Source organism: Lepidochelys kempii, chromosome 27 (assembly GCF_965140265.1).
Source record: "Lepidochelys kempii isolate rLepKem1 chromosome 27, rLepKem1.hap2, whole genome shotgun sequence".
Taxonomy (NCBI): domain Eukaryota; kingdom Metazoa; phylum Chordata; order Testudines; family Cheloniidae; genus Lepidochelys; species Lepidochelys kempii.
Genome location: NC_133282.1, coordinates 5549624 through 5620427, shown reverse-complemented (window position 1 = coordinate 5620427; position 70804 = coordinate 5549624). Strand labels below are relative to the sequence as shown.

The following is a 70804-nucleotide window of genomic DNA, read 5'->3' as shown; positions in this document are numbered from 1 at the left end:
CAGCTTCTCGTCCACTGTAACGCCCAGGTCCTTTTCTGCAGAACTGCTGCCGAGCCATTCGGTCCCTAGTCTGTAGCGGTGCATGGGATTCTTCCGTCCTAAGTGCAGGACTTTGCACTTGTCCTTGTTGAACCTCATCAGATTTCTTTTGGCCCAATCCTCTAATTTGTCTAGGGCCCTCTGTATCCTATCCCTACCCTCCAGCGTATCTACGTCTCCTCTCAGTTTAGTGTCATCTTCAAACTTGCTGAGGGTGCAATCCACACCATCCTCCAGATCATTAATGAAGATATTTAACAAAACCGGCCGCAGGACTGACCCTTGGGGCACTCCACTTGATACCGGCTGCAAACTAGACATGGAGCCATTGATCACTACCCGTTGAGCCCGACAATCTATCCACCTTTCAGTCCATTCTTCCAGCCCATACTTCTTTAACTTGCTGGCAAGAATACTGTGGGAGACCGTATCCAAAGCTTTGCTAAAGTCAAGGAATAACACATCCACTGCTTTCCCCTCATCCACAGAGCCAGTTATCTCGTCATAGAAGGCAATCAGGTTAGTCAGGCATGTCTTGCCCTTGGTGAATCCATGTTGACTGTTCCTGATCACCTTCCTCTCCTCCAAATGCTTCAAAATGTATTCCTTGAGGACCTGCTCCATGATTTTTCCAGGGACTGAGGTGAGGCTGACTGGCCTGTAGTTCCCAGGATCCTCCTTCTTCCCTTTTTTAATGATGGACACTACATTTGCTTTTTTTCAATCGTCCGGGACCTTGCCCAATCGCCATGAGTTTTCAAAGATAATGGCCAATGGCTCTGCAATCACACCCGCCAACTCCTTTAGCACTCTCGGATGCAGCGCATCCGGCCCCATGGACTTGTGCTCGTCCGGCTTTTCTAAATAGTCCCGAACCACTTCTTTCTCCACAGAGGGCTGGTCACCTCCTCCCCATGCTGTGCTGCCCAGTGCAGTAGTCTGGGAGCTGACCTTGTTCGTGAAGACAGAGGCAAAAAAAAATATTGAGTACATTAGCTTTTTCCACATCCTCGGTCACTAGGTTGCCTCCCTCATTCAGTAAGGGGCCCACACTTTCCTTGACTTTCTTCTTGTTGCTAACATCGCTGAAGAAACCCTTCTTGTTACTCTTGACATCTCTTGCTAGCTCACATGGAGACACACACACACCCATCATACCCTGACACAAGTTCACAAAGACCGAAGTGCACCGATGCAGAGGTGGACGCACAGTCATATCACCTTGCCCTACCTACCTGCTCCCCCCCACCACACCAAGCCCTTGGTAGTTGACTATTTGTTCTGTTGCTTTTGACAAGCCCAGCATCATTGGGAGGGGCCTGGGACCCCCGTGGCCCTGGCCCAGCTCCCATGCCTGTGGACAGTGGCCAGTTTGGGAGCCTTTTAAAGCATGTCGCCTATTGGAGCGGCATGAAAGGAGCGTTGTTCATTGTGGCGCGGCTGCTGGGAATGATTTGTCCCTGTGAATGTGGGGAGCTGGCCCCTGAGCATAGCAATGAGGCTGCCTTTGTCTCCCGGCTTGCACTGAGCTGGCCTGCGGGGAAAGCACATGTAACCCGGCTCCCTGGTTCAGCGCCACTTGGTTCTGGGAACCCTCAAGACTTGAAAGAGTCACAAACAGGCCAGATCAGGAAATGTCTAGCTCCCTGCTGCTGCTTTTTGACACCAGCAGCAATGAAGCGAACAAGGGAAGCTGCAGCAGGTACTTCCCCCTTTGAGAGGCGAGGGGCAGAGACCCACAAAACATCCGGGCCGACTGAGATGAGCGAGCCACAAACAACCTAGGCCCACACTATGTTTGGTGTGACTCTACATTGTGCAACACAGCGTAATAGCCACCATTTTGGTGTAACAACCAAAAACTGCGTGAGCGCCCCCCGCTGGCCAGGCAGGGCAGAGACACCGACACGCTGCGTGAGCGCCCCCCGCTGGCCGGGCCGGGCAGAGACACAGACACAGGCTGCGTGAGCGCCCCCCGCTGGCCGGGCCGAGACACTGACACGGGCTGTGTGAGCGCCCCCCGCTGGCCGGGCTGGGCAGAGACACCGACACAGGCTGCGTGAGCGCCCCCCGCTGGCCAGGCAGGGCAGAGACAATGCCATGCCAGGAGGGATGATCTTGCTGATAAAACATGGGGCTGGAGGTGCAGACCTCTGGGTTTTAGCCGTGAGCCTTTCCCCTGTTACTCACACACCCTGGACACACACATCCTTCCTCACCCACTTTTGTGACATTTATACACTTCCTGCTCCGCAGTCACACACTCCCTCCCCCGGCCCACACCCCTCAGCCCCTGGGGCTGTCCACCTTGCTGCCCCCTCCTCCTTCGCCACAAGGCCAAGCTGAAGACTTAGGGATGTCGCGTGCTCAGATCTCTCAGGTGGGAGCTCTTGTGCTCTGGGTTGATTCACTGACGTGCTGGCTCAAGCCCGGGGCCTGCTGGCACCCCCCGGAGATGGTGGGATGTTCCTTCCCCCTGAGCTACGACACTGATTAAAGGAAGAAACGCTGGAGAAGGCTCCCATTGACCCCATCAGGAATTCCCCCCGCTCCCTTGGGCAAGGCCCCGTCTTGCTGAGCCCCAGAACAGAGCAGCCATTCACGGCTCCTGAATGGCTGCAGGAACACACCGGGTCCTTGGCAAAGCCTGCAGAGCCAGGGCCATTTGGCTGGAGGTGGACGGTGGAGAATGGGCCATTGTCATGGGGTGATTTGTATGCAGCTGCTGTGCTGCGTAGGGCTGGCTGGCTGTGGGGTGGACAGGGGTGCACATTCATCACAGTATGGGGAACACACCTCAGTCATGCGAGCCAGAAGGGAAGCAGGCTGGCTGCTTTGGGGTGGGGGGGAGGCCGGTGCTGAGCTGGGGCCTCTCCCGAGTCCCAGGGGTCGTGCCAGAGGCAGGGGAGGGGAGGGATAGGGGAGTGTGTCACCAGCAGGGATGGGGAAGGCTGCATGGGGCTGGGTCTAGGCAAGCACCAACTCCTTCCCTCCATGCACCTGCCTCTTCCCCTCCAGCAGCCTACCAGGCCCTGGCTGTGATCACTGGCGCCTGCTCCAGCTACGCACTCCCTGCAGCATCCAGGGTCCTCTGAGCCTGTGTCCTGGTGCCACTCTCCTGCTCCACGTCCCGGTCTCCCTGGCTGTTCCCGTCGCGGCGTGAAGGGCAGTGGCTGGGAAGAAACACGAGGCCCACTGTGAGCTGCCAGAGCTGCCGGCGTTACTCGACGCAAGGGCATGTTCCACATGGTGCAAGCGAGGCCCGTGACCGTCCTGGGGCGCAGGTGACAAGCGTGGACAGAACAGCATGAGTGGCAATTTCCAGCAAAGCCAGACACCAGCTTTCACCACCCTGGGAGGATGCCGGGTGGCTGCACACAACTGGGGGAGCTCACCGCAGTCAGAGTAGCGGATGGGGGCTGCCTTGGGTTCTGAAGACCCACTGAGTCACTCCCAACTCAGGAGTAACTGGGACACCTGGACACCTCCCCACCCCCTCATTTGGTGGCTCCACTGTTGGCTTCTCGCAAGATCCCTGGAGTTTTTCAAACCCTCGTCCCACCAACCCCGGCCAGCCCCGGTGTCTGGCTCGGGGGACGTCCTGTCTCTCGCGATGTCAGTGGTGCTGAGCTCTCATGGGGCAGGCTGCCGTACAATGGGGTGTAACCCCTCTGCCCGGGGTGGGGGGGATCAGCAACCACAGGGGCCGGGTACCTCGTAACAATACGGAACAGAACCAACTGGAGCCCCTACCCAGTAATCTGGGAAAACTCAATGCCACCTTGGGTGCCTCGCAGGGTGTGCCCCACTTGCAAGCAGAGCCTGCCTAACAAGCAAGGGGAAGGGGACCCAGCGCCCTTTGGGAGAACACCAGAGCCACATTCAAAAGCAGGCAACCGTAAGCAACTCCAACCCCACAGCGCGCGGGGCAGTGCCCTGGGCCTCAGCTTCTCACCGCGCGGGGGGACGGTCGGAGGAATGATTGTCCCTTTACCACCCCTGTCTGCTGCCCCCACTCACAGTGGCCTGGCCTTGGCCAGGAAGCACCAGAGTTCAGAGGGGCGCTCGCAGGGGGCACCTCCCACCCCGGGGGGCACCAGGCGGTGCCCCCTCCCACCGGCACCGGCAGCAGCTTCACTAAGCCCTGCCACGGCCCAGCTGCAGCGCGGGAGTGCGGCCGAGGCCTGGCGCACAGAGCTGCTCATCGCCCGAGGAACGAGGCGTAATCGGCTCCGGCTCTGAACCCTGGAGAGGGAGAGGTCAAAGAGGGTCGAAGGCACTGGAGGCAGAAACCTCCCCTCAGGCAGAAATACCAACCCCCTCACCCCTCTTCTGTGCACTGGTATCCTCCCTACCCCCGCTTGGCAAGTGAGGCTCAGCTGAGGGCCACTGGCCCCCGAACCATGGCCCCCCTGTGCTGCCCTTCCCCCCAAGGCCCTCCCCCCATCACCCCTCCCCCCAAGGTCCCCACCTACCCCTTCTCCCTGAGTCCCTGTGCTGCCCCTTCCCCCCAAGGCCCTCCCCCATCACCCCTCCCCCCAAGGTCCCCTGCTCCCTGAGCTGCCCCTTCCCTTGCCCCGAAGGCCCCATCCCACCCCTCCCGCTGAGGCCTGGCCTGCCACCTTCTCCCTGAGCCCCCACACCACCCACTCCCCCCGAGGCTCTGTCCTCCCGCGCCCTCTTCTCCCCCAGATCCCCCCCCCCCACCCTTACAGCTAGTAAAAAGAGCAGAGTCATTTTGGAAAGTGATGGGGCCATGCTGGCCCCCTGGCTGAGGGTGACCCCCGTCACTCAGGCAGGCTGGGCACAGCGCTGTTGCCCTTCCCGCCTACAGTCAGGATAACAACGCTCCGCCCGCCCTGCACTCAGCGCTCGGTGATTTGTGACCCACGCCAGCCCAAAGTGGTCTCTTTGCTGAAGCAGCTGCACCGTGCGCCTCGGCAGAGTGGGGGTGTCTATGCAAACGCAGCCTGTCCTCCAACCCCCTCCCTCCGGCCAGTGCGTCGCTAGATGGCAGGGAGACTTCCAGGGGCACCCTGCTGGCCAGGTTTGGGGGCCGTGCTCCCCGGCTGCCGCAGGACGCAGGGACGGTTCACCGCAGGAGCCTAAGGGATTGAGATCGGCCCTGGAGAGACGTGAGGCAGGGGGAGCAGCTGGCAGGGGCCAGTGCCAACCTTGGGGGTTCTGTGCTTTGACGTTTGCTGCCCTGGGGTTTCCTGTGACGCCCAGGCTCAGACTGGCTGAAACGCGGGTGTGTGGTTCTCATTTCGGGTCAGTCACCAGGCCCGTGGTCTCTAGCCCAGCTCACAGCTGGCTATGACCTTCCCAGCCCTGGCCCAAGGCTGGAGTCGTTATGGCCCAGCCGGGGCAGCCCCCGGCTCAGGGTGTGGGGGACACTGTGCTCATCCCAAGTCACCTCCTGGAGCCTCCGGCATTTCCCACCGGCCGGGAAAGCTGCAGGAGTCAGCGGGTGCTCAGGAGTAAAGCACCTGCCCTTGCCAGCTCCACTGGGGAGCAAGGGAACAGCCTTCACTCAGGCCCAGCGTGAGCCAGTGCTCCGGGAAGGCCTGGCGTCCCTCAGCCCCGCACCAGCGCCTGGGGCCAGCCCAGCAGGGCCCTGAGTGGGAAGGGGGCCCAGGCAGCTGGGGGGCTGGCTCTGAGCTCAGCCCCCCAGAGGGGACGGCTGGGCTGTGGGGATAGGATTCATCGCTGGGGGAAGCCAAGCTCCCTCCCAAAGATCCCCATGCTCCAGGCTCACGCCAGCAACTGCTGCTGGCGGCTCATGCGTGGAGCCAGTGGGCAGGTGGCTCGTGGCAGGGGAGAACAGCCAGGGGCCAGTTAGCATCAGCGCTAAGGACCCTGCACCAGAGCCCACCCAGCAGCTGCCAGCCATTTCCACACGCTGCTGCTTCAGGCAAGCACCAGCGCCCCGAGCCCCGGAGCCAGCCTCACTCCCGAGGCGGAAAGGGCTGGGTGGAGCAGCTCGTGCTCATCCAGCGGCCAGGATGGCGCCGGCATTACCTGTGGGAAGCCCTGGGGCCTGCCAGTGCAGGGCGGCTGCAGGGACCCCACAGAGGCTCTGGGGTTCCAGTCAGGGTGCTGGGAATGGCCAGGTCTCCTCATGGACGGTAGGAGCTTTCTGAGCTTGCTTTGCTCCCAGGCTGGGTGAGATGCCAATTCCATTGCCCAGACGTTGCTGAGAGCGAACAGGCTTTGCAACGTAGGCCAGGCCCAGCATCCTGGGGACTGAGCAGAGTGGGGGTGCAGGTCCCAGCAGGTAAGTGGTTTGGCTACAGCCAGCCCCAGCATTTCCTGCCACAGACGCCCACTGACGTCCAAGGGGCATTGCTGGGCTGACTCTGCAGAGGGACTCCAACCGAAACAAAAGAGCAAAGTCCTGCGTCTGGTAATCTTGTGGCCCTTGCCTTCCCACCAAAGACCTCAAAGCATCATACACACACCCCTGAATTAATAGCTTAGCTTTATTGTACAGAGGGGGAAACTGAGGCACGGGGGCAGTGACTAACTCGGGGTCAGACAGTGAGTCAGTGACAGGAATAGAACATGGGAGCCTGATGCCTCAGTGCCCTGGGCTGTGAGTGAGGAGTCTGTGAGGGGTCTGTGGTGCCAGGCAGAGACTCCAACTGGCAGCTAGATGGCAGCAAATGACTGTGAAAGTGGCACAGGAAACTTGCTGCCCTCTTCGCTGGGCCCAGCGCTGTGCCCTGAGGGTCAGAGGAGAGACATGCCAGCATCCCCCATATGGGGCAGAGTCCCCCCACTCTCAGGAAAGAGCTCCGCGAAAAGTGGCGAGGAAGCACTGGGCGGGGGATGGCACCGTGCTCCGGAGCAAGGGATGGGCAGCCCCGACGAGTGGGCACAGACGCCCCATCCCGGGGCACTGAGCCCCTGACAGATGTCTGTTGGCATCCTCTCCTTACACCTGGGCAGCACTTGTCTGGCGCACCCCGCCCATCACACCTCCATGAACCAGACTGAACTGACGTTGTGACTATGACTGTTGGGCCCCAGTGTGCTAGGCACTGCTAAGCAATCGGACCTCCCAGCTGACGCTGGACTCAGGCACTATTTGTCTGGATTTGCCAGTCAAGGCCAAGCCCTGTGGAGCAGGAGGCAGCCTGCCAGACCAGGATAGCAGCCAGGTGACTACAGACCAGGCTGGAGATGTGTCTGTGTGACGATGTGACGCAGCAGGGAGGGGGGAGTGTTGACCTGGGAATGTGCCCTGGGGGTGGGAGACCTGAGAGCCTGTCACCTGAGCCAGGAGGGGGAGGGGGAGGTGACACCTCTGCCCAGGAATGTGAAGACAGGCTGCAGGAGAGACCCTGCGGGGTGGGGGGGGGGGTGGGGGGGGTGGTGGTGTTAGTTTTCAGTTTGGGGCTGGGTGGAGGAACGCAGGGAACCCCAGGGCTGGGGTCTAAGCTCCCTGCTCCCCCAGAAGGACTTGACTGAGGGGTCCTGGTTGTACCCACAAGCTCTGTTTTGGACTGTGTTCCTGTTGTCCAATAAACCTTCTGTTTTACTGGCTGGCTGAGAGTCTCAGTGAATCCCAGGAAGAGGGGTGCAGGGCCTGGACTCCCCCACACTCCGTGACAACTGGTGGCAGAGGTGGGATGTACTGCACCCCGTGGACGGTGCTTCCTGCAGTAAGTGACTGGGGAACAGTAAAACGAAGGGGGATTGACGGGGACCAGGCATGCTGAAGAGTCAGAGAGAGACGGTTCCAGGGGGCGGTTAACCCCTGGGAGTGTGTGACCAGAGAGAAGGACTTTTGCAGTAACAGGGTCCCCCGGGGGATTGCAGCGAGCGATCCCAGGGGCAGAGGAGTCTGCAGCTCGACCCTGGCAAAGAGGTGGTGACCTCAAGAAGGACTGGCACACTAGGGGCTTTTCCTGGAAACCGTAGAAAGCTGCCCGGCCTGCGAGTAGCCAGCAGGGAGATGTACGCTAAACGCCTTAAGAGTGACCCGGTGGAGCTGTGCAGGCAGAGGGGGCTGTGCACTGGGAGGTCCACCAAGGAACAGCTGATTGCCCAGTTGGAGGAGCGGGATCGCTTGGATGACCCGATCTCTGTCCCTGAGGGAAGTCGCCCGGGCGGATGCAGCGTGGGCCCTGGGGCCTGACCGGGCTGGGAGGGGTCAGACTGCTGCTGAGGACATCCCGAGACCCTTCCTACCTAGGCCTGGGGGAGGGGTTGGGGGAAGCCCAGCGAATACCGAGGGCACCCTGACCCCGGCAGCCAGCAGGGGATCCTCCCGGCGGAGCTCCCCATCCCTGGAGCGGATGCAGCTGGGATGGGAGAGGGAGATGAAAATGAGGGAGCTGGAGGTTCATGAAAAACAGCGTCAACATGAGCAGGAGGAGAAGGAGCGGGAATGTCAGGAGAAGGAGAGGCAACGTAGGCATGAGCAGGAGGAGAAGGAGAAACAAAGACAGCATGAACTGGAGCTGGCCAGGCTGAGGAGCAGTGGGACCCCGGCTGCGGTGAGTGAGGGGGGACCCAAGACTGCAAGGAGCTTTGATAAGTGCTTCCTGGCCCAGCGGAAGGAGGGGGAGGACATAGATAGCTTCCTGACGGCCTTTGAGAATGCCTGCGAGATGCACAGGGTTGACCCTGCAGACAGACTCCAGTTCCTCACCCCCTTACTGGAGCCCAAAGCCGTGGAGGTGTACAGCCGAATGACAGGGGTGGAGGCAGGGGACTATGAACTGTTCAAACAGGCCCTGCTCCGTGAGTTTGGGCTGACCCCCGAGATGTACCGGAGAAGGTTCTGGAGTCAGCGTAAAACACCTGAGGTCACCTACCTACAACTGGTCAACCGGATGCAGGGGTATGCCCGCAAGTGGACAGCTGGGGCCCGAGCTAAAGAGGACCTGCTTGACCTAATCATACTGGAGCAACTGTATGAACAGTGCCCTTCCGACCTGAGGCTGTGGTTAGTGGACAAAAAGCTAGGGAACCCCCAGCACGCAGGGCAGCTGGCCGACGAGTTTGTGAACAGTCGGTCAGGGGGTAGCAGGGAGGAGCCCCAAAAGAACAGGCCCCCCCCGATGCAGAGAGAGAGTCACCAGGGGACCTCCCAGCGGGGAAATAGGGAGAACCCCCTCCCACGGGGAACGCCTGGCGTCGGGCCCCTCCGACCCGCTCGAGGGGACCAACGTGACCTGAGCTGCTATCACTGTGGCCAGAGAGGCCACGTACGGACCCAGTGCCCCAGGCTCAGGGACAGACTGAGCAGACCCAACCTACCCAGGGTTAACTGGGTAGGGACCCAGCTGGACAAGGGGCAGACGACCCAGGCAAGGGGGGCTGCCAGTTTACCACCTGCGCAGGAGGGAAGAGTACCCCAGGCCAGCTCCGCCAGAGGGCTGGAGGCTCTGGACTCAGGGTGCTCGGTTTACAGGGTGGGCGTGGGGTTGTCCCTCCGGAGAGAGTGCCTTGTTCCCCTGGAGGTGGATGGGAGGAAGGTCAATGGACACTGGGATACGGGCGCGGAGGTGACGCTGGCCTGGCCCGAGGTGGTGGCCCCAGATCGGGTGGTGCCCAACACCTACCTGACCCTGACGGGGGTGGGCGGGACCCCATTCAAGGTGCCTGTGGCAAGGGACACCTGAAATGGGGGGCCAAGGAGGGCCCCAAGGATGTGGGGGTGCACCACCATTTGCCCACTGAGGTTTTGATGGGGAGAGACCTAGAGGACTGGCCAAGCAAGGCCCAGACCGCCCTGATTGTGACGCGTAGCCAGAACCGGCGAGGGGCATTGCACCTTGACCTCGGGGAGGGTACCACACCAGAGGTGCAGGATGCTACCCTGGTGGGGAGGGAGCGCCGAGGGGCACAGCTCAGAGAGGCTGTGGCCTCAGACCCGGCCAATGAGAGGGAACTGGTCCCCATCCCTTCCCCAGGTGCTGAGTTCCAGGCCGAGTTGAGGAAAGATCCCTCCTTGTGGAAGCTCAGGGACCTGGCCGACCTCAGTGTGGTACGGACCATGAGGAGAGGTTGCCAGGAGAGGTTCCTGTGAGAGAAGGGGTTCCTGTACCGAGAATGGGCTCCCACAAGGGAAGTAGAGTCCTGTGGGATCAGGAGGCAGCTGGTGGTCCCCCAGAAGTATCGCCGCAAGCTACTGTACCTGGCCCATGACATCCCCCTCTCAGGGCACCAGGGAATCCGGCGCACCCGGCAGAGGTTGCTACAGAACTTTTACTGGCCCGGGGTCTTTACCACGGTCCGGCAGTATTGCCGATCCTGTGACCCCTGTCAGAGGGTGGGGAAGGCCCGGGATAAGGGGAAAGCGGCTTTGAGACCTTTGCCCATCATAGAGGAGCCTTTCCAGAAGGTGGCCATGGACATCATGGATGTATAAGTAGGGGCATAGTGAGCAGATCGAGGGACGTGATCGTCCCCCTCTATTCGACATTGGTGAGGCCTCATCTGGAGTACTGTGTCCAGTTTTGGGCCCCACACTACAAGAAGGATGTGGATAAATTGGAGAGAGTCCAGCGAAGGGCAACAAAAATGATTAGGGGTCTGGAACACATGAGTTATGAGGAAAGGCTGAGGGAACTGGGATTGTTTAGTCTGCGGAAGAGAAGAATGAGGGGGGATTTGATAGCTGCTTTCAACAACCTGAGAGGTAGTTCCAGAGAGGATGGTTCTAGACTATTCTCAGTGGTGGAAGAGGACAGGACAAGGAGTAATGGTCTCAAGTTGCAGTGGGGGAGGTTTAGACTGGATATTAGGAAAAACTTTTTCACTAGGAGGGTGGTGAAACACTGGAATGCGTTACCTAGGGAGGTGGTGGAATCTCCTTCCTTAGAAGTTTTTAAGGTCAGGCTTGACAAAGCCCTGGCTGGGATGATTTAATTGGGGATGGGTCCTGCTTTTGAGCAGGGGGTTGGACTAGATGACCTCCTGAGGTCCCTTCCAACCCTGATATTCTATGATTCTTTGATTCTATGATCATGGGGCCTCTCAGCAAGACGACCCGGTCGGGGAAGAAATACATTCTGGTGGTGGTAGATTTTGCCACCCGCTACCCCCAGGCAGTGCCCTTAGCTTCCATTGAAGCAGACACCGTGGCCGATGCGCTCCTGACCATTTTCAGCCGAGTGGGGTTCCCCAAGGAAGTCTTGACAGACCGAGGCTCCAACTTCATGTCGGCCCTGCTTCGGTGCTTGTGGGAGAAATGTGGGGTCCGGCACGACTGGGCCTCAGCTTATCACCCCCAGTCCAATGGGCTGGTGGAGATGTTTAACGGGACGCTAAAGATGATGCTGAAAACCTTTACGAACCAGCACCCACAGGATTGGGACAAGTACTTACCTCACCTGCTGTTCGCGTACAGGGAGGTGCCCCAGGAGTCTACCGGATTTTCGCCTTTCGAACTGTTATATGGCAGGAGGGTGAGGGGCCCCCTGGACCTGATGAGAGATGAGTGGGAGGGGAAGGCCACTCCCGATGGAGAGTCGGGGTGGAGTATGTCCTGATCTTCCGAGAGAGACTGGCTGAACTCATGGGCCTGGCCAGGGAGAATCTGGCCAGAGCCCAGAGGAAACAGAAGGTCTGGTATGACCGCACGGCGCGGGCCCGTGCCTACGCCACCGGGGATCAGGTGATGGTTCTCATCCCCGTGAGAAAGAACAAACTACAGGCCGCCTGGGAGGGCTCTTTCAAGGTTGTCAAGCAGCTCCATGAGGTAAACTATGTGGTGGAGCTGTCTAACCGGGCACACCACTGCCGGGTGTACCATGTGAATATGATGAAGCCATATTATGCCAGGGGGAATGTGGTGTTGGCCATGTGTGGACAGTGAGAGGAGCAGGGAGATGACCCTTTAGTAGATCTATTCCCTGGGACCAGAGCTGGTTCCCCCCTGGAAACAATTCCCCTCTCGGACCAGCTAACCCCTGCCCAGCAAGCTGAGGTCAGGGGGGTGCTGCATCCGTACCGACAGCTGTTTTCCAACCAGCCTGGACGCACTAATCTGACTGTCCACTGGGTGCAGACAGAGTCGCACCCGCCGATAAGATGCTCCCCCTTCCGAGTCACAGAGCAAACTGCTCAGGACCTGGAAAGAGAGGTCCGGGGCATGCTGGCTTTGGGGATGATCCAGCCATCTGCCAGCCCTTGGGCCTCACCGGTGGTGCTGGTCCCCAAAAAGGACGGGTCAGTCCAGTTCTGTGTGGACTATCGGAAGCTCAGTGCCATCACTGTATCTGATGCCTACCCCATGCCCAGGCCTGACGAGCTCCTAGACAAGCTGGAAGGAGGCTCTGGTCAGTGGCCCAGAGGTAAACCCAGACTTTGACAAGCCCTTTGTGGTGTTCACCGACGCCTCAGACACGGGACTGGGGGCAGTGTTAATGCAGGAGGATGAAAAGGGGGACAGACACCCCATCGTGTACCTGAGCAAGAAGTTGCTACCCCGGGAGCAACACTACGCAGCCATCGAGAAGGAGTGCCTGGCCATGGTGTGGGCCCTCAGGAAACTAGAGCCCTATCTCTTCGGGCGACACTTCACCGAGTACACCGACCACTCTCCCCTAAGCTGGCTGCACCAGATGAAAGGAGCCAACGCCAAACTCCTGAGATGGAGCCTGCTCCTGCAGGATTATGACATGGACGTGGTCCACGTGAAGGGAAGTGCCAACCTGATAGCGGATGTGCTGTCCCGGAGAGGGGGCCCCGAACTTCCCCAGGTCACTGGTCACAGTGACCCCGCTGAGTTCAGTCTCGAAGGGGGGAGAGATGTGACGATGTGATGCAGCAGGGATGGGGGAGTGTTGACCTGGTAATGTGCCCTGGGGGTGGGAGACCTGAGAGCCTGTAACCTGAGCCAGGAGCGGGAGGGGGAGATAACACCTCTGCCCAGGAATGTGAAGACAGGCTGCAGAAGAGAGCCTGCTGGGGGGGGTTAAGTTTTCAGTTTGGGGCTGGGTGGAGGAACGCAGGGAACCCCAGGGCTGGGGTCTAAGCTCCCTGCTCCCCCAGAAGGACTGGACTGAGGGGTCCTGGTTGTACACACAAGCTCTGTTTTGGACTGTGTTCCTGTTGTCCAATAAACCTTCTGTTTTACTGGCTGGCTGAGAGTCTCAGTGAATCCCAGGAAGAGGGGTGCAGGGCCTGAACTCCCCCACGCTCCGTGACAGTCTGTAACTAGATTAAATCTCCTGATGAGCCCGCGAATAGGTCACTTTTATCTGCATTCTATAGATAGAGAAACTGAGTCACAGAGTGGTAAAGGGACTTGCCCAGGGTCACACAATGAGTCACAGCTGGGCACAGAACCCAGGAGTTCTCACTCCAGATCTACAACCACCTCAGCCCCCTCCCACTAAGAGAAGTAAATGGAGCAGAAATTGGAAGTCTGTGCAGACCTGCTGGGAATGTGGCCATGGGGCTGGGCCATGCCAGAGTGGTGACGCCTGCCCCCGCTGTTACATTTGCAGGCGAGGTCGCGGAGAGAGGCACAGCGTGGAATAACTTACAGGGTAATTGCTGCCTTGAACAGGAGCCAGCATGGACTTCACCACTGACTCAGATTTCACCTGCTTCACTTGCTCACTAATTCCGGGTAAAAGAAAAGACTCCATTGATTTGTTCACCGAGCCTTGACATCGTTAGACCCCTTAATTGCCTCTATCACTGTGCTGTGCATTGCTTAGGAATTAATTCCACTCCAGTGAGGTGCCCGGTGGTCAGAAAACATTCCAGATGATTAACCCTGGAATGGTCTTCTTGGAATCCTTGCCTACACACTGGACTACAGGGGGACTGTGCCAGGATGCTGGTTATTTCAGGGGCTACTTGAAATGGACCCAACCCAAACCTGACTGTTTAGCTAGAGTCTACTTCTCACTAGACTCACAAGCCCACAGGTCCACGGGCAAGGCGGAAGGAGGTGCGGACTGATTCTTTCGATCTGGAGCAGGCAGCCAGGGACAGGCTGGTGAGAGTTGGAGGCAGAAGCTAAAGAGAGAACAGAGCAGCAAAGGTGTAATACTGCTTCCCTTATTCCCACGAAGTTCATAGAATCATAGAATATCAGGGTTGGAAGGGACCTCAGGAGGTCATCTAGTCCAACCCCCTGCTCAAAGCAGGACTAATCCCCAATTTTTGCCCCAGATCCGTCCGAAGTGCAGGACTCTGCACTTGTCCTTGTTGAACCTCATCAGATTTCTTGTTGAACCTCATCAGATTTCCTGCACTTCGGACGGAAGAATCCCATGCACCGCTACAGACTAGGGACCGAGTGGCTCGGCAGCAGTTCTGCAGAAAAGGACCTGGGCATTACAGTGGACAAGAAGCTGGATACGAGTCAACAGTGTGCCCTTGTTGCCAAGAAGGCTAACAGCATTTGGGGCTGTATAAGTAGGGGCATTGCCAGCAGATCGAGGGACGTGATCATTCCCCTCTATTTGACATTGGTGTGGCCTCATCTGGAGTACTGTGTCCAGTTTTGGGCCCCACACTACAAGAAGGATGTGGAAAAATTGGAAAACATCCAGCGGAGGGCAACAAAAATTATTAGGGAACTGGAGCACATGACTTATGAGGAGAGGCTGAGGGAACTGGGATTGTTTAGTCTGTGAAAGAGAAGAGTGAGGGGGGATTTGATAGCTGCTTTCAACTACCTGAAAGGGGGTTGCAAAGAGGATGGCTCTAGACTGTTCTCAGTGGTAGCAGATGACACAACAAGGAGTAATGGTCTCAAGTTGCAGTGGGGGAGGTTTAGGTTGGATATCAGGAAAAACTTTTTCACTAGGAGGGTGGTGAAACACTGGAATGGGTTACCTAGGGAGGTGATGGAATCTCCTTCCTTAGAGGTTTTTAAGGTCAGGTTTGACAAAGCCCTGTCTGGGATGATTTAGTTGGGGATCAGTCCTGCTTTGAGCAGGGGGTTGGACTAGATGACCTCCTGAGGTCCCTTCCAACCCTGATATTCTATGATTCTATGATTCCATTATTAGCTCTCCTGCCCTGCTAAGTAGAGGACCTTCACTTTCCTTCACCTTTCTCTTGCTCCTAATGTATTTACAGAACATCTTCGTATTGCCTTTTATGTCCCTTGCTAGGGTAACTCATTCTGTGCATAAGGACTGGGACGGGGAATAACACAGAGAATGCATCCGATGAAGTGAGCTGTAGCTCACGAAAGCTTATGCTCAAATAAATTGGTTAGTCTCTAATGTACAAGTCCTCCTTTTCTTTTTGCGAATACAGACTAACACGGCTGTTACTCTGAAACAGAGAATGCTGTAACTCCACTATATAAACCAAAAGGGTGGCCTCATTTGGATACGTGTGCGGCCTTGGGGGTTCAGAGAAGGGTGATGAGAATGGGTCAAAGGGCCTGGACTTCAGAAACGCTCACTGTAACAGACTCAGAGAGCTGATGGTATGGTCCCATTGGAGGAGACAAGTGGGAAAGGAGTTCAGGGGAGGTATCAGTTTCTCAAGGAGACAGGATTAAACACACCTCTGCAAACTATTCGGATGCGAAAGAAAGATGGGAAGAATAGTGAGAGGCCAACACAGCTCCGTCCGGAGCTCTTTAATGACCTGAAAATCAAAAAGGAATCCTACAAAAAGTGGACGCCAGGATGAATTACAAAGGGTGAACACAAAAGAATGGCACAAGCATGTAGGGGCAGAATATGTGTAGTGGTAGCACCCAGGAGCCCTTGTCACGGACCAGGACCCCATTGTGCTAGGTTCTGCACAAACATAGAACAGAGAACGAAAGAGAGTCTCTGCCCCAAAGAGATCACAGTCTAGGTGGGGGGAGGGATAGCTCAGTGGTTTGAGCATTGGCCTGCTAAACCCAGGGTTGTGAGTTCAATCCTTGAGGGGGCCATTTAGGGATCTGGGGCAAAAATTGGGAATTGGTGCTGCTTTGAGCAGGGGGTTGGACTAGATACCTCCTGAGGTCCCTTCCAACCCTGAGATTCTATCATTTTATGATAGGTGTCTGAAAAGAGACGACAGATGGATACAGACAGCACTAGTCAGAGTGATGGGCTGTGCTCTGAGCATGCCAGTGGCTTTGTGGGTGATTACAGGGAACTCCTCCAAGGCAGGAGGGCAGCAGGGAGAAAGCACAAAGGGGCTTGTTTGAAAATGTAAACGGTGGGCACCAGAGGCTGGGATCACGGGCTGAGCAGAGGTGAGAGGTGATCTTTGGATACTGAATGAGACCCACTTGCTGGGGGTGATGGGCCAGGAAGGGCCTTGAGAGCGAAGACAGCAGCTAATGTTTGGTGCACTCAAGAAGCGGGGAGCCACAGGCGGGGATGCAGACACGAGGAGACGTGGCCAAAGCAATGGGCTAGGGGAACGATTGTTACATTGCAGCAGCATTGGGAATGGATCTGAGTGAGGCTCGATGGCGTGTGCCAAGGCCAGAGAGAAGGACGGTGTGGTGATCAAGACGCAGGTTGCTAGGAGCTGGGCGAGAGCTCTCGCTCTGGGGGTGGATAGGAAAGGCCGGATCTCAGAGATGTTCTGCAGACAGAGCTGGCTGGGTTGAGACACATCCTTGGGGTGAGCACCTAGAGGGAGGGTTGAGTCAAAGCTGGAGCCCAGGTTATGGGCCCGAATGACAGGCAGGTGGGTGGTGAGAAAGGAGGTAGCAGGAAGGGTGCTGGGGGGAAGATTAAAGAGTTCTGCTTTAGCCATGTTGAGCTTGGTGGTGGTGTCTAGACATCCACAAGGAGATGTTAGAGAAACAGGGCAAGATTTGGGTTTGGACAGGAGCCAGGTCTGGAACAGAGAGGTAGATCTGTGCGTTGTCAGCACAGAGATGGTGGCTGGATTTCTGTTTGTGGATGGGATTACGTAGGGATAAGGTGCAGTGGGAGAAGAGAAGGACCAAGGACACAGCCTGTGGAACCCATGCGGAAAGCTGGAGGGGCATGAGGAGGATCCTGCGAAGGCCGCGCTGAAGGAGCGATTGGAGAGGCAGGAGGAGAACCAGGAGAGGACAGAGTTGTGGTAGCCAAGAGAGGATGCGATTTCGCGATGAGGAGCGTGGCTGATGGTGTCAAAGGCAGCTGACAGCTCAAGGAGGATGAGGCTGGAGCACGAGGCCTGAGCTTTGGCTCGGAAGAGGTCAGCAGGGGTTCAAGGGGGGAAGCTGGATTGGAGAGGGTCTAGGATGAGAGAGAGGAGAGGAATGTCAGGCAGCGACTGCAGACAGCTGGCTCAGCAGGCTTAGAGGTGGTAGGGACATGGGGCAGTGGTTTGAGAGCAAGTGGGGTCCTGAGTGTTTTTTTAAGATAAGAGAGACGAGTGCATGCTTGTGTGTGAGGAGAGTAAAGGAGCGGCCAGGACTGGATTCAGACTCAGACAGCAGAGCCTGAGGCTGAGCTGGAGTCAAGGAACAGCACCAGGGGCCGAGCCGGAGTCGGGACCCGGGGACCGGGGCTGGGGGCCAAGCCGGAGTCGGGACCCGGGGACTGGGGCTGGGGGCCGAGCTGGAGTCGGGACCCGGGGACTGGGGCTGGGGGCTCAGCTGGAGTCAGGACCTGGGGACCGGAGCTGGAGTCGGGACCCAGGGACCGGGGCTGGGGGCTGACTCATGACCACTCAGTCACAGATTATGGATATGTTACAGGAGTGGGTGGGTGAGGTTCTGTGGCCTGCGATGTGCACAAGGGCAGATCAGTGGTGCCCAATCTTATTACACAGGAGGGCCACATAAACATAAACTCAACCTAGTGTGGGTCAAACAGGTTCTAAAGATCTGAATCAGATTTAAAGCCACCTGCAGCATAGGGTTGCCAACTTTCTAATCACACGAAACCGAATACCCCTGCTCCAAGGCCCCACCCCCCGCTCGCTCCATCCCCCTCCCTCCGTCACTCGCCCTCACTCGCCCTCACTGGGTTGGGGAAGGGGTTTGGGGTGTGGGAGGGGGTACGGGCTCTGGGCTGGGGGTGTGGGCTCAGGGACGGGGCTGGGGTTGAGGGGGTTGGGGTGCAGGAGTGGGGGCAGGGTCCTGGTGGCGCTTACCGTGGCTCCGAGGAAGTGGCCGCCAGGTCCCTGCAGCCAGGCGGCTCTGCGCGGTGTGTGCTGCCTTTGTGCCACCCCCACAGCTCCCATTGGTCAAGGCTCCTGGCCAATGGCAGCTGCGGAAACGGCACTGCAGCCTCCCAGTCCCTGGCCAGCCCAGCACCTCGGGGCCTCAGGGACCCGGCGTCTGCTTCCAGGAGCCGCACGGAGCCACGGCAGGGACTGCCACAGCCCCCGCTGCACTGACGACCCGACTTGTGACGGCCTGGCAGTGCCGACCGGAGCAGCCAGGGTCCCTAGTGACCAGGCGTTCGGTCAAAAGCCAGACGCCTGGCAACCCTACTGCAGCGACTTGTAGTGGAAGGTCAGCTTGTCCCGGGTGTACTTAGACAGGGTGTTTCCATGTACCGTATGGCCTATTTACGCACTTGTGTAACCTAAAATGATGTAAACGTGGCGACCAAGCACTAACGAATCGGCCGTCGGTGTATGATGTGGAGGCAGGCCACAGGCCTGATGAAATGCTCTGGGGCTCAGCGCAGGGGGGGCACCCCGGGCTAGGTGATCATAATGGTCCCGTCTAGCCTCACAGGCCACGAGTCCTGCACAGCAGCAGCTCAGGGGTCCGCTCAGCTGCGTCCGTGCGCCTGGGCCAATCGGTAGGGCTGGACATCTGTCCCATCGGGCGCTTTGTGGGCGGAGCCTCCGGGGGCCCGAGTCCCGCTAGTCCCGCACTGCGGGGCCCACAGAGCTGCTGAGTGGCAGCTGTGGTCTGGGCGCCGCTGAGGGTCCCGCGGTCCCGGGTTCGAGAGCCACCATCCCGCACATCAGCCTGCTCCTGAGATTTCCAGCAGAGACGCTCCGCAGAGCCGTAGCACTGGGAGTGGTGGCCGGGCGTGAGCCCGGGCCAGGCGCGGGCAGGGCAGGGACCGTGTGGGGGGCAAATCTGTCAGGGTGGACGAGAGCGAAGCCTGGAGAGCCAACAGCTATCTCGCCGGAAGAAAGGGCAGGTAGGAGAGAGCGGAGGAGACGTCATCACGGCTGGAAGGGCCAGAAAGGCCGAGTGACGGGGCTGGTGGGTGATGCTGGAGGAGACCAGGTGATGGATGGAGGGGGAGACTTGGCAAGAGAGGCCGGGCGTGCAGCGGGGCGGAGGCTGGGGACACTGCCACACCCCCTGGTTGAAGCAGTAACAACAACGAAACACGTGGGTTCCACCCTCTGCACCCCCACTATAACAAGTATTTCAGCCCCACGGAGTGCGTGGTGAGACTGAGCTGAGTGACCAGCCCTGGCTGAGTCAAGCAAAGCAGGACCGATCCCCAATTAAATCATCCCAGCCAGGGCTTTGTCAAGCCTGACCTTAAAAACTTCTAAGGAAGGAGATTCCACCACCTCCCTAGGTAACCCATTCCAGTGCTTCACCACCCTCATAGTGAAAAAGTTTTTCCTAATATCCAACCTAAACCTCCCCCACTGCAACTTGAGACCATTACTCCTTGTTCTGTCCTCTTCTACCACTGAGAACAGTCTAGAACCATCCTCTCTGGAACCACCTCTCAGGTAGTTGAAAGCAGCTATCAAATCCCCCCTCATTCTTCTCTTCCGCAGACTAAACAATCCCAGTTCCCTCAGCCTCTCCTCATAACTCATGTGTTCCAGTCCCCTAATCATTTTTGTTGCCCTTCCCTGGACTCTCTCCAATTTATCCACATCCTTCTTGTAGTGTGGGGTCCCAAAACTGGACACAGTACTCCAGATGAGGCCTCACCAATGTCGAATAGAGGGGAACGATCACGTCCCTCGATCTGCTCGCTATGCCCCTGCTTATACATTCCAAAATGCCATTGGCCTTCTTGGCAACAAGGGCACACTGTTGACTCATATCCAGCTTCTCATCCACTGTCACCCCTAGGTCCTTTTCCGCAGAACTGCTGCCTAGCCATTCGGTCCCTAGTCTGTAGCTGTGCATTGGGTTCTTCCGTCCTAAGTGCAGGACCCTGCATTTATCCTTGTTGAACCTCATCAGATTTCTTTTGGCCCAATCCTCTAATTTGTCTAGGTCCCTCTGTATCCTATCCCTGCCCTCCAGCGTATCTACCACTCCTCCCAGTTTAGTATCATCCGCAAATTTGCTAAGAGTGCAATCCACACCATCCTCCAGATCATTTATGAAGATATTGAACAAAACTGGCCCCAGGACCGACCCCTGGGGCACTCCACTTGACACCAGCTGCCAACTAGACATGGAGCCATTGATCACTACCCGTTGAGCCCGACAATCTAGCCAACTTTCTACCCACCTTATAGTGCATTCATCCAGCCCATACTTCCTTAACTTGCTGACAAGAATACTGTGGGAGACCGTGTCAAAAGCTTTGCTAAAGTCAAGAAACAATACATCCACTGCTTTCCCTTCATCCACAGAACCAGTAATCTCATCATAGAAGGTGATTAGATTAGTCAGGCATGACCTTCCCTTGGTGAATCCATGCTGACTGTTCCTGATCACTTTCCTCTCATGTAAGTGCTTCAGGATTGATTGCTTGAGGACCTGCTCCATGATTTTTCCGGGGACTGAGGTGAGGCTGACTGGTCTGTAGTTCCCAGGATCATCCTCCTTCCCTTTTTTAAAGATTGGCACTACATTAGCCTTTTTCCAGTCATCCGGGACTTCCCCCGTTCGCCACGAGTTTTCAAAGATAATGGCCAATGGCTCTGCAATCACACCCGCCAACTCCTTTAGCACTCTCGGATGCAACTCGTCCGGCCCCATGGACTTGTGCACGTCCAGCTTTTCTAAATAGTCCCTAACCATCTCTTTCTCCACTGAGGGCTGGCCACTTACTCCTCATGCTGTGATGCCCAGCGCAGCAGTCTGGGAGCTGACCTTGTTTATGAAGACAGAGGCAAAAAAAGCATTGAGTAAATTAGCTTTTTCCACATCCTCTGTCACTAGGATGCCTCCCTCATTCAGTAAGGGGCCCACACTTTTCTTGACTTTCTTCTTGTTGCCAACATACCTGAAGAAACCCTTCTTGTTACTCTTAACATCTCTTGCTAGCTGCAACTCCAGGTGTGATTTGGCCGTCCTGATTTCATTCCTACATGCCCGAGCAATATTTTTATACTCTTCCCTGGTCATTTGTCCAATCTTCCACTTCTTGTAAGCTTCTTTTTTATGTTTAAGATCCGCTAGGATTTCACCGTTAAGCCAAGCTGGTCGCCTGCCATATTTACTATTCTTTCGACACATTGGGATGGTTTGTCCCTGTAACCTCAATAGGGATTCCTTGAAATACAGCCAGTTCTCCTGGACTCCTTTCCCCCTCATGTTATTCTCCCAGGGGATCCTGCCCATCAGTTCCCTGAGGGAGTCGAAGTCTGATTTCCTGAAGTCCAGGGTCCGTATTCTGCTGCTTACCTTACTTCCCTGTGTCAGGATCCTGAACTAGACCAACTCATGGTCACTGCCTCCCAGATTCCCATCCTCTTTTGCTTCCCCTACTAATTCTTCCCGGTTTGTGAGCAGCAGGTCAAGAAAAGCTCCCCCCCAGATGGCTCCTCCAGCACTTGCACCAGGAAATTGCTGTGTTCTATGCTATGAATTGCTATGAAATGTTCTCCTGGGCTGCGCACAGCAGGGCCCAGGAAAGCTGCCTCCGCCCCTGCCCCACCCCTTCCCCTGAGCCCCTGCCCCCACTCCACCCCTTCCCCCCCAGACCCCGTCCCCTGAGCTATGTGTCCCGGGAGACTGCAGCAGGGGTCGGGGTCAGGCCTGCCCTGCACTCACCGGGCGGTGGGAAGTGGAGCGACCCGTCCCCAGCCCGCTCTGCTGCACCGCCGGTCACGGAGTGTGCGGGAGTCGGGGCCCTGCACCCCTCTTCCTGCGATTCCCCGTGACTCTCAGCCAGCCAGTAAAACAGAAGGTTTATTAGACGACAGGAACACAGTCCCAAACAGAGCTTGTAGGTACAATCAGGACCCCTCAGTCAGGTCCCCAGACCGCTCCAAACTGAAACCCCCTCCAGCCCTCTCGGCCAGCCTCCCCCCGGCTCCTCCTCTGGCCTTTGTCCAGCTTCCCGGGCCAAGGTGTCACCTGGCTCCAGCCCCGTCCTGGCTCAGGTATCGTCCTTCCAGTGAACCCCCCCCTGCCATCCCATCCCCAGTGCAGACAGTGCCAGTAAAACTCCCCTGACATCCCCAGGTCAATCCGACCCGTGCCCCCAAGCCCAGGAGCCAGGGGAGCAGAGCGGAGCAGGCTGGGGCCAGTCGCTCCATTTCCCACTGCCCCATGAGTGCGGGATCAGGCCCGACTCCCACTGCCTTGGCTGCTCCTGCCTCCCAAAGCCCTTGGTGGCAGCCCCCCCGCCCCGCTGCAGAGGCCCGGGCCAGCCCCCCGACAGGGCAGCTGTGTAGGGCTCCTTAGTCTCTGGGGATGACCCTGGGTGGACGGCCGGTAGCAGCCGCAGGGATTGGGAGAGGATAGAGGAGTGGGCTGCTGCACTGCTCCACAAGTGGGAAGGGGGCTGCTGGCAGCAGCAGGACGGAGAGAAGCCGGGGACCCCCACCCCAGTCTGAGCCAGGGCAGGGCAGGGCAGGGAGGGGACGCCTTGCTGAGGGGAGCAGCGGCAGAGGCCATGTCAGCTGCTGAGCCAGGAGCGGGAGGCAGCGAGCAGTGGAGGGGAGAATCCCTGGAGAGGGAGGAGGAGCAGGGGTGGGATGGAGGGAGGGCCAGGCCTGGGCGAGGAGGGAGTGGGTGTGGGGTCTGGCTCTGAGCCGGAGGGGGAGACTGAGACGGTGGGGCAGGGAGGAGCAGCTGGGGGAGCTGTCCCGGGTGAGGGGGAAGAGGGAGGGGGAAATGGAGCAATAGGAGCCGGTGGGGGGAAGGAGGAGGGATGCTGTGATTGTTGTGGGGCAGGTCTCTGGCCTGTGTTGTCCAGGAGTCAGACGAGAGGCTGGTCCCTGCTGGCCTTGGATTCGTCAGTCGCTGCAGAAGAGGGTGTGAGGAGAGCAAAGGGCGAGTGATGCGTAGACAAGGGTGCGCACACATGCGTGCATGCAGACACGCACACGTATGTGCTCTTGCACACAGACGCACACGCACACGCAGACACGCACCCGTATGTACTCTTGCACACAGACACACACGCACACACATACGCAGACACGCACACGTATGTACCCTTGCACACAGACACGCACATGTATGTACTCTTGCACGCAGACACGCACACGTATGTACCCTTGCACACAGACACACACGCAGACACGCACATGTATGTACTCTTGCACACAGACGCACACGCACACGCACACACACACACGTATGTACTCTTGCACACAGACGCACACGCACGCACTCGCACACATGTTTATTCACTTGGAGACACCTGTCACGGAGTGTGGGGGAGTCCGGGCCCTGCACCCCTCTTCCTGGGATTCACTGAGACTCTCAGCCAGCCAGTAAAACGGAAGGTTTATTGGACACCAGGAACACAGTCCAAAACAGAGCTTGTGGGTACAACCAGGACCCCTCAGTCAAGTCCTTCTGGGGGAGCAGGGAGCTTAGACCCCAGCCCTGGGGTTCCCTGCGTTCCTCCACCCAGCCCCAAACTGAAACTAAACCCCCCCAGCAGGCCCCCTCCTGCAGCCTGTCTTCACATTCCTGGGCAGAGGTGTCACCTCCCCCTCCCCCTCCTGGCTCAGGCGACAGGCTCTCAGGTCTCCCCTCCCCAGGGCACATTCCCAGGTCAACACTCCCCCCTCCCTGCTGCGTCACATCCTCACAACACCCGATACACACAGGTGTGAGGAACGCTGGGAGGGGCGTGGTGTGGATGCTCTGCTCTCCCTGCGGTGGGTCGCTGGCCTGTGTGGCCCCACCCTGCCAGGGAGCGGTAGGCTGGGGGTGGGCTCGCCCACTGGCAGGATCTGGGTGGGGAGGGGCGACACCCTGGGACAGGAGATGTTCCCCCCTCCAGTCGCTGCCTGGCCCTGCATGTGGGGGGATGGCACTGCTCTCCGCCAGCTCCAAGCGACGGGTTCTCGACAGCCTGCTCTCACCCCCCCGCTTTATTGCCTGTATGGCACCAGCACCTGGTCCCATCGCTCTGGGCTGGTGCTGCAGCTTGGCGGTGCAGCTGGCTCCATAATGCAGCTGGACTCAAACCGCTGGGGGCAGCTCAGTGGCAGGTCTGGCCGGCAGCCCGGGTGACCGTGAGGCTTTGGAGCTGCTCGAGCCACACGGCGAACCCCTCCTCTTCGCTGGAAGTCCCGGCATCCCCAGTCGCTGTCCCTGCTGCTGCTTTCTTCTCCCTGGCCTTGGGGAGCGGCAGCCTTGGTGCCTTTCCCGCTCCCCAGGCACTGTGGCCCAGGGGCTTGGCATTTTCTTTCTGCCTTTCGCGCTGCTTTCCGTGGTGGGCACTGGACCATGGCGCCTGCCTTCTCTGGCCTGCCTCCTGGCTCCGTTCGCTGGAGCCGACGTACTCGCTCCGCACTAGAGACTGCTGTCATTGTGAACCTTCCCCGGGCAGTTCAGCTGCCGTTATTCGTAGAGACCTTTCTCGAGGGCAGGGGTCGGCAGCCTTTCAGAAGTGGGGTGCCGAGTCTTCATTTATTCCCTCTAATTTAAGGTTTCGCGTGCCAGTCATACATTTAAAGTTTTTTTGGAAGGTCTCTCGCTATAAGTCTCTATATTATAGAACTAAACTATTGTCGCATGTAAACAAGGTTTTCAAAATGTTTAAGAAACTTCATTTAAAATTAAATTAAAATGCAGATCTTACGCTGCTGACCTGCTCAGCCCGTTGCCGGCCTGGGGTTCCGTTCACCTAGGCCGGCAGCGGGCTGAGCGGGGCCTGCGGCCGGGACCCCAGCTGGCAAGGGGCCGGCGGCCAGGACCCCAGACCAGCAGTGCGCTGAGCGGGGCCTGCGGCCGCGACCCCAGCTGGCAAGGGGCCGGCGGCCAGGACCCCAGACCGGCAGCGGGATGAGTGGGGCCTGCGGCCATGACCCCGCCTGGCAAGAGTGTGGCAGCCAGAACCCCAGACCGGCAGCGGGCTGAGCGGGGCCAGCGGCCAGGACCGCAGACCAGCAGCGGGCTGAGCGGGGCCTGCGGCCAGGACCCCGGCTGGCAAGGGTCTGGCAGCCAGAACCCCAGACCGGCAGCGGGCTGAACGGGGCCAGCGGCCAGGACCCCAGACCAGCAGTGCGCTGAGCGGGGCCTGCAGCCGCGACCCCGGCTGGCAAGGGGCCGGCAGCCAGAACCCCAGACCGGCAGCGGGCTGAGCGGGGCCTGCGGCCAGGACCCCGGCTGGCAAGGGTCTGGCAGCCAGAACCCCAGACCAGCAGCGGGCTGAGCGGGGCCTGCGGCCAGGACCCCGGCTGGCAAGGGTCTGGCAGCCAGAACCCCAGACCAGCAGCGGGCTGAACGGGGCCTGCGGCCAGGACCCCGGCTGGCAAGGGTCTGGCAGCCAGAACCCCAGACCAGCAGTGCGCTGAGCGGGGCCTGCGGCCAGGACCCCGGCTGGCAAGGGGCCGGCAGCCAGAACCCCAGACCAGCAGTGCGCTGAGCGGGGCCTGCAGCCGCGACCCCGGCTGGCAAGGGGCCGGCAGCCAGAACCCCAGACCGGCAGTGGGCTGAGCGGGGCCAGCAGCCAGGACCCCAGACCAGCAGTGGGCTGAGCAGGTCAGCCCGCTGCCGCTCAGCCCGCTGCCAGTCTGGGGGTCCGTCCGCCGGCTCCTGCCAGCCAGGGTCCCGGCTGCCAGCCCCACTCAGCCCGCTGCCGGACTGGGGTCCCGGCCCTGCCCACATAGACTGGGTACCTACCTTCTCCCTGGTTCTAGCCATTCTCTTCCTCTCTCTGCACTGAGATGAGGGTGGGAGTGTGCTGAGAACAGGGCTGGGGGTGAAGGAGCAGGCTGGGGGTTGGGGTGTCAGGTCTGGCCAGAAGTTAGAACGAGGGAGGGGGCTCAGGGTTGGGGCAGGAGGTTTGGGTGTGGAGCGCTTACCTGGGCAGCTCCCATTTGGTGTGAGGGGTGTAGGTGGGGCTGTGGGGATGCATGTGTGCAGGAGCTCCCGTTTGGTGCTCAGGGTGTGGGTGGGGATGTCGGGGGTGCAAGAGTCAGGGTGTGGGGTGTGGGGGGGCTGGGTATGTGGGGGGGGTGCAGGAGTCAAGGCGGGGGGGCTGGGTATTTGTGGGGGGTGCTGGAGTAAGGGCTGAGGTTGTGGGGGGGTTCAGGGGTCAGGGCACAGGGCTGGGGGTGTGGGCTGGGGTCGTGGGGATGCTCCCAGCCCCCTGCCCTGAGCGGCTCACGGCAGGGGGCTGGAGGGGCTATGCCCTGATTCCACCCCCTTCCCCAAGGTCCCCGGAGCAGAGAGCGCGCTGCGGCTCCGCTTTTCCCTCTCCCCCTCCGTAGCAAGGGCCGTCAGCTGATGGGCCGCAGGGAGGGAGAGGCAGAGGGGCAGGAACCCCGCACGCTGGGGGAAGAGGCGGGGGGAGGGGGAAGCTTGCCTGCCCTGCAAGGAGAGCGCGGTGGGCGCGGGCCGGGCAGGAATTTTAGTGGCACGCTGCTGTCTGCCCGGGGCCGGCAGGCAGCAGCGTGCCATTAAAAATTGGCTCGTGTGCTGTGTTTGGCACGCGTGCCGTAGGCTGCCGACCCCTGCTCTCGGGTTAGATTTGTTTCTCAACAATTCCAGAAGCTGGAATCACATGTCCTCCAAACAACCCTGTCTTGAATCAGAGAATTTTTACTGTCTCCCGAGACCTCCAGAGGTCTCAGCTCTGTAATGTATCTATTCCCTCTTCTGCTTCTTGGTCTGGGGGAAAAAATCCATGTCTCAAGGTGTCTGGAGTCACAGAACTCACCAAACCCTTAGGCCATGTGTACCCTACAATCGATGGTCGACGTGGGTTACATCCGCGCACAGCCGGCCAAGTTGGTGCATCGCTCGTGCACGAACATACTTGGCTGCTTGCGTCAGCTCTGCAGATATTCACCAGGCATGCTTGTGACCACGCAAACTGCGGGGCAACCCCGGACAGGATATGCTGCTGTCTGGTGCAAGGCCCTTTGGGAGATTTTTGCAATGCGTTGTGGGCCAGAAATGACTTGCCCAGAGATCTCTGGGAATTAAGGGTCAAGTTCACAGCATGCACCTTTCTCCCTCCTGTCATGCTATCCACATAGCCCATAATTTTTGTGCCTTTCTAAAAAAATTCCACAAACCCACATGGCTCTTTTTGGTCTCTGCCATCTCGGAGAGAAGCATGGAGCGCAGAGCTCTGCACTGTTCTCATGCATGTTGCAAATGCAGGAAGTCTGATTCTTCTGGGTTTTGCAGACTGGCAGAAAATACTGCAAGAGCAGGGGACAGGAGGATTTCATGAAGGACAGTTTGCTGAGAGACATAGCAGAAATTCAAGGTTGTCGGTGGCATTCATGGAGCAGCTGGAGACCGTGGAGCGCTGCTTCTGGGCCTGAGAAACAAGCACTGACTGGTGGGGTCACATCATAGCGCAGGTTTGGGAGGAGGAGCAGCGGCTGCAGAACTGTCAGGTGTGAAATGCCGCGTTCCTGGATCTGTGCTCTGAACTTGCCCCAGCTCTCCAACACAGGAACACCAAAATGAGAGCTGCCCTGGCAGTGGAGAGGCATGTGGTGATTGCACTGAGGAAACCTGCAATGCTAGATTGCACCCGGTGGGTGAGAAACCATTTTGGAGTTGGAAAATCCATCGTGGGGGGCCATTAACCGTTTCCTGCTATGCAGCACTGTGACTCTTGACCATGTGCAGGCCGTGGTCAGTGGATTTGCAGCAACGGGGTTCCCGAATTGTGATGGGGTGATAAATGGCACGCCCAGCCCTATTTTGTCACCAGCCCACCTTGCTAGGGAGTACATCAACGGGAAGGGCGACTTACGCATAGTTATGCCAGTGCTGGTTGCTCACCAGAGATGCTTCACTGACAGCAGCAGTGTGGGATCACCAGAGAAGGTCGCGTGACACTTGTGTCTGGCAGAACACAGGACTGTTCAGAGAGCTTGTTCCCATCCGGGTTATGTCTTATAGGTCTAAAAATCTCATGGTTTCAGGCAATCACTGGAAGGGACCCCCCCCTCTGCAATATAGTCTGTTTTATTATTTTATGTGTTTTATCTCCCTCCTCTGAAGCCTCAGGATGGCCGGGGCTGGGCTGGGCCACTGGGTGGGGAGTGCCAGGGCTCTGAGGTGGCCCTGGGCATTTTCTCTCTCAGGTGCTTGGCTGATGGGTCTAGCTCACAAGCTCAGGGTCTAACTGGTTGCTACATGTGGGCTGGGGCAGGAATATCCTCCCAGGTCAGATTAGCTGGGGCCTTGGGGGGGTTTCGCGTTTGCCTCAGCCTGGGGCGGGGTGAGGGGGTTACTGGCCAGGATTATCCTGGTGTATCTCACATAATCTTTTCCCCACCCTTGCAGGGGCCTTGGGCCCTGGCCGCCCTTGGCCTGTGGCACGGCATCATCCAGTGTCCTGAGGGCTGTGACGCTTTGGGCTCATTTCGGTTGTTGGGGTCCATGTGCGGGTGCTGGCTGGGGCTGGTGGGGGCCCATGCTGGACACAGGCTCGGCAGACTTTGCTTTTTATGTGTTTGTAATGTTGCTGGAGGACAGCACGGTTTACTTTTAAGCATTTCCCCCCAGTTTTATGGATTTAAGTTGAACAGAAGGACGGTGGGGTGACATCACACTTCACACCATTCGATCTCCCCAACGCTAGCGCTCGTCCATTCACAAGCAGCTTTCTTCATACTTTGCCGGCTTGTACATGGCAATTACTAGCCAGGGAAGTACTTTTGTGGGTCTGGTGAACTCCACGTTTCCAGACGGAAAATCCAGCCCTTCCCAGCGGAGCTGTACAGACAGTCAGCCCAGATGACCTGGGGTCCCTTCTGGCCTTAAATGTTAGGACTCGGTGACTAGGCCACACTGCTGTGAGGAGAAACCAGAGCTGGAGCAGATCAGCCCCCTGCAGCAGATGCAGACTGCTCACCAAGCCCCAAATCTACAAGTGTCTTCCCTTGAACCCTGGCCTCGAGCCCTGGCCTCTGGGTGGCGCTAGGGGTAACATGTTGCCACAGTGGTGGTGTAAATGCCTGATCATTTAAACAGGGGACCTCGCCGTGTCAGGCGGAGGGATAGCTCAGTGGTTTGAGCATTGGCTTGCTCACTCCAGGGTGGTAAGCTCAATCCTTGAGGGGGCCATTTAGGGATCTGGGCCAAAAATTGGGGCTTGGTCCCCCTTTAAGCAGGGGGTTGGACTAGATGATCTCCTGAGGTCCCTTCCAACCCTGAGATTCTCTGATTCCCCAAGTGCAAATCTCTCTGCTTTCATTTCAAAAATACCTAGAGTCTGTGCGTACAAGACCCTGCATGTGCAAGCTCTGCCCTCCACTGGGTGGAATCAGAGCTGCATCAGTCCCTCACGCGCTAACTCCCAGGAGTTTCTCCCTTGGCTCAGGGGTGGATTCCTGGAGCAGGAGGATTTCAGCTTTAGCCTTCCTGACCCCCGGGAGCTGCAGGTGCCCCTGCTGTGCAGCATGGGGATGTGACGCACTAGGTGGCTGCAGGCATGTTACTGTATCTCCTCAGCCCTTCCCATCCGAGCAGCCCCATTGGTATAATTCACAAAGACACGTAGGGGTCTAAGTCTTGCTTTATGCCCCACAAAACTCCAGCCCGACCCTGCAGGTATTGAAGCTCCCAGGGTAAAAGCTCACCCAGTGCCTCAGGGACACACGCACAGCTGCCTCCTCTCGCCATCTAGACACCATCTCCCACCCGTGCTCCAGCGGGAAGAGGCTAGGCACATGCAGGCCTGAGGCAGTAGGTGCTCAGAGGCTGCCTGCCAGTGGGGGTCCCAGTGAAGGCCTGGCCAGCAGAGAAGATGGTGGTGACTGTTACCCTGGAGCACTCCCCAGGGATGTAGGAGACCAGGGGTTTCCTCCTCTCAGGAGAGCATCCTAACCAGTGAGCTGTGGGGCTCCCTCAATCTCTCCTGCTGATGCTGTGGACTAAATAATCAGTGTTCTTTGGACCAGTGTGAGAATGTACCTGGAGCCCTAAGGTTAGGGCACTGAGAGGGGAGACCCCAATTCAAATCTGTCATGGCAGAAAGGGGGGAATTGAACCTGGGCTTTCCCCCATCCCGGCTGGGTGAGCACCAGCACCTCAGTCCCCCTGGTTCATTGGGCAGAGTGAGACACCTGCCTAGGGCCCTGCTTCGGCAGGAGGGGGGTCCTGTTCACAGCTCGTAGCCTGGATTTAGGGGCACCTCTCACCGAGAGAGGGGCAGGGCTTAGCACACACCCCTGTGGTCAGCATCACCCAGTGGCTGGCATAGGTGGCTTCCATTCCCAGGGGCCCAACTTTCCCCATTCATTGCAGCAGAAGCCTGGGCACCTGACTTGGCTTTGTGGCTCCCAGCATTCCTGGGCATCGCCACTCAGCGTCACAACTCCCCCCATCTTGGTGACACTAGCCCACCCACATGCAGTTAATTAACCCTCCCAGCGCCTCGGGAGATAGGCAGGCTCATTGATCCACATACGGACAAAGCCCTGAGACATTGCATGCTGGTTGCTACCCTTCACCCTGATCCCTCTGCTTGCATGTTTCATCCCCGTCTCGGCCACACAGACTGAGCTCTTCGGGGCAGGGTGACGTGTTTGCACCAGGGGACCCCAACCTCATTCGGGAACATCAAGCAAACCATAAATGAGCAGCAATAGTGTGACCTGGGCAGCAAGTCAAGAGCAGATCCCAGTTCCCTGCTCTGGCCGTTTGACCACGCTGCCTAGTTCTGAACAGCAGAGACACTGGCCTAGCTTTGCTCTGGCAGCAGCTGGTGTGCATACTCACCCCAGGCAGTGCAGATCTCACCTGCAGCGGGCCGCAGGTTGGAGGATTTGGCTGCAGCATCCAGCTCCACCTGCACCCCCATTTGATCTCACACCCAGGCCTTTTAAAACGACAGCAGGCTTTCGAATGGCTTGTCTGCCTCACCTTGCTGGGCGGTGCGTCTGTCGGCTTAGCTCTGCGAGCTTGTTAGCTGAGGCAATGGCTTTTCCTCTGCGCAGGAAGGAAGGATTGAGAGAGATGGTGCAGGGAGGGTGGGGGAAGGTCTTTGGGGTGAACAGAGTCTCAGCTAATCTCCCCAGATATTTATTTTTTCCCAGCTCCTACGCAGATGGGATCAAAGTGTTAACATCTCTTGTGAAAGACGTCAATCACTTCAGCTGCAGGGAGGCAAAGCTGGGTTCTCCCCCCAGCCCCCACTTAATGAGAGGACCAAACTTTAAGGAAGCTGAAAGTTTTAATTATAATCTTCCAGCCTCCAACAATGCAAAGCTGGGTGCACACAAGCATCTTCCTTTGCAAGCCAGCTCTCTCCAGCATTACACCAGAAAGGGACTGAAATAATTAGGGCAGTGGAAGTTTGTAACCCCCGCACTTCCCAGAGGGGAGTTAGAAAGCAGCAGATCGCTAAGCAAACCCGGGGCTGGCTGTCAGGAAGGGTTGCATCAGGAGCAAAGGGGACAGCTCTCTGGGAAATGAGCCTGGTGTTAGCATACTAAAGAGAATGGCATATTTAAAATTCTTGGGTTATTGCTACACCCCCTCATTGGATTGTAGCATTTTTGTGAATCTTCAGCTGGATTGTCTGGGCCCAAGGCTTTGTGCAAGAAAGTCCTCTCCCACAAACGGATGCAGGGTTATTGTAGGTGAGCTGATCCCAGGATACTAGAGAGACAAGGTGGGGGAGGGAATATTTTTTATTGGACCAACTTCTGTTAGCGAGAGAAACAAGCTTATGAGCTCCACAGAGCTCTTCTTCAGGTCGTTCCCTCTCCCGCTTTGTGGGGTACCGGAGTCCAGGCTCCAGCCTGAACCAGGTCTACACTGCAATTTTATAGTCCCACCACCTGAGACAGCTGACGCAGGCCTGCCCTAGGTGTTTTATTGCAATGCAGTCATAGCCTCAAAGCCCCTCTGCCAGCACGTAAGTATTGAAAGGAAAAGAAAATCGGGGCCTCATAAAGATCCATGCAGAGCTGTCTGGGAGGCACAGTTTGATTGTAAAGAGGAAGGTGATTTGAGCTGGGTTCGGGATGCAGAGAAGAGGCAACTTCAGGGGGTCGCTAGTGAGACTCTTTCCCCTCCCCTTGGCAGAGGCAGTGCCAAGCACTGGTGAGGGGATGATGTGAACCAATGGCTGGAACTGGCCTGAAACTAACGGTAGATTGAGAGGGCAGCAGAGGAGGCTCCAGCAGAACTGAGAGGTTGGGACAGTTCCCACTGAAGTGTCCTTGCTGAGCCAGCCCCCTGGTTAGTGGTAGCAGTAGGTGGGGCCGCTCACACACAGTATTTCTCTCTAGCTCACGCCCACTTACCTGAGGTTTCACCCCGTTTGCCCTCAGGCGCACTGGAAAAGTTCCAGCCGCAGCTGGTGCAGCACTGAACAGAACACCGGGGTGGCAGAGGCCTTGGCTGAGGGAGTCTGGGCCCTGAGCGAGAGGCTCGCTGGGCACCTAAGTCACTGGCCGTCTAGGGAGCCGCAGCAGGGCCATCCGAGAGCAGCTCCATGACAGGCTCTGGCTGGGAGGGAAGTGAGAAGTATCACACTTCAGAGCTTTATTAGAAGTGGAAGTACTGCAGCCATCTGTTAGCACTAGACACCGAAGAGGAGTTTACACAGGATCTAAAGACAGAACAGCGATAATCCATCTGGTATAAAATATAGGCCTATATCTGACTGGAGGAGAGTTGCACAGCCCATTTGCACTGCTCAGGAGACTCCCCACAGCCCAGCTAAGAACCCAGGCCGTTTCCATTAGTAAAACCAAGCCAGGCGCAATGTGAATGCCGAGCAACTCCAGTGAAGTCACTGGTGTAACTGAGATCAGACTCTGGCCCTCGAGGAGAGGACTTTCTGGCCAGGGCAGGCAAGAAGAGCAGCGGGGCCATGTGAGAGCACAGAGCAGGAGGGTTCAAGGAAGTTTTGCTTTGGGGTGTGTGGAGGTGCAGCAGTCTGCCCCCAGCCCTACAGTGCTCTGCCACAGCTGCTCAGCTCAGGAGCTGGGTATGCCGGGGTGCTGCAGGGCCCTAGGGCCAGACACCAACGAGGAGCTTTTGGACACTAGTAGGATCTGGACTAGGGAAGAGAACTGCCGGCAGAACGCCCCATTCCAGTCTTCTCTCCTTCTCAGAATGCGGAGATGAGGAGCAGGATGCTGCCACCCTGCAGAGGAGAAAGGGTGAGGAGACAGTAGGAGCAGCGCTGCCTTCTTCCTTTCATTGCTTCACTGCCAAGAGAGGCAGCAGGATCAGGAAAGCCCTGAGGAGACTGGCACTCATGGGAGTGCTGCCCAAACGCCAGGGAGTGGCAGCTCAGGACAAGGGGACAGCTCCCCCCTCAGGGAACCCTGCCACAGAAGGGAGGTTTGACCCCAGTCTGTACATGAGGAGAGGGGGAAGAGGTCCATGCTCCAGGGTTAGATCCACTAGATGCCGGCCTTGTCCCAGGCCTTGTCTGGCCGGCAGCGCTAAGCTAAAACGGCCCCTGCATTGATGTCCCTCCAAGGACACTTCAGCAGAAAAGCTTCATGGCCCGGGATCCGGGTGCAGCCAGCATTTTTCCACCAACGGCTTGGAGATCTTCTCTGCTGCTCTTGCCCAGAGGGCAGGAAGGAGGCTCTGGAGGTGAAAACACGGGAAATAAAAGCATAGGCCTGAGCACCACTGGGCAGGATCGCTGGCACCTGTAGCCCTTGGAGTGTCCCAGGCTGGCAGCGAGCCCACACTTCTACAATGGAGCCCACTTCCCACCCCCTTCTCCCACTAGGAGGCCCCACACCCTTCCTTTGTAGACTCGCTGCCCTCCTCCCCTTGTGCTACACAGGCACGAAAGCTCAAGGGGTAGTACCAGACCCACCGCTCGGCACAGGAGGAGGAAAGGATCTTCTGAGCCAGGTTTCCACCCGCCTCCCGGCCAGTCCAGCCCCCAAGGGCGCATGTGTGCTGGTCTTTGACCGATGGGGGCAGGGTGGGGATTCAGTGAGGCTGGGCACTCTTTGCACCCTGGGCTGAGCATACTCTTGGGAGCAGATGGCAGTGGGGGATGAGTACAGGCACCCCAGGGTGGGCTGCCGGGACACAATGGGGAAACACAAGGATTTGCATAAGTTGTCATAGTCACCGCAACACTGGCATCTCAGGCAGCTGTTCCCTGTACCCCACCCTTGAGTAGAAGGGCCACTGCTCAGATGTAGCAGGGGAGGTTCATCTGGCACCTGTACTAGCCAAGGCCAGGCCTAGCACCTGCCTGAGCCCAGGGGTTGCTCCCACAGTATATTCCCAAGCAGGAAGGCCCAGACTGGGGGCCCTCCTTCCTCAGTCTGTCTAGCCAAGCACTAAGAAGAGAAAGGGTTACCTGGGATACTTGGGGTCTGCAGGGACTTCACAGTGCTGCTCTGGAGCCTGGCAATTCGGCTCTGGCTCCGCAGCCCACCCAGCGAGCGGGAGGCAGTGCTGAAATGGAAGGCAAGGGCAATTAGCGACATTTCAATCCCAGCTCCCACAGGCAGGGCTCCTGAACAGCGTCAGTCACACCTAGGCTCTGGGGCAACATTTACCTTCATCCCCCTCAGCCCCTCAAGATCAATCCTGCAGCCATTTCACCTGCCTCAGCACTGGGGAGAGAAGGCCTGTTACAGGAGAGGGAGAGCACTCAGGCTCAGAAGGGAAGCACAAGAACTGCATGCTCCAGTGGTCCCTCAGACAGTTGCTTCTCCATGGGCTTCCCTGGACAGCTGCTGGGGAACCAGAGAGGGAGGATATGGACCTCACGCAATCCACTAGCTGGTGATCTGGTCTTGGGCTGGCTGCCTCCAGCGAGCTCTTACCTCATAGAACGCTTTCTCTTCTGTCCCATTGCTTTAGAGACCGAGGATAGCTTCGGGATGCTGCCAGGCGGGACGGAGGGGCCCTTCATGGTGAACACGGGCACGGCGGCTCTGAATCCAATCAGATAACAAGTTATCACGTGTGCACTGAAACACTCTCTCCTAGGCAGAATCTCAGGCCCATCTCCTCTGGACTTTCACTGCCATTGTAAATATAGAAGAGTTCCTACAATGAAGGCAAAGCAGTGAACATAATAAAGGCAAGCTAGCCCTATGGGCTACACCAGGGAGAAATGGGACATTAACTGAGACTACCGAGGGGTTAACTCCATAAACAGTCAGGGAATTGGGGTCTCACTCACCAGCTAGATGGATGAAATGCAAACCTTTATAACTAAAGTTACAAGCAAGGCCGCAGCGTCTATAGATTTGAGTAGGAGACTGAAGTCAGGCCTCCTGGGCGCTATTCCTGGCTCTGCTACTGGCTTGCAAGGTGACCTTGGGCAAGTCACTACCCCACTGTGCCGCAGTTTCCCCACCAATTCTTATATAAAGGGTATTCTGGAGTATCTACTTTGTCACCAAGCACATTCCCAGCCAGCATTTACAGACTAATACACATTCGGTTTATATAACTCAGCTCAAACCAGAGTCATTTTTGAAATGCAGCAGCAGGCAGGAGTCAAAATAAAGGTGGTACAATGGAACAGTCTCATCATTCATTTATCAGCATTTGCTAAGTGCTTTACGACAGCATTCAGAGGAGAAGTGAGGTACTGCTGGATTCTAACAAGTCTTTAGAGCTGGACACGCTATCTGAAGAAGCGATTCCTCTTGAATATTGACAAGAAAAGACAAGGAAGAATGGATTTTTCAAACACTTTCCAATTCTACATAAACAATGCATGTGCAAGGTTAGACTGGTGTTTGTTCATATATCTGACTGCTAGTTTTGGGGCTTATGAGTCTCAGAGAAAGAATTCCCTTGTAGCATTTTGACTCAAAGCCACAAGAACATCCTACTAGTACAGATGAACCAGAAAATGAAACTGACTAGAAGGCAGAATGAAATTCACCAGCCCAATTCCCTATCCAAAGCCAGTGCTGCACAGTGAGCAGGTTACAGTGGAACTGGTAGATAGGAGTCCCAGCAGTACTAACCTGGGCATGAAGGAAACTTCAGACTTTTTTAAGATGCACTGGACGTTCTCCCAGCCAGGGAATTCCGGGGCACTGAATTTCACAGGATCGTCCACACCAGATGAACAGCTGTCCTCAGCAAGGTCAAAAGTTATATTCAGGTCTCGGAAGGTCAGCGTAGCTGGAGTGCAGCAGTTTTGGGCAGCAGATGTTGTCAGGGGGACCCGGCTTTTGGTGACTGTTGATGGGCAGGGTTTTGGGATGCAATAAGGCACTAGTTGAGAAGGTTTAGCTCCCTTAACAATGGGGGTGCTGTGACTGATTGTCACTGGAGGAGCAGTTGATTCATTTGCGGAGCCCCTTCGCCGGCTAGGAAGGGAGGATTTCCGCTGGCGCTTTGCCTGCCGTTTTGGCGTGGCAGAAGTTCCTGTTTTGGATGGGCTGCTCATTTCCGATCTCCTCCTCTTCTTCGCTGGCAGGCTGGGAGTCTTGGATGAGGGACTAGGGACCAACGCAAGCTCCTGCAAGGACCGTGTCACAGACCTTGTCATTGGGGCAGCACATTCTGTGGCAGGTGCACCCTGCAGCCCGGCAGTGAATGGCACCACTAGGAGAGTAGGTAAGTAGAGTGTTAAGAGATATAGCCACATCTCCCCTTATCCTCTTAAGTGCCAGCCCGTCCAGACCAGACACCTGGGGCAGTCACCAAGCAGTGCATGCCCCAACCCGAAGCAGGTAAGAAAGGCCATGCTGGCATAGTCATAGATGTTAGGAGTTAGGTCTTCTGGGTTCTCTTTCTGGCTCACAGAGAGATGATGCCCAACTCCTCAGTGATTCTAAGGCATCTGTCACTGCCTGGTGGGCTTGAGCTTGATGTGTAAAACCAGCCCTCTGATTTACACGGAAGGGGGCTGCTAGCAGGCTGTTCTCAGGGAGGGGAACTAGAGGTTCACATTTGCTGTCTCCCCTCCCCACAATCCAGAGGCCAGGCATGGCACCCCTTTTACCCAAGCCAACCAAAACAATAAAGTAGTAAACATTATCCTGGAACAAGTCAACCTCAAGAGAACAAGTCTAAAAGAACAAACAAAAAGCCTTATCTGCCCAGAGCAGAGTTTTTCCCTTGAAAAGGGAGAAGTCCCTGAGACTCTGAAGTCCATTAGGCACTTTGACATTGCTACTGATTTTACATGGCAGGTGCCTCTGGAGAAGGGCAGCAGTATCTACGAGAGACAGATACCTAGGCCCTTCTATGTATGCTGCTTCCCCAGGTTTTGGGGCGAGGGGTAGCCAGCAGCTCCGGTGTCAATGGGTTGAGTTTTGTGCACGCACCAAGAGCACTGAAGTCTAAACATATAATTAAAAATAAACCCTGTAAAGTCTCTAAGCCTCACTTCCCTGATCTGTAAACCCAGGAAATACTGACCTATTGTATACAGAGAGGAGCCTTGTAGAGCCTCAGCTATACAGTGCTGGGAGATGGCTTACTGCGGCTATGCCCAGGCTTCTGTGAATGTGATTAAACTGCCATATAAATGGCCACATCCAAATTTTTAAAACTTGTGTATAATTGCACTGCAGGATCTACAGGTTGGTTTGTTTGAAACAAATAATGCCCCTGGGCCTTATTAGTTATAGAGAAAGCCTTCAAACATGAACCAAGTGTGACCAATGCCATGACCTGCACTCCGAGCTCATCTGCTCAGAGCTGAAATGATTTAACTGAGGTTTCAGAGTAGCAGCTGTGTAGTCTGTATCCACAAAAAGAAAAGGAGGACTTGTGGCACCTTAGAGACTAACAAATTTATTTGGGCATAAGCTTTTGTGAGCTCACTTCATTGGGCGCATGCAGTGGAAAATAAGTGGGGAGATTTATATATACAGAGAACATGAAACAGTGGGTGTTACCATACATACTGTAAGGAGAGTGATCACTTAAGGTGAGCTATTACCAGGAGGAGAGCTGGGGGAGGGGAAACCTTTTGTAGTGATAATCAAGGTGGGCCATTTCCAGCAGTTGACAAGAACGTGTGTGTGGTGGGGTAATAAACATGGGGAAATAGTTTTACTTTGTGTAGTGACACATCCACTCCCAGTCTCTATTCAAGCCTAAGTTAATTGTATCCAGTTTGCAAACTAATTCCAATTCAGCAGTCTCTCGTTGGAGTCTGTTTCTGAAGTTTTTTTGTTGAAGAATTGCCACTTTTAGGTCTGTAATGGAGTGACCAGAGAGATTGAAGTGTTCTCCAACTGGTTTATGAATGTTATAATTCTTGACGTCTAATTTGTGTCCATTTATTCTTTTACGTAGAGACTGTCCAGTTTGCCCAATGTACATGGCAGAGGGGCATTGCTGGCACATGATGGCATATATCACACTGGTGGATGTGCAGGTGAACGAGCCTCTGATAGTGTGGCTGATGTTATTAGGCCCTGTGATGGTGTCCCCTGAATAGATATGTGGACACCGTTGGCAACGGGCTTTGTTGCAAGGATAGGTTGCTGGGTTAGTGGTTTTGTTGTGTGGTTGCTGGTGAGTATTTCCTTCAGGCTGGGGGGCATTGTTTCATGTTCTCTGTGTATATAAATCTCCCCACTGTATTTTCCACTGCATGCAGCCGATGAAGTGAGCTGTAGCTCACGAAAGCTTACGCTCACGTAAATGGGTTAGTCTCTAAGGTGCCACGAGTCCTCCTGTTCTTTTAACTGAGGTTGATTTTAAACAGAGGCACTTAGCGGGGGGCAGAGGCTCTGCCACCGCACCTAGTCCTAGGGTCCCCAGTGCTGTATCCACTCAGTTGCCCACCCACCCTCAAGTTGCCTTTGTCCTCAAAGTGCGTTTAAGTTGGATCCCAGATGCCAAGTTAATGCTCCATGTAGCCAGGGGCTACATATGCGGCACCCAGCTTTGCTCTAGCCTGCTAGGGAGTTTGGGCTGCAGGGAAGGCTCCAAGGCAGGCAGCCACTCCCATTGGGAGGGAGGACAGTAGTGACAACCCCAAAGTGTGAGCCACTGAACAGAGCCTTCCAGGCTCCTCTGCCCTGTCACTCATGCATATACTTCAAATCCTGGGGGGACAGCAGAAAGTAGGGGTTGAGGCCCAGCTGTTCTGGAGACCACACCCACACAAGCTCACCATTATCCGAGTGCTGCTGCTCCTCTTGGGCTGGGGTCACCTCGGATCCGCCCAGAGTCCCAGCTGGCTCTCGACTCCTACCGGTTTCTCTTTGCACCAGGTATTCCAGTTCCTCAAACTCTGAGACCATGTCAGGGGTTAGGAGGTTGGCAGCCTTCAACAGAGAGTACTGCCTTTGTGCAACACGCAGGACAGCAAGTACCAGCCTGGGATAGAAAGGGCCGTAATGTGCGTTTCGCTGGAGCAGGTGAACACTGTCTCCAATAGTCTAGCACAGTGTAGCATGCCTCCCATGCCAGGTGAGAACCTGGTCCCAAGAACCAGTTAGCTGAAAATCGTGACTTCAGCCTAGGTCTTCTGGGCACCTAGGTTACATCACCAGCACCTCACTCCCACATACCACCTACCTGCATTGGTTCCAGGAAGCACCCAGACAAGCCTGTTCAATTCCAGGTGTCCTCTTAGGGTCGCACAAGAGCACAGACTGTTAGTGCAAGGGATGGCCAAACTTTACAATACAGCGGTGTTGCAGCTTGCTGCCAGTCCGAAGTCTGCACCTCAGCTGTAAATGGATCGGGCAGTGGAGCCCAATCCAAGGTGGTAAGATCTGGTCAGACTATTTTAAGACTGCAATAGCAGAGAAGGAATTGCTGCTTGATGGGTTCACCAGCAACAGAAACTGCAGGTTGTCAACTCTGTAGTCATCCTTTGATTCCAGAGCTGGTATCGCAGGCATTGGGACGCTGGGCTGGGCTTTTGGCACCTCTGGTTCTTGGCCAGGCTGGCAGTGAGACTTTGCCAGGTTTTAAAGTTAAACACCCCCCTTCCCCAGGGCTCCTCCTGAAGAGTAACTTTCCCAAGGGATCCATTCTGGCAAGAGACTTGGGGCAGAGATCCCAGCAGACTGGGTCATGGACCCACCCCAGGCCACAACCTGTAGAAGCCCAGGACATAAGGAGAGCTTCTGGAGGTGAATTCTACCAGTCTGAAGTTCAGGTTCACATACCATTTGCCACACTGGGAATTCTGACTCTGCTTTGTTGGCAGACTCCATATTATTGGGATTCATGGAGAAAGGGCAGTTACTTTGCTACCACTAGTACCTTAGTACATAAATTACTTGGGCTGGACCATTGTTGTTCCTAGACACCATGACCTCCTATGGCAGCTTTGGCACAGGAAAAAAAGAAATCTCCCCAGCACATGGCTCATTGGCCAGGCCTTGGTTTTGTCTCCCCCTGGAGCATTTTACAGAGATCACCCATTAGGATCAGGGAGGGGTATCCCATATGATCAGTTTCCAGTGGGCTATGGTAGGTGCTGCCTTTATAGGACAGGTAACTACAGAGGCCCTATATCCCTATTAACTGCTCCTGCCCCTTCACAATCACCATGAGGAGCACAAGCACCCTGCAGACTGCACTGGTTCTTTCAGCCTGGGCACAGTACTGCCGCACAGTTCATCTTGCCACAGGAAGGAGCACGTCCCTTTTTCCTATGTGCACGTATGTGGGGGCAGCAGTGGGGGAGGTGGTGAGGGAACACTCACCTCTGGGTCTGATCCCGGGGCAGTCCCTGGAGCAGAGAGCTTGGTTTATTGGTTGTCTGCTGAAGATCTGTGGCATAGTCATGAAGTTCCTTCTCTGGCGTCTGAATTGATCACAAGGACGGAACGTACGTTAGTTAGTTGGGGATTGGTCCTGCTTTGAGCAGGGGGTTGGACTAGATGACCTCCTGAGGTCCCTTCCAACCCTGAGATTCTATGATTCTGTGAATGCTTTTGCTCAGTTTTGCCAGCTCCTGCCACTCTCACCTGGCACAGGTTTAATGGAGGAGAGAGAGAGTTTACTGTAGAGCAGAGGACACAGCTTCAGCACAAGCTGTAACTGGCCCCCCAGACAGTAACATGTGTCACGTAGATGGGGCTGTCCTTGTACTTTACAACAGAACCAAGCAGCATGAGAGACTAGTGGACTGCACTGCACATCACATGTTCACTGCTCACTGAGCCATGAGACCTTGTACTGCATTATGCAGTGGAGAGCTCCTCAGCTGGACCCTTGTCTTAAGGCACAGAACAAGGTGCCGTGGGGACGGCCATCAGCGAGGTGTTCTGCAGAGCCGTGATCCTGTGGGGCTGAGTGCAGCTTTGGAGCAGCCTCTTATCCTTTCCCCAGGATAATGCTCATCTTCCAAGGCTCACCTTCCCAGCTTCTCTACTCCCCCCCTCCGCTGCTCACCCTCCAAACTCTCTCTCTCCTCCACAGATATTGCCATAACCCTGCTATTCCTCATCAGTGTCTCAACACCTCAGGGTCACCCTCACCTATCCTACTCTTCCCCTCACCCTGCTGCTGTCTCATTCTCTCCAAGTCTCCAAACCTGCCCAAGCGCTCCTCTGCCAACCAGCCCCTTCTCTCACCTGTTCCACTGCTCCCAGGTCCTGTTGCTGAAAGGATGGTCTCCCTTTCAGCTCCTGCTGCTGTATCACCATTTCCTGGTTACCCTTCTCAGGGACTTCATGATCTGGAGACCCCTCCTGTGCAGCCTGTGCTGACCTGTAGCAATAGAGGAAGAAGCAGCAATAACAACACGGAGACAAGTTCTTTAGGAGCAGTTGCCAGAGCAGATTTGGGTGGAAAGCTACAGTGTTTGCTGCCACCACTTACAGGCTTCTCTGGGGTGGTCAGAGATGGAGACCCTCATGGAGAACTTTCTTTTACAGTCAGATTTTGCAAGTCTTGTTCTGTGCTTAGTCTGGCAAAAGGCCTTCGTGGACCACCTTCCCTCTCACTCGTCAGTGAGTCACTCTGCCCATCCGGGCTCTGGGAAGCACCGGTGGACAGACTATGGCTTCATCATAGGCAGGAGTGTACGACTGACATGACCATGTGCTTAGCGAGTCAACAGGTGTGGCTGCATTCCAATCAGCTCTGCTTTCAGACACAATCAAGAGTAAAATGAACCCTAAAAATCCTTGATGGGGGAAGCCTGGGAGATAGGATATAGCATTCAGCACTGGTCAGGCTCTTGGAAGGACAAGATTTGATGGTCAACAAAATGTACCTGAGCAGCTCCACCTGCCAAGGGCTAGACTGTGTCTGAGGAGCTGGAACCTGGTGGTCTGGATCCTGGGTGTTTCTCTCATAAGTTTGGAGCTTCTCTCGCAGATTTGCCACCTGCAAGGGAAATTCAACCCATGTAGATCCGATTTCCCCATCCTTTCATGGCATTCGCTGGCAATTCCACAAAGCTACACCTCCCTTCTGAGAGCAGCAGCCTATGCATTGCGGGAGAGATCTTGACACTTAGGACTTGTGGTGTTCCTCCTGCACTTGAACCCCTAAGCAGCAAGGGACACCACATAACAGTCCCCAAGCATGTCCGCCACTTGCTCATGAGCCTGTAGTCATACTCCACTCCAGAAACGGCAGTCAGGAGAAGTTTGTGCATTTCCAGGAGACCCCTCCCCAGCCCCCACCCATGACACTTGGAGTCCTTGGAGAGCGGCCAGGCACCTGCCCTTTATTCCCCCAAGCAGTCTGCCAACCTCCCTGGATTCTGTATCAGATTGCAGACTGTGCAGCACCTTCAGGTCCAAGTGTTCCAAGGAGGTAGTTACCAGAATCCAGCCTCTGCACTAGCCCCTGTGTTGGTTCGACATTCAGTTCAGTCTTATTCTGCCCTGACATCTGTCAGTGTTGTTATCTGTCTAGCAGATTGCCAGCTCAGGCTGGAGCAATAGGACAATTCACTGGTGTGTGGATAGCAAAGAAATGCTAAAAGGTCATTGTGTGTTCAAGCCAATTCACAAAGGGGGAAGTTATCACATTGCATTTACATGGCATATGCCCCCTAATTACATTTGCTCTAAATTCATGAAAAGTAGCAAAATGCTGATGTTTATAGATTCATAGATACTAAGGTCAGAAGGGACCATTATGATCATCTAGTCTGACCTCCTGCACAACGCAGGCCACAGAATTTCACCCACCACTCCTGCAAAAAACCTCTCACCTGTGTCTGAGCTATTGAAGTCCTCAAATCATGGTTTAAAGACTTCAAGGAGCAGAGAATCCTCCAGCAAGTGACCCGTGCCCCATGCTACAGAGGAAGGCGAAAAACCTCCAGGGCCTCTTCCAATCTGCCCTGGAGGAAAATTCCTTCCCAACCCCAAATATGGCGATCAGCTAACCCCTGAGCATATGAGCAAGATTCACCAGCCAGATACTACAGAAAATTCTTTCCTGGGTAACTCAGATCCCACCCCATCTAACATCCCATCACAGGTCATTAGGCCTATTTACCATGAATATTTAATTACCAAAATCGTGTTATCCCACCTTACCATCTCCTCCATAAACTTATTGAGTTTAATCTTAAAGCCAGATAGATCTTTTGCCCCACTGCTTCCCTTGGAAGGCTATTCCAAAACTTCACTCCTCTGATGGTTAGAAACCTTCGTCTAATTTCAAGTCTAAACTTCCCAGTGACCAGTTTGTATCCATTTGTTCTTGTGTCCACATTGGTACTGAGCTTAAATAATTCCTGACCCTCTCCGGTATTTATCCCTCTGATATATTTATAGAGAGCAATCATATCTCCCCTCAACCTTCTTTTAGTTAGGCTAAACAAGCCAAGCTCCTTGAGTCTCCTTTCATAAGACAAGTTTTCCATTCCTCGGATCATCCTAGTAGCCCTTCTCTGTACCTGTTCCAGTTTGAATTCATCCTTCTTAAACATGGGAGACCAGAACTGCACACAGTATTCCAGGTGAGGTCTCACCAGTGCCTTGTATAACGGTACTAAAACCTCCTTATCCCTACTGGAAATACCTCTCCTGATGCATCCCAAGACCGCATTAGCTTTTTTCACAGCAATATCACATTGGCGGCTCATAGTCATCCTATGATCAACCAATACTCCAAGGTCCTTCTCCGTTACTTCTAATTGATGCATCCCCAGCTTATAACTAAAATTCTTGTTATTAATCCCTAAATGCATGACCTTACACTTCTCACTATTAAATTTCATCCTATTACTATTACTCCAGTTTACAAGGTCACCCAGATCCTCCTGTATGATATCCCTGTCCTTCTCTGAATTGGCAATACCTCCCAGCTTTGTATCATCCGCAAACTTTATTAGCACACACCCACTGTTTGTGCCAAGGTCAATAATAAAAAGATTAAATAAGATTGGTCCCAAAACCGATCCTTGAGGAACTCCACTGGTAACCTTCCTCCAGCCTGACAGTTCACCTTTCAGTAGGACCCACTGTAGTTTCCCTGTTAACCAATTCCTTATCCACCTTTCAATTTTCATATTGATCCCCATCTTTTCCACTTTAACTAATAATTCCCCATGTGGCACAGTATCAAACGCCTTACTGAAATCTAGGTAAATTAGATCCACTGCGTTTCCTTTGTCTAAAAAATCTGTTACTTTCTCAAAGGAGGAGATCAGGTTGGTTTGGCACGATCTACCTTTTGTAAAACCTTGTTGTATTTTGTCCCATTTACCATTGACTTCAATGTCCTTAACTACTTTCTCCTTCAAAATTTTTTCCAAGACCTTGCATACTGCAGATGTCAAACTAACAGGCCTATAGTTACCCGGATCACCTTATTTTCCCTTTCTTAAAAATAGGAACTATGTTAGCAATTCTCCAATCATACGGTACAACCCCTGAGTTTACAGATTCATTAAAAATTCTTGCTAATGGGCTTGCAATTTCAGGTGCCAATTCCTTTAATATTCTTGGATGAAGATTATCTGGGCCCCCCGATTTAGTCCCATTAAGCTGTTTGAGTTTCGCTTCTACCTCAGATATGGTAATATCTACCTCCATATCCTCATTCCCATTTGTCATGCTACCATTATCCCTAAGATCCTCTTTAGTCTTATTAAAGACTGAGGCAAAGTATTTGTTTAGATGTTGGGCCATGCCTAGATTATCCTTGACCTCCACTCCATCCTCAGTGTTTAGCGGTCCCACTTCTTCTTTCTTTGTTTTCTTCTTATTTATATGGTATAGAATCTTTGACTATTGGTTTTAATTCCCTTTGCAAGGTCCAACTCTACGTGACTTTTAGCCTCTCTCACTTTATACCTACATGTTCTGACCTCAATAAGGTAACTTTCCTTGCTGATCCCTCCCATCTTCCACTCCCTGTAGGCTTTCTGCTTTTTCTTAATCACCTCTCTGAGATGCTTGCTCATCCAGCTTGGTCTACAACTCCTGCCTATGAATTTTTTCCCCTTTCTTGGGATGCAGGCTTCCAATAGCTTCTGCAGCTTTGATTTAAAATAATCCCAGGCCTCCTCTACCTTTAGATCCATAAATTCTTCAGTCCAATCCACTTCCCTAACTAATTTCCTTAATTTTTGAAAGTCAGCCCTTTTGAAATCAAAAACCCTAGTTGCAGATTTATTTTTGTTTATCCTTCTGTTCAGTTTGAACTGAATTAGCTCATGATCACTTGAACCAAGATTATCCCCTACAACCATTTCTTCTATGAGGTCCTCACTACTCACCAAAACCAAATCTAAAATGGCATCCCCTCTAGTCGGTTCAGCAACTACTTGATGAAGGAATCCATCAGCTATCGCATCTAGGAAAATCTGAGCCCTATTATTATTACTAGCACTCGTCCTCCAGTCTGTATCTGGGAAGTTAAAGTCTCCCATGATCACACAGTTTCCATTACTATTTACTTTATTAAAAACTTTAAAAAGGGCTCTATCCATATCCAGATTAGATCCCGGCGGTCTAGAGCACACCCCAAGCACTATTATTGTCTTCACTTACCTATAACCTGTTGTTTACTATTGCATTACATTAGGTATACCCCTTACTTAATTAACCCTAGATCAAAAGTGTATGTTAGTGAGAATTTACGTGGTGTGTAAACTGCATGAAAACTAATGAGTGATACTTGTATTGTTTTCACTTCTCTATCCCTATTAGACTGTAGTGGCAGGCAATTGCATGATGTATGTCACTGCAACTACATTACTTGTGAATGCAAAAAGTAGAAGGCTAACTTCAAAGCAAGAGTCGTTGTGTTCAACAATGGATACAGAAGCAGTCAGCTAATTTTCTGTGAGCAAGAATCTATAAATACTGGTTCAAGGAAATGATCTTCCTCCTTAGGGGGGAGGGATAGCTCAGTGGTTTGAGCATTGGCCTGCTAAACCTAGGGTTATGAGTTCAATCCCTGAGTGGGCCATTTAGGGATCTGGGGCAAAAATTGGGGATTGGTCCTGCTTTGAGCAGGGGGTTGGACTAGATGACCTCCTGAGGTCCCTTTCAACATTGATATTCTATGATCCTGCATCTTTGAACTGTTTTGGATTCTAATAGAGTGGAATATTGAACAAGTGGACAAAGATTCCCCACAGTTATTCTGTGTAACGCTGAGAGACTTATTGAAATCTAGCAGCTCACTTCATCTCTGCTATCATATTGGACTTACAAACCGACTCCCTGTGAATGCATTTTACCTGCTTTAACCTCTCAATAACTCTAATTTTTTTTCTTAGCTAATAAAGCTTTAGAGAGTTTACTAGAGAAACGGGCTGTCAGCGTTGTCTTTGGTGTGAGATCGGGTATCCATTGACCCAGGGTAAGTAACTGACCCCTTGGGGTTGGCAGTAACCTAATATGAGGTGATTTGTGGTGTTAATAGCCTTTCGTCACAAAGTTCAATTTGTCTGGATAGTAAAGAGGGGCTGGAGAGCCTAAGGGGGCTGTCTGTGGCTCCATGGTCAGACTGGTATGGTGATCTAGGAGCACACATTTGTTACTGGCTTGGTGAAATCTAATTACAGAACACGCCACGAGTTTTCTGACAGTCTGACCCGAGATTGGCACACTCAGTTGTAAGCCTTACAGTCTTACTTTGCCTCCAAGTTTTTCAGGGTGTTGCAGGTTTATTGACCATTTGCCTTGTAGAAGAGGTAAGGGGGAATGTGGAGATTCTGGCAGCTGGCTGGGGACACTAGGAGCTTTGGGGATCAATTGGGCAGTTCACACTTCAGTGCCATTGTTTCTGGCTGTCCTGCTGCAGATTAGGGGAGGCAGGGCTACAGCAGTTATATGCCATTCACCTTTGGGATGCTCTCTTCACAAACAAGGCAGAGAGGAATTCATTACCGGGTTCTTGAGCAACGGCTGCAGGATCCCAGAATACCTGGGCCCCTGGATATGTCCAGCAGCAGAGCTCTCATTGCAGCCCTAGAAGAGTCCATTCCAGTCCTCTGCTCTTCCTTAACGTAAGACACTGCCCACTAACTGGGCTAAGCAGTTCTCCGGCAGCATAGCCAATGCTCTGAGCCTATCACAGAACTCATGGTACTTACAATCCCAGAGCAGTGCTGGTCTCTGGCAAGGGCTACAGACAGAACCATTCACCAGCCCCCTGTCAGGCATCTCACCTCTGCTTTCAGCTGCTCACAGATAGCTGCGTATTTAGTGATGTGGCAGTCCAGGCTGAGCATGTTACTCTTCAGCTGCAGGGTGGAAAGGGGGTGGGGAAGGAGGAGAGAGAGGGTTAAAGGAACAGAGGTGGAATAGCCCTGGCTCTGTGCAAGAGAACTGAGAGGCCAGTGAGTCCTGTTGCTGGGTCCCAGTTACTCTATGGGTTAGGTTAAGCAGCGCTGCTGGGATACCCCTGTGATGTAGGAAACACCTCGAAGGGACAATTCTGAAGGGAGAAGCTCCCTTTCATAGTCACTAATGCCGGCCCATGAAGTGACGCTTGGCTTTAGCCAATGCTCACATCTCCTCCAGACTGAGCTGCATCACCATCAGCAACTCTAGCTGGGCTTGTCCCCAGATCAGGCATAGATACGTGGACTAGATAGTTCAGAGATCTAAATGAATGTCTACCAGTGGGTTAACTGAACTAAGACCCCTTTAATTATCCAGAGGCACTATGGTAGGTGATGAACCTCACGGAGCCAGCTTTTGCCCCAGCCCACTTGCCAACAGCCTCTCAACACAGCAGCACCATAGAGATAGAGGTCTGTACACAGATGTGTGGGACCCACCGACAGTTTGATCTCCTTGGCCCGATTGGCATACTTGAGCGTGTTGTAGGTGTCCTCATAGGCGAGTGCAGATGGGCTGATGGCAGCAATCATGATGGTCCGGCAGTTGCCCCCAAGAGAGTCCTTCAGCAGGCGTGTGAGCTTACTGTCCCTGTATGGGATGTGGGACTTCCTGCTCTGTTTGGAGAGATCAGGGGACCCACCTCAGTTGTCAGGTATCTCTAAGAATCCTAGCATGCGGATATCCTAATGCTCAGACTCATTCCCATAAACCTAGGCTAGGAAGCAAGAGCATGAAGAGGCAGTTGGTCCAGCTGTGTTTTACCACAGTTAATGTCAGATGCTATTCCTAATCCTATGAAGTCTTCCTGAGCTAGATGTGTCAATATCCTGCAGCAGAGAGTTCCTTAGGTTTCTCAGACAAGGAAATACCTTATGTCAAGTGTCCTTTTAACCCCCCTGCCCTTTGTACTGCAGGAATGCAAGGTGGTTTTCCGAGGAGGGTGTATTGTGGAAGGGTGGAGCAGGGGCATTACCTTTGCATCAGCCAGGGCGTTGATGACATTAATCAGGGCCAGCAGTGAACGGTTGATGTTGGCACCCTCTCGGAGCCGCTCTCCCTTTGTGTTGGTGGTTGATGCTCGCTCCGAGCCTGCCAGGTCAATCAGGCTCATCTTGGCCACCTGCAGGTCCTGAGTGATGCCAACGACACGGTCCTGCTGCTTCACAAAGATCTGCAAGGACAGGAAGAAAAGATAAGGCTCGTGAGGAAAGATAAGGCGAGGCCTCATGACCTGCTCAGCCCAGTCAGCAGGCAACGTCTTATCGTAGGGGACAGCAGAGAACTGAACATGACCTCTCTTGGGGTCTGATAAGGCCACTAGGCAAGAGATTCACTGCAGGACTAGCCATCACCACAAGCAATGACAGCAAGAGCCTGTGTTTCCTCTCCACTCACTGATCTACTGTGCCATGTTGCCAAGCTACAGGTCAACTATCTTCCCCCGGCTGAGGGGCTAGCGGAGAGAAAACACTGCCCAGTCTTCCCCACACTCAGTTCTAGGATCTCGCAGGCCATAAGGCCAACTCTGATTGGTCTCAGGTCGTGGGAGGAGAACTTGTAATGGATACAGGATATGACAGGTTGGCATGGGTATGTCTGTATCAGTCTGCAAACTCCATTTTGATTGTAACTTGTACTGCACCTTCGCTTTTGCCTTTTACCCTTTTATTGGACTGGGATATCTAGAAGGTATTAGCAGAGACTGCGACCACTAGCAGTGGGTTAACAAGAGAGCAATCAAGAGTCACTAACCTGGAAAGTCTTCCATTCAAATGGAAGTGTCCCAGAACAATAAACTGTCCCTTGGGTGGTGGGCTTATCAAGGGGACCAGTGTCCCCAGTCTGAACTGTAGATGGGCTGTAAACAAGCAATGACACACCGGACAAGGGACTTGAAGTTGATTGGGGGGCAGTGGCACCTGACAGAGGGGACTGGAGCTGTATAAAAGGACAAGTTCTGCTCTTACCAAGGGCTCTCTGACTGACCAGAACAAGATAACAAGGCTGTGCAGGAGGGGAGGGTCCTGGGACTTTGGAAGGACTGACCAAACCCCAAAGGGCTCTCAGAGTGGTGAGGATGCTGGAAGGAGGGTTTGATGTGCAGATGTTTATTATATTCTGTAGATTTGTATCTCTCTTGTGCTTTGTCTATCAGTGAAGAATGACTGGTTGAGAAATTCCTTTGCTGAGTCTGTGCGTCCCTTGTTTTAACTGTCATGTAGTCTCCGAAGGGTGAAATAGCAATCCAGAGGGTCCATAGCTTTGGAGGAACTTTGGGGAAGCATGCATTTGCTACTGGGCAGGCCAGCAGTAGTTCGATTGCAGAATCGTATATCTCAGGAAGGGGTGCTAGACAGAGGATCTGCATCCTGAAAGTGCCTGGAAGCCCAGACCTTGAGACAGTGACTAGACTCTGTCCAGACCCAAACACTCTATGTAGGATCTAGTAGTTGCATCCCAAAAGCAACCTGGTAAGCATCCACAAGGGGGAGCTCAGCCAGGGTTGCAAACACATGGCTTCTCATTTCTCGGACAGCTTCACCCTCTGGCTCTGTCACTGAAAGTCATTGCCATTTGTTGGCCCATAAGTAATGAGATTTGTGGGGCTCTGACCCATTAAGGGAGTTTATAGATACTTGATATACTATAGCTGGATTAAAAAAAACTAGATAAGGTCATGGAAGACAAGTCCATCAATGCTTGTTAGCCAAGGTGGTCAGGGACAGAACTCCATGCTCTGGGTGTCCTTAAACCTCTGCCTGCTAGGAGTTGGGACTGGACAACAGGGGATGGATCACTTGATAAACTGCCCTGTTCTGATTGTTCCCTCTGAAGCATCCGGCACCAGCTGAAAGACAGGATACTGGGCTAGGTGGATCACTGGTCTGACCCAGTCTGGCTGTTCTCATGATCTGAAGCAAACCCTGCTCTCAACTACTCTCTCCCTTTCATTCCCACACAAAGCCTCAACTACTCCCCTTCCTCACCTCCCTAGCTCTCTCTGAGCAATGGCTGTCCCAGTGAGCCGGCAGCCTTACATGGGTTAAAGGAGAGCATAGAGGCAGGAATATCCGACCTGCTACCTGACAAGGATGGTGACCATGATTGTGAAATGCTGAGGGAGACTAGAGAGGCTACAAAGGCAGAAAATGCAATAACTGGGGATTTCAACTATCTTGATATTAACTGGGTATGTCACTTCAGGAAGGGATGCAGGGATAAAACTTCTCGACACATAAAACGACTGCTTCTTGGAGCAATTTGTCCTGGAACCCACAATGGGAGAGACAGTTATTGATTTAGTCCTAAGTGGAGCACAGGATCTGGTCAAAGAGGTGGATATAGCTGAACTGCTCAATAATAGTGGTTTAATTTAATGTAATTAAATGTAACATCCTTGTGGGATGAAAATGCCAAAGAAACCCACCACAGGAACGGCACAAAAATAAGGTAGCTAGTTAAATAGAAATTAAAAGAAACAGTCACAACTCACATGCCTGCAAACAGCGTGGAGATTATTAAAAAGCACAATAATAGAGGGTCATATTAAATGTACATCCCAAATTAAAAACAAAAACAAAAAAATAAACCAAAAAAACAGTAAGAGACCAAAAATATGCCTCCATGGCTTAAGAGCAGAGTAGAAGAGGGGGTGAGAGGCAAAAAGGCATCCTTTAAAAATTAGAAGTCAAATCCTAGTGTGGAAAAGAGAAAGGAGCATAAACTGTGTCAGGTCAAGTATAATAGGGCAGGTCAAGACAGAATTTGAAGAGCAACCAGCAAATGACACAGAAAAAAATCGCTAAAAGAAAAGGAGGACTTGTGGCACCTTAGAGACTAACCAATTTATTTGAGCATGAGCTTTCGTGAGCTACAGCTCACTTCATCGGATGCATACCGTGCATTCCACGGTATGCATCCGATGAAGTGAGCTGTAGCTCACGAAAGCTCATGCTCAAATAAATTGGTTAGTCTCTAAGGTGCCACAAGTCCTCCTTTTCTTTTTGCGAATACAGACTAACACGGCTGTTACTCTGAAACCTCTCAAAAAAATCGCTGTTACTTTTTAAATATATCAGAAGCCGGAAGCCTGCTGAACGGTCAGCAAAGCCACGGAATGACTGAGGGGCTAAGGAAGACCAGGCTGTTGTGGAGAAGCTAAAGCAATTCTTTGCATTGGTCTTCACTGCACAGGATGTGTGGGAGATTCCCTACACCCGATCCATTCTTTTTAGGTGACAAATCTGAGGAATTGTCCCAGATTGAAGTGTCAGTAGAGGTGGTTTTGGAACAAATTGAGAAATTAAAGAGTAGTAAGTCACCAGGACCAGATGGGATTCCCCCAGGAGTTCTGAAGGAACTCAAATATGAAATTGCAAAACTACTACCTGTGGTATGTAACCTATCACTTAAATCATCCTCTGTACCAGATGACTGGAGAGTAGCTAATGTGATGCCAATTTCATAGAATCATAGAATATCAGGGTTGGAAGGGACCTCAGGAGGTCATCTAGTCCAACCCCCTGCTCAAAGCAGGACCAATCCCCAATTAAATCATCCCAGCCAGGGCTTTGTCAAGCCTGACCTTAAAAACTTCTAAGGAAGGAGATTTTTAAAAGAGGCTCCAGCAGCAATCTTGACAATTACAGGCCACTAAACCTAACTTCAGGACGAGGCAAACTGGTTGAAACTATAGTAAAGAATGGAATTATCAGACATGTAGATTAACATGATATGTTGGAGAAGAGTCAACATGGCTTTTATAAAGGGAAATCATGCCTCACCAATTTTTAGAATTCCTTGAGGGTGTCAATAAGCACGTGGACAAGAGTGACCAGTAGATATAGCGCACTTGAACTTTTAGAAAGCCTTTGACAACATCCCGCACCAAAGGCTCTTAAGCAAACTAAGCAGTCCTGAGATAAGAGGGAAGGTCCTCTCATGAGTCAATAATTGGTTAAAAGATAGGAAACAAAGGGTAGGACTAAATGTCCAGTTTTCACAACAGAGAGCAGTAAATAGTGGCCCCCCCCCCAAGGATCTGTGCTGGGAACTGTGCTGTTCAACATATTCATAAATGATCTAGAAAAAGGGGAGGAACAGTGACATGGCAAAATCTGAAGATGATGCAAAATTACTCAAGCTAAATCCAAAGATGACTGTGAAGAGTTACAAAGAGATTTCACTAAACTGTGTGACGGGGTGACAAAATGGCAAATGAAAATTCAGTGTTGATAAAAACCAAGTAATGTACATTGAAGAAAATAATCCCAACGCTAGATACAAAATGATGGGTTCTAAATTAACTGTTACTACTCAAGCAACAGATCTTGGAGTCATCGTGGATAGTTCTCTGAAAATATCTGCCCAGTGTGCAGTGGCAGTCAAAAAAAACGAACAGAATGCTAGGAACCTTAGGAAAGGGATAGATCATACGACAGACAATCTCTTAGTGCTGCTATATAAACCCATGGTACGCCCACACCTTGAATACCGTGGGCAGTTCTGATTGCCTCATCTCTAAAAAGATACTAGAATTGGAAAAGGTGCAGAGAAGAGCAACAAAAATAGTTAGGGGGATGGAACAGCTCCCATATTAGGAGAGATTAAAAGACTGGGACTGTTCAATTTAGAAGATAGATTACTAAAGGTGGCATTATAGAGGTCTATATCATCATAAATGGTGTGGAGAAAGTGAATAGGAAAGTGTTATTTACCCCCTTCACATAATACAAGCGGGGGGGGGGGGAGGGAGAGAGGTTGTCACCTGATAAAATTAACAGGCAATGGGTTTAAAACAAACAAAAGGAAGTACTTCTTCACACAATGCTAGATGGACAGCCCTTCTTATGTTCTTAAAGAGCAGGACTAACAATCAGCCCCGCCTCCCTGCACAGAGCTACTCTGAGCCAGTTCCTCTCCCTGCACATTATAGTTGCCAGCCTAAGTGAAAGGCAGAAGCAACCAGTAGGAGAGGAGGTGTGATGGGGTGGACTAGGCCCAGAGGCCCCCTCATGGAGGACTCGGGGTCCTGCCACACTCATCCCAGGTAAGGAGCAGTGGAGAGGTCCTCCAAGCAGGCTAGAGTGAACCCTATAAAAAGGAGCTACAGAGCCAGAGACAGGGCAGTTGCTGCTTGGAGCTGGAGAAGACAGGACTGCAGGCCTGGCTGCCTGGAAGAGCAGCAGGGCCACAGACGGCTCAGTGTGGACAGGGACTGAGGGAGCGAGAGGCTCTTGACTGGCTGCTAGGACTGACCCAAAGCTAGTTTGCTAGCAGGGACTGAGGGAGCAATGAAGGAGTTCCTGGCTGGCTGTGGGCACTGAGTAGGGACTGAGCCTGGGGAGGGCCGCAGGAAGATAGCGTCTCCAGGGAGGAAGCCCTGGGGATACAGCCCCATACCAGGGCTAGTCTGCTATAGTTGCAAGAACAAACCAGTGGTCCAACCCAGTATTCTGTCTGACAGTAGCTATTGCCAGATTCTTCAGAGGAAGACATAATCCTCCTGCTTAACATACTGAACAGAAGTAATAACTGGAGACCCTGCACTCCAAGCCAGCAGGAGATTTCTTCCTGTTTCTTCATTTGGCTCAATTTAGGCACAGAAGCCTGAAGATGAGAGTCCTGAGAACATCCTCGCAGATGTTGCTGCTGCTACTTGCCTGGAAGACGGCGTGGGAGCGTGAGGAAGTAGCATTGGCATCTGTGGGGTGCTGTGTGCGGTTTCTGTTCCCACTTGCCAGCATCTCCAGGAGCTGCTCTGCTGATTTTGGCTGGAAAGGAACACAGAGAGAAAGATTAGTATCATACAGTGCTTCAAATGGGAGGTCTTTGCAGCTCTCACCCATATGGGGAAGCTATGCCTCCCCCCTCCCAAGGAACTTGTAAGCACATCAACCAATGCACTAGTAGGTGCATACAAACCTTTGTGGGGAAGGTGAGCATAGGGCTGGGAAAAGATGCCACATTAATCTCCCTTGAGACTGAAGCCCTGTTTATCCAAAGAATGGGTACAGCATAGGCAAATGCAGGGCCAATGGGAGCTGTGGGAAGCAGCGCGGGCCGGGCCACCGCTTCCCTCAGCTCCCATTGGCCGGGAACGGAAAACTGCAGCCACTGGGAGCTGCAAGCGGCCGTACCTGTGGATGCTCAGGTAAACAAAATGTCTCGCAGCCCACCAGGGGCTTACCCTGAACAAGTCGCGAACCAAGTTTGGGAATCCCTGAGTTACCGGGAATGCCTAGGTGTGGTATCTATATATTAGTTTGCCAAAGGGTGTCATGTAAGGTCTCTGCTGAAAGCCTGTATCCTGCCAGTTCTCACAACCATTGTGAAGTAAATGTATGGCTGATCAATATAGAGTTATGTAAATACATTGAACATAATGTTCTTATTGTCTTTGACGTGGGGCTGGTCACCAGATGAGAAACAAGTTTCTTTCAGGCCAGAGATATTTATCTTTCAGTTTATGTGCAAATTGAGTATTGGGTACTTCACAGTGAAAGCCTACTTTCAATCTGAGCAAAACGCTAATCAAGGGATTGCAAAGGCTCTAGGGGAGATTATAGACAGGAAAACACAAGCATCATGGGTTATCCTATTTCCAAGTACAGACAATGGATTTCTGGGTCTATAACTGTAGGTATAGAGACCCAATGGGCATCTTTCACCTAGGAAGTAAGCTGACAGTGTGCTTGTTTCGCGAATAGAAGACAACTGCCAAACCTGGCTGAAGTACTCTGGAAGGGTTTCGGGGGAGCTTTTGCTCTGTATAACATAACAATGTCTTATTTGTTAAGCTTAGACTTTAGTACATGTGCTATGATTTTATTTTGTATGTATACCTTTGTTTCCAATATTTGTGCTTGCTATCATTTGAATTTCTGTTCTTTATTATTAAGTAAACTTAACATAAGAACTGCTATGCTGCGTTAGACCAATGATCCATCAAGCCCAGTATCCTGCCTTTTGACGGTGTCCAATGCCAAATGCTTCAGAAGGAATAAACAGATCAGGGTAATTTCAAGTGATCCATTCCCTGTCCAGTCCCAGCTTCTGGCATTTGGAGGTTTAGGAACATCCGGAGCATGGGGTTGCACCCCTGACCATATTGGCTAACAGCCAACCTATTTCTCATGAACCTAATTCTTTTTTGAACTGTTCTTATATTTTTGGCCTTAACATCCACAGCGACTAGTTCTACAGATTGACTGTGGGTTGTGTGAAGTATTTCCTTATGTTTGTTTTAAACCTGCTGCCTTAATTTCATTGGATGACACCTACTTGTTGTGTTATGTAAAGGTGTAAAGAACACTTCCCTATTCACTTTCTTCATACCATTCATGATTTTATTGACCTCTGTTATACTTCCCCTCCTCTTAGTCATCTACCGTCTAAAATGAATGGTCCCACCCTTTTTAACCTCTCCTCCTAGGGAGGTTGTTTCCTAACCTTAAACATTTTTTGTTGCTCTTCTCTGTACCTTTTCCAATTCTAATATATTTTTGAGGTGGGGGCAACCAGACCTGCACTCAGTATTTAAGGTATGGGTGTACCATGGATTTATAGGGTGGCATATTTTCTGCTTTATCATCTATCCCTTTCCTCAGGGTTCCTAACATTGTTTTAGCTTTTTTGACAGCCAATCAACATTTAGCAAGGAATTATCCACAATGATTCCAAGATCTCTTTCTTGAGTGGTAACAGCTAATTTAAACCCCATCGTTTTGAATGTATAGTTGGGATTATTTTTTTCCAGTGTGCATTACTTTGCAGTTAAACATTGAATTTAATCTGCCCTTTTGTTACCCAGTCATCCAGTTTTGTAAGATCCCTTTGTAACTCCTCACAGTCTGCTTTGGACTTCACTATTGAATACTTTTGTTTTGTCTGTGTATTTTGCCATATCATGGTTCACTTCGTTTCCCAATCATTTCTGAATATGTTGAACAGCACTTGTCCCAGTACAGACCCCATTGTTCCCCTCTCTCCATTGTGAAAACTGACCTACTCCTATTCTTACCCTGTGTCTCCTATCTTTTAAGCAATTATTGATCCATGAGAGGACAATCCCTCTTATCTCAGCACTGCTTAGTTTAAGAGCATTTGGTGCGGGACCTTGTCAAAGGCTTTCTAAAAGTCCACATACACTATGTCCACTCGATCACCCTGATCCACATGCTTGACGACACACTCAAACAATTCTAGTAGATTGGTGAGGTATTGTTTCCCTTTACACAAGCCGCGTTGACTCTTCCCCAAGTGTTCATCTATGTATCATCATTTTGTTCTTTGCTATAGTTTCAACTAATTTTCCTGGTACTGAAGTTAGGCTTACTAGCCTGTAGTTACCAGGATCGCTACTGGAGATATTTTTAAAAATCAGCCTTACATTAGCTACCCTCCAGTCATCTGCTACAGAGGCAGATTTAACTGATAGGTAACATACCACTTAGTTGTTCTGCCATTTCATATTTAAGTTCCTTCAGAACTCTTGGATGAATATTTGCTGCTCTCTAAGTCCTGGTCACTTATCAATTCAATTTGTTCCAAAACCTCCTTCTATTGACACCTCAATTTGGGACAGTTCTTCAGATTAGTCACCTAAAATGAATGGCTTGGATGTAGGGGAGGCCCCCACATCCTCTAGAGTGGAAACCAATACAGAGAATTCATTTATCTTCTCCACAATGGCTTTGTCTTCCTTGAGTGCTTTCTGTAGCAGCTAGATCGTACGGTGGTAGGCTTCCCGTGTACTTAATTTTGTTTTAATTTTACTTTAATTTTGTTTTGTGGCTTTAGCTCTTCACATTTTTTCTTTGCCTGCCTAATTATACCTTTACACTTGACTTGCCAGATGTTATGCTCCTATTTTCCTCACTAAGATTCAATTTCCAATTTTTAAAGGATGCCTTTTTTGCTTGTAACACCTCCTTTACCTTGATTAGCCATGGGGATTTTTTTTTGGTTCTCTTACTGGTTTTTGTTGTTATATTATTATTTAAGGGTATACATTTAGTTTGAGCCTCTGTGTTTTTAAACAGTCTCCATGCAGTTTGCAGGCACTTCACCCTTGTGACTATTCCTTCTAATTTCCATTTAACTAGCCTCTTCATTTTTGTATAGTTTCCCTTTTTGAAGTTAAATGTTACTGTGGTGCATTTCTTTGGCATTCTCCTGCCCCCGATGTTAAATTTAATTACATTATGGTCACTGTTACTGAGCAGTTCAGCTATATTCACCTTTGGGACCAAATCCTGTGATCCACTTAGGACTAAATTAAGAATTGCCTCTCCCCTTGTGGGTTCCAGAACTAGCTGCTCCAAGAAGAAGTCATTTATGGAGTCTTGAAATTTTCTCTCTGGATCCTGTCCTGAGGTGATATACCCAGTCAATCTGAGGATAGTTGAAATCCCCCCATTATTAGTAGCAGTATTGTGCTTTCTGCTTTTGTAGCCTCTAATCTACCTGAGCATTTCACAATCACGATCACTAGGTGGCTGGTAGGATATTCCTACTGCTATACTTTTATTGTTCAAGCATGGAATTTCTATCTGTAAGCAGAGTCAGGATGAGCTCTGCCCTGACATCTGGTGGCGAGTCATGGTGGGTTGTGGAAAAGAACTTCAGGGGCTGATCTCATTTGCATAGGCACCCCCCCTGCCTAGATGGTCACTTTGGCTGCTGTAGGAGCCCCAGTTTCTCTGTTATTGGGGCAGGAATAAACTATTATCCTGATTATATGAATCAAGGACAGTGGAACTGTACTTGGCCTTTTCTTAGGATGGAGGGACTCACCATCAACTAAGCAGCACTCGCTAGGCAAGGGTCATGGGTTCCAAAACCCAGTGAATAGAGAGAGGCTGGGGATAGATATTAATACCTGGTAGTATGGGCCTTCAGGTAAGGGCCTTACATGCTAATTGCACTTTCTCCTCTCTCCACTGTGGAATATCGGAGCTAATTTTGATTCCATGAGGAATCTAGTTACAGGTTACTGAGCTGAATTCACTTTGGGCCGATGGTGCACCCTACTACAAGCTGAAATCACAAAAGAGCGAAACTTACTAAGAGCTGAAATCACTGAGTGTTGTGTTAAGTAGTGGGAGAGCCTGAAGATATATTGCAGAGCAGTTTGCGGGACAGCTGGCAGAGCAGAGCGGCTCGTGGGACGGCTGGAATGGTTCGTGGGACGGCTGGCAGAGCAGAGTGGCTGGTGGAGCGGCGCAGTTTGTGGGATGCCTGGAGCAGCTCATGGGGGTGGCTGGCAGAGCGATTCGTGGGACAGCTGGTGGAGCAGAGCGGAGCCCCATGAAGAGGTGGGGCAATCGGCTTTGGACCACATAAGGTGCCCCTTAACCTGCCCCCATCTCCACCCAGGTTGGGAGGTAAAACTCTGCAGATAAACTTTCAAACTCTGGGGCTGCACTGACCAGGGACAGAGACTTTTGGGGTGTTGGACTTTTGGACTTTGGCGGACTTTTGGGTTGCTGGACTCAAGAACCAAAGGGAAAGGACAAGGCCCAATTTGCTTGGGGTGGGTTTTTTTGCTCATGGATTGCGTTAGGAATCCTCTTGGTGGTGTTTCCCCAACATAATGCCACATTGTTTCTCTCTGTTATTAAAAGGCTTTGCTACACTCAGACTCTGTGCTTGCGAGAGGGGAAGTATTGCCTCTTGGAGGTGCCCAGCAGGGGTGGTATAGATTTGTCCCAGGTCACTGGGTGGGGGCTCAAGCCGGTTTTGCATTGTATTATTGGAATGGAACCCCTAAATACTGAACCTGGCCCTTGTTGCTGCCAACTCTGACGGGCAGAAGGGTTACATATCCATAGAGATTCTATGGTACAGGTTGATTTAAGATTTTTACTTCGACTATGCCTTCTGTCAGATATAGCACCACTCCCTCACCAGTTTGACCTACTCTTCCGTTCCTGTATATTTTGTACCTGGGTATTATCCTGGGCCATTGATCATTCTCATTCCACCAAGTTTCCACACTGCCTATTACATTAATATCCTCATTAACGTCAGGCACTCTAATTCCCACAGCCGAGTGCTGTGCGTAAAGCAGAGCTGTGTCACTAGTAAGCTGTGGTATGCAGTTCTTTTGGGAACAGGGATTTGGAAATTCTGTGAGTGCCCAGGGGATCCAGGACTTCTCCAAGGACATATTCTGTGGACTTGGGGGCTGAGGTGTGCCTATCGCTAACATCTAAAGAGCAAGTGGGGTCAATGTAGGCCTGGAAGGCCGAGCTTGCGTTGCCAGGGGCTGGTGGTGTTGACTAACTGACCCATGCCAGGAACAAACAAGACTTCCTCACACTATGGGTGGGTGGTAGCGAGGTGCCTCACAATCCTGGCTATCCCCAAGAAGCACTGTAGACCCCCAGTCACCCAGCTCTTCAGGAACAGTGGGAAGGGCTCAAGCAATGTAACTTCTCCTCTGCTATTTTCCCTTTACTGAAAATAAAGTAATTATTTACAGTTAGACCTGTAGCTGTGCCTAGTCCATGCACTCTTTTGTTGTGGGGAGTCCTTATACATACCTGATGGAAGGAGAGACCCTGTACCACTACCCCTTTCTCTGGGTCCTCCCTGATTGCTAGAGGGCCCTTCGGCTCCAGGAGGTCATGAATCTGCTCATTGTACACCTAGAACAAGGAATCAAGAGTAAACATCCTAAACAGTGACCCTAGGAAGCTAGGTGCAGGAGGCCAGAGGAAGGTCTTTGCGTGGAGGGAGCTAGACCGTATAATAGATTACAACAGGAGCAAAGAGAGTGGAGTTCAAACAGGTCAGACTAGTTCTTCCTAGGGAGGAAGGGCTGATTCTCTGGAAAGGCTTTACACAAGTTCCATCAAGGAAGAGTGCTGCAACACCATATATGCAAGCACCTAGTCCCAAGGACAGCGTTAAGACCGTTACAAGGACTTTATCCCATGTCACTGCCACTGCCCTTTTAAGAGCATAGTGCTTCACAAACACTAATCTCATAGTTTTCACAAACATAGAATCTCATAGTGCTTCACAAACACTAAGCCTCACAAACCGCACGCCCCTTAATCATCCTTGCGAGGCAGAGAAGTGTTGCCATATTACAGAGGCACAGAGAAGTGAATCAGCATATTCAAGTTCACATAAGCAGTTGTAGAGCTAGAGGGACAAAACCCTGTTTACAGGTCACCTGAGAGTTCAAACTGGGGATTTTAGATAGATTCTGCTCCAACAAAGAAGCTGGGTGTAGACACAATACACTGTGTTGGACTCAGTAACAGCCTAGGGAGAAGGGAATACACAAGTGAAAATTTCCCTCCCTAATGGGTAAAGGCAAGCACAGGAGGGTCATTGTAGAGTGTCTGTGGTGCAGTGAGAGGATGCCAAAAAGCAAGTGGGAAAAATGGAGACAGAACTTCTTTCCCACCCCAGGACCAGCTGGACTAGTCAGTGGCATAGTGCTATGGAATCTTAGCAGCTTGCTGGCACCATACTGAACCTGAGGGGATGGAGCCATGTAATCCTAACTACCGCCCCCTGACACCTCTTCTTCAAGGTGGTAGCAGATGGAAGGGGGTAGCGTCAGACACCCGGGTACCTCCTGGTAGGAGATGAGCACCTCGCAGCTTTTCTCCTCCTTCCTTGCCTCAATCCTTTTATAAAGCTCCACCATGGTGAGGTACATGATGCCTGGACTCTTCTCAGAGCCCAGCATGGTGTAGGTTTTTCCTGCACCTGTTGCACCATAGGCAAACACTGGAAATAGAAAGACAAGACACTAGAAATTCAAAGGCCAGAAAAGACCACTATAATCTAATCTGTCCTCCTATATATAGGCCAAAGAATTTCACCCAATAATTCCTACAACCCCCTCTGGGGTTGAGCCAGGGTCTATTTTTTTTAAAATAAGGATGCTCTATCTTGATTTAGATTTCAAGTTACAGAGAATCAGCCCCATCCCTAGATAAATTGTTCCAATGGTTAATTACCCTCATTGTTGGAAATTTGCACCTATTGTCTACTCTGTTTTTATGTAGCTTCAGCTTCCAGCCACTGGATTTCATTATGGTTTTTGTCTGCTAGATGAAAGAGCCATCTAATATCAGAAATCTGCTCCCCATTTAGATACTTATAGACATGATCAAGTCATCTCTAACCTTTTCTTTAATAAACTCATAAGATTGAGCTTCCTAAATCTTTCACTATAAAGCAGATTTTCCAGACCTTGACTCAGTCTTGTAGCTCATCTCTGAGCCCTTTGCAATTTTTCAACATCCTTTTAAAAGTGTTGACCTCCGAATAGGACATGGTATTCTAGTGATTTCAGTCTTTCCCCCATTAATAAGATGCTGTAGAAGTACGAAGTATTGTTAAAGGATCTCAAAAATATTTAGCATAAGAAGGGCATGTAAAGAGAGCCCGTCACAGATCTGTGCTCACAACACACCCCAAATAGAGCCAGGAATAGAACCTAGGAGTTCTGATGCCCAGTCCCAGGCTCTAACCACGAGACAACTCCCTTCTGTTTTTAGTTCGTTATTACTGCACCAGCATGGCTGACTTGCAGAACTGCACTAATGTCTTCATATCAAAGGGGAGCTCCATGTTTGGTGGGGCCAACAGAAGATGGTAGCAAACCAGACAGTTGCCTGGGGCTCCACACCACAGGGGCCTCTGTGAAGTTAAGGTGTTCAGCTTCTGCTTCCGCCTCTGGGTGGTGGGGCTCAGGGCCTCAGGCTTCAGCCCTGCATGGCAGGACTTAGGTTTTCTGCCCCGAGCCCCAGCGAGTCTAACACTGTCCCTGCTTGGCAGACCCCCGAAACCTGCTCACGGCCCCCCAGAGGGCCATGGACCCCTGGTTGAGAACCACTGGTCTACAGGAATACAGGACTGACCAGGCCTGATCCTCTATTGAGCCAGTCTGGCCTCGGATCCCAACTCAGGCATCAGCTAAGTTATTAAAGTTTAATTGTGTGGACCAAACAGTGGGAAGGTGGCTCTGTTAGGGGAAATCAAATGAATGAAAAAAAAAAGAGTGGAAGAGCCTCTTCTACGTGCAGCAGCTTCTTGCAAATTACAGTGCTGGATGTGATAAAAATCCCCCCCACACACACACTGCAAGGAGTCGGCTCAGGTCCTGAGCAATGGCATTTGACTATGTTCACTGTATACTTAACCCTGTAATGTGTTCAGTTAACTCTGTATAATGAAGCCAAATAAAATGCCGCACCAGGGCTCCTTACCAGAGCAGTTGTACCCATTCAGCACCCCATCCAGGATCTCCTTAGTTGTGTGCTGGAATACTTCCTCCTGTGTAGCACTCTCACCAAACACTTGGTCAAACACAAACTTCAGGTCCTTGCCCTTTCGCTTGGGGGCATCATGCCCCCGGAAGCCTGTAAAAACTCCCGATAGACGGGGTTCCTCGGGGTCAAACACCAACATGCTGTCACCGATCACCTGCACCACAGCGTGACGACTCCCTTCCCGCTCCTGTTGATTCTGGGGCCGTACCCGCACCACCACTGCCACATTGCCCTCTTCTGTGGGCAGAACGGACACCATGATTGTAGAGCAGCTTCAGTCAGTACTGCATCCAAAGAGGGAATAACAGCCACAGTCAGAAGCAGGACACTGAACACCCATCACTGATCGTTGGATCACACCTTTTCAATGATCCAAAAATCCAGAGGGGCTGGCAAGATGAATGGATCTGAATTAGCAACCACTTAGGGAACAAACTCTCTTCTCAGGGCAATAGACCCCTTTATTTAAAAATAGGGGACTGCTGTTTGCCGTATGTTCTTGGCTATCAACCTATTTGCCTCTCACACGCTGTGTAATGCTCTAAATGCCAGATTTACAATCCAGAGACTAAAGCCTATCTATTTGCAGAAGTACAATGTAGGAACCTTGCCTACCTTTACCCCCTCATGCCTCCCATCACCACCACCAGTGCTCAACCTCCTCCGGGGTGGGGGGCAAGGATAGGGGGAGAGTTCAGTCCTTGGTCTTTCTGCTGTGACTATTGATAAAAAGCCAGTTAGTGCTGCCAACTGCAATGACATTTTGTTTATATGGTCACCTGTCCAAACACTGGACTTCCCTCTGCCCAGTTCATTTCATATAAGAGCAGCCATAGTGGGTCAGATCAATGGTCCATCTAGCCTAGTATGCGGTCTTCCAACAGTGGCTGGTGCCAGATGCTTCAGAGGAAATGAACAGTGATCCATCCTGTTGTCCAGTCCCAGCTTCTGGCAGTCAATAGCCATCGATGGACCTATCCTCCATGAACTTATCTACATCTTTTTTGAACCCAGTTATACTTTTGGCCTTCACAACATCTACAGCAATGAGTTCCATAGGTTAACTGCACACTGTGTTGAAAAAGTGCTTCCTTTGGTTTGTTTTAAACCTGCTGCTTATTAATTTTATCAAGAAACCTCTGTTGGGTTATGTGAAAGGGTAAATATTAGTGTTGTTAAGCAACTAAGAAAGTTAATTGCGATTAAGTGTGCTGTTAAACAATACCACCATTTATTAAAATATTTTTGGATGCTTTCTTCATTTTCAAATATATTGATTTCAATTACAACACAAAATACAAAGTGTACAGTGCTCACTTTATATTACTACAAATATTTGCACTGTAAAAAAAAAGAAACAGTATTTTTCAATTCACCTAATACAAGTAATGTAGTGCAATCTTTTTATCATGAGAGTTCAACTTACAACTTTAGAATTATGTACAAAAAATAACTGCATTCAAAAACAAAACAGCATAAAGCTTTAGCACCTACAAGTCCAATCAGTCCCACTTCTTGTTTCAAGCCAGTCGCTCAAACAAACAAGTTTGTTTACATTTGCAGAAGATAATGCTGCCTGCTTCTTGCTTACAATGTCACCTGAAAGTGAGAACAGGCGTTCACATGGCACTGTTGTAGCTGGTGTTGCAAGATATTTACATGCCAGATGCACTGAAGATTCATATATCCCTTGATGCTTCAACCGCCATTCCAGAGGACATGCGTCCATGCTGATGACAGGTTCTGCTCAATAACGAACTAAAGCAGTGTGGACGACGCATGTTCATTTTCATCATCGTGAGTCAGATGCCACCAGGGGAAGGTTGATATTCTTTTTTGGTGGTTTGGGTTCTGTAGATTCGGCATCAGAGTGTTGCTCTTTTAAGACTTCTGAAAGCATGCTCCACATCTCATCCCTCTCAGATTTTGGAAGGCACTTCAGATTCTTAAATCCTGGGTTGAGTGCTGTGGCTATCTTTAGAAATCTCACATTGGTATCTTCTTTGCATTTTGTCAAATCTGCAGTGAAAGTGTTCTTAAAATGAACATGTGCTGGGTCAGCATCCGAAACTGCTCTAACATGAAATATGTGGCAGAATGTGGGTAAAACAGAGCAGGCGATATACAATTCTCCTCCAAGTAGTTCAGTCACAAATTTAATTAACACTTTTTTTTTTTTTAAACTAGCATCATCAGCATGGAAACATGTCCTCTGGAACCATGGCCAAAGAATGAAGAGACACATGAATCTTTAGTGCATCTGACATGTAAATATCTTGCAATGCCGGCTACAACTGTGCCATATGAATGCCTGTTCTCACTTTCAGGTGACATTGTAATTAAGAAGTGGGCAGCATTATCTCCCGTAAATGTAAACAAACTTGTTTGTCTTAGCGACTGGCTGAACAAGAAGTAGGACTGAGTGGACTAGTAGGCTCTAAAGTTTTACATTGTTTTGTTTTTGAGTGCAGTTACCTAACAAAAAAAACACAACCCAAAAAAACTACATTTATAAGTTGCACTTTCATGATAAAGAGATTGCACTCCAGTACATGTATGAGGTGAACTCAAAAATACTATCTTTTGTTTATCATTTTTACAGAGCAAATATTTGTAATAAAAAATAAAGTGAACACTGTACACTTTGTATTCTGTGTTGTAATTGAAATAGATACATTCAAAAATGTAGAAAAACATCCAAAAATATTTAAATTTCTATTGTTTAACAGTGCGATTAATTTTTGTAATCATGATTAATTTTTTTGAGTTAATCGTTAGTTAACTGTGATTAATCGACAGCCCTAGTAAATATTCTCCACACCATTCATGATTTTATAGACCTTCATCTTAGAAAAGACACTAAGGATATGATAAACAGTCCCAGTCTTTTTAACCTCTCATCCTATGGAAGACTTTCCGTACCCCTAGATCATTTTTGTTGCCCTTCTCTGAACTTTTGCAATTCTAATATCTCTCTTTTAAGATGGAGTGACCAGAACTGTACGCAATATTCCATGTGTGGGCATACCGTGGATTTATACAGTGGTACTATGATATCTTCTGTCTTAGTATATCTCTTTCCAAAGGTTAGATAGCCACCAGATGATAGCTATGTGCTGGTCTCTGCCAACGTGAGATAGATTCAAACTAAACCTAGACCAGGGGTGGGCAAACTATGGCCCGCGGGCCACATCCAGTCCGCCAGCTGTTTTAATCTGGCCCTCGAGCTCCCGTTGGGGAGTGGGGTCCGGGGCTTGCCCCGCTCTGGTGCTCCAGCCGTGAAGCAGGGTTGGGGGCCGCTCCGTGCAGCTCCCGGAAGTAGCATCATGTCCCCACCCCGGCTCCGATGCGTAAGAACAGCCAGGGGGCTCTGCTCCGCACGCTGCCTTCACCCCAAGTGCCTCACCCACAGCTCCAACTGGCCAGGAGCCACAGCCAATGGGAGTTGCAGGGGCAGCGCCTGCAGACAGGGCAGCAAGCAGCAGAGCTGATTAGCTACACTAGAACCAGGACATGCCACTGCTTCTGGGAGCTGCTTGAGGTAAGCGCCGCCTGGAGCCTCCCCCCACAGCCCAACCCGCTGCCCCAGCCCTGATCCCCTGCCCACCCTCCAAACCCCTCAGTCCCAGCCCAGAGCACCCTCCTACACCCCAAACCCCTCATCCCCAGCCCCATCTCAGAGCCCTTGCCCCACCCCACCCTCCCTGCCCCAATCCAGAGCCCCCTCCCACATCCTGAACTCCTCATTTCTGGTCCCACCCCAGAGACCGCACCCCCAGCCAGGGCCCTCACTCCCCCCAACCTCAAATTCGTGAGCCTGCCATACAATTTCCATACCCAGAGGTGGCCCTCAGGCCAAAAAGTTTGCCCACCCCGATCTAGAGGTTAAAGGTCATATATCCTCCTCCTATATTTATTAGTGCAAGGACACCAGAAAAGGGGGTCATGAAAGATCCCTTCTGATCCCTATTAGCTTCTCCACAGACACCTTGCAGATCAGCAAAGCCCTTTATTTTGGGCAGGAACGATTGTCAGAGTTGTCCCACCCCCACAGATCCTACTAATTTCTGTGGGAGCCCTGGCTATGCGGGGCAGGGAGAATCAGACACAAGGGCTCGTTTACCCTGAACGTAGCCACTCCAGCAGCCACCAGGTGGCATGTCCTCACCTTCTCAAGGAGAAATTGCAAAGGCAACGGGGATGAACGTGTAACGACCTTTCAAATAATCAGCCCCCCCCGCCCCCCTTCTGTTTGGCAGCCTTCTAAAAGCGTGAAAATGAAGTTTAGTTGCTTAGCGGTCGCACCCATGTGGCGTGCGCGAACAGGGTAGTTATTTTAAACCTGCTCCCCCCGCCGAGGCGCCCCGTGTTCACACTGACTCATTTAGGAGACGAAGCGGGTACGGGAGAAAGGAGGGCAGCGCCCTGCGCCCGGGAGCGAGGGAGGAACCGCGCAGGGCGGCTCCCGGGAAAGGGCGGGAAGTGGGGGGACCCCCCGGCCCGGCCCGGCCCGGATTCCAGCCCACGCAGGGTTTGCAGCGCGGTGCAGGCCCCCCCCGCTGCACACAGTGTCCCTGGGCCGGTCCGCGGCCCGGGCTCCGGGGGCGCTGGGCAAAGCGGACCCCCAGCGGACCCCGCCCCGCAGCGACCCCCAGGCCCAGCCGCGGCCCGGCTGCGCCCCTGCGCCCCTGCGGCCTGAGGCCCCGGGGCTGCCTGAGGCCCCGGGCGGCTCGGCCCGGGCAGGGCCCAGGGCTCCCCCTGGCGCTCGGGGGCGGCCGTCGAGGGGCCGCGGCTCTTACCGTGGAACGGGGCCCGCGCGACCAGCCGCTTCCGCCTGCCGCCTTTCAAATCACGCGGCAACGCCCGGCCGCTCTCCCCATTGGCCGCCCGCCTCCTTCTGATTGGCTCTGCGCCGCCAGGGGGCGGAGCCCGCTCCCTTCACAAGGCCACTAGGCGTGTCCTTAGACGGGGGGGTCGCAGGGCTCGCCGGGAGTTGTAGTTCTTTGAGGAAGGGTGCCGCGGGCGTATGGGGGTCCCTTGGGGGTCCCGCTCCAGGGGTGCGCCGCGCGTGCGCTGGCTGGGCTGCAGGGCACTGGTCAGGCCCCCTCCGCCGGGCGGATGGGTCCCGTGGCCAGCTCAGCCGCCGCCGCTGCGCAGAGATGGTGGGCACGGCCCTTGCCCTCTGGGGGCCTCAGTTTCCCCACCCGCCGCATGGTAGCGCTGAGCCCAGACGCCCAGGCGCGCAGCGGGGATTGGGGCTAGTAAAGCAGTTGCGCTCCCCCGGCAAGGGGCTACCCAGGCAAAGGGAGGGTGCTATGGAGCGGGGTGCGGTCAGCATGGGGGATCTGCAGGGCTGGACACGCAGGGCTGCCCCTAAGCACCAGCAAGGCCAATAACTGCTTGGGCGCCTGTGATTCACTATATATTACTGGGGTTTATTTTCTTCTGTGCCCGCTGTCAAAACGGCTAATATACACCCAGGCTGGGACTGTCAAACCCTCCTATTTGGATACCTGCTTCTGATTAAAAATCAATGGAAATTTCCCTTCGGAGGCTTTGAAAATCCCAGCTCCACGATATACAACTCTAGGTCATGTGAAAGGGCCAAGGATTTGACATCCCTTAAGAAAGCTGTGGAAATATCCTTTGGGGTTGTCACTTTTATTTTGATAGTTCAGGGGTTGGACGGGACTACCAGCCCTTCCGTGGAGGGAGGGCCAGGCAGTTTGTGGGGAGCTGGTGAGGACTTGTGGGAAGCTGAAACAGAAACGAAGTGGGGGTGAACCCACATGCAGCACAATAGAGAAAACACGGTACATTGCGGTCATAAGGTGGTTCTGCTGTGAAGGTTCACCAGGCCCACCAAAACCAAACAACCAGATTAATCCCTGGAGCAAGCAAATGCAACCACAGTGAAGTCAATGGTTCTGCTTCAGAGCCAGAGGGATTAGAAATACATGATATGTTTGACAGGAGCCCTATCTGCTCTGTATAATCCTTCAACTGGGGTGGTATTATTTGCAGTAATAATGGCCTGGTTCTAACAATATTTTAAGATTCCACTTAACATAGTGAAAGTAAATGGCTCAAATCCCAGCCCCTGCTAAAACGTTGTCCCCTTTCATGCTTTACAAATTAAAAATGTAAACCCCCCTACTACCTTTCTCCACATCCAGAACCTGAAATACCCCGGCACATAACCCCTTGTCATTTGGAACAGCTTTAATACACCCAAGGCAATCAGAGCAACACATTCTAAGAGAAGACTCACCAAAAAGATCCTACTTAAAAGTTCAAAAAGACCCCCAAATTCCTTACGGAGCTTGACCTTCCAATCTGGGCCCACAGCTGTCTAGATTAGGGTGCTCTACTTTCCCCATTGGACAACTCACAGATGTTTTCCCATTCCCTTCCTCTGCCAGGTATCTGCCATAAGTATATCAGAGTTTGGGAGTGTGGAATTCCAGATTGTTCACATTTGGTACATTATACAGCTCCTGAGGTATATGGAAATTATACCTGCCAGCAAGTACAATGGGCTTCAGTCTTCCCCATTTACCCAGAGAGCAGAACATGCAAATTAGCCCATGACAAAGACTAGAATCATAGAATATGAGGGTTGGAATGGACCTCAGGAAGTCATCTAGTCCAACTCCTTGCTCAAAGCAGGACCAATCCCCAATTTTTGCCCCAGATCCCTAAATGGCCCCCTCAAGGATTGAACTCACAAGCCTGGGTTGAGCAGGCCAATGCTCAAACCACTGAGCTATCCCTCCCCCCATTGTGGCCCACTTCCTCCATTCTCCCACTTCACCGGTAGAGGGCACCAAATAACCTGTCAGGCCTTGAGCTCACGTCGCCTGCCCCGCCATGCACAAGAAAGAAGCATTTCTTAGGGTTCCATGCTGCTCCCTGGGGGGCAATGAGTAGTACAACTGCAAAATGTTTCCCCCTCAGGATACCTCAGCTCCTGCTCTGGTGGACTCATGACTGGAGCTGGTGAATAACCGATGCGGCAGTTTGGCCACCACATGGAAACACCCAGGAAAATACTTGGTTCAGTTCTGAAAATGTTTGAAAAGCAACAAAATTCTGTTCCAGGCCAGCAACCATGCATTCCTTTGTGATCTTTAGCCAGGGACTAGCACACTCATGTGGGAGGTGGGAGATCCAGGTTTGAGTCCCTGCTCCAGAGCAGGGATCTGAACTCAGATAATCCCTCTGCCAACCCACCAGGGCACAGGCTAGGCTGGAGCAAGGAGCTCTCAAGCTCCCCTGTTGAACTGGGTCCACTTTAAATAACCACATACAAATTCACTGGGCCAAAAAGAGAGAAGCAGCATTTCTATAGCCTGATGATGAAGACACTCACCTGCCAAGTAGGAGACAGGATTCAAATCTTTCTTCTGAAACAGGCGGAGAGAAAATGTGAATTCATATCTCCTACCACCCATCTGTCTGTCTGAAGCACCAGGCTCCAGTGTTGTTCTCATTCACACACTGACCCAAGGACTATTTAGTATTTATACAAAGTAGAACAGCTTCAACAGGAGGGATTGAGAGTCCTTTCCCCTAACATAGCCTATAGCCAT

The 70804-nt window shown here is 52.5% G+C and overlaps 1 protein-coding gene across 1 annotated transcript; it reads right to left on the bottom strand.

Annotated features, from left to right (window-relative positions):
* Positions 1 to 33701: 33701 nt before the first annotated feature.
* On the bottom strand, positions 33702 to 68066 carry KIF18B (kinesin family member 18B). Its single transcript, XM_073325697.1, has 16 exons — positions 68012 to 68066; positions 63150 to 63496; positions 61505 to 61662; positions 60459 to 60563; positions 54573 to 54683; positions 48884 to 49081; positions 48348 to 48524; positions 47733 to 47807; positions 42360 to 42472; positions 41716 to 41851; positions 40843 to 40943; positions 39294 to 39499; positions 36178 to 36763; positions 35017 to 35127; positions 34545 to 34642; positions 33702 to 33808 (listed from the first exon to the last, which is right to left on the bottom strand). Exons 2-16 carry the CDS (start codon positions 63469 to 63471, stop codon positions 33702 to 33704), a joined length of 2604 nt encoding a protein of 867 aa, XP_073181798.1. The 5' UTR covers positions 63472 to 63496; positions 68012 to 68066.
* Between the last annotated feature and the right edge of the window lie 2738 nt (positions 68067 to 70804).

Bases quoted from the DNA above. Each gene is read 5' to 3' on its own strand.
- KIF18B (XM_073325697.1), bottom strand. From the start codon at position 63,471: ATGGTGTCCGTTCTGCCCACAGAAGAGGGCAATGTGGCAGTGGTGGTG. The intron at 48,525-48,883 runs GTAATGCCCCTG...CTCTCCAAACAG, and splicing joins ACGCCCTGGCTGATGCAAAG to AGCAGGAAGTCCCACATCCC. The intron at 36,764-39,293 runs GTGAGCTTGTGT...CTACTCTCCTAG, and splicing joins GCAGCAGCACTCGGATAATG to TGGTGCCATTCACTGCCGGG.